Source organism: Budorcas taxicolor, chromosome X (genome assembly GCF_023091745.1).
Source record: "Budorcas taxicolor isolate Tak-1 chromosome X, Takin1.1, whole genome shotgun sequence".
In the NCBI taxonomy this organism is placed as follows: Eukaryota; Metazoa; Chordata; class Mammalia; order Artiodactyla; family Bovidae; genus Budorcas; species Budorcas taxicolor.
Window position 1 is genome coordinate 25,300,380 of NC_068935.1, and position 72,089 is coordinate 25,372,468.

Genomic DNA, 72,089 nt, shown 5'->3' on the forward strand with positions numbered 1-72,089 from the left:
GTAAAGAAAGGCCCAGGGTATCCTTCACTCAGTTCCCTAAGATGGTTCACCTCTTAGATAATTATATTATAGCATCAAAACCACCCAGGAAGCACAGTGGTAATGAATCCACCTGCCAATTCAGGGGATGCAGGTTTGATCCCTGGGTAGACCCCCTGGAGTAGGAAATGGCAACCCACTCCAGCATTCTTGCCTGGTGAATCCCATGGAAAGAGGAGTCTGGCAGGCTACAGTCCATGGGGTCGCAAAGAGTTGGACATGACTGAACAACCGAACACACATACACATCAAAAGCAGAAATGACATTGGAGATTTTATTAAATATAATCACCTCCAGAACCATGATACAGAATTAATTATTCCATCTTTACAAAGATTCTTCATGCGATTCCTTCATAGTTACACACTGCTCCCCACACCATTCATTACCAAGGTGAACTAACGACTGCTCATCTGTTCTCCATCTCTATAATTCTGTCATTTCAAGAATATTATATAAACGAAATCATACAGGATACAACATTTGAGACTAGCTGTTTTGGACACTAGGAATAATGTATATGAAATCCATCCAAGTTACTGTGTATTATAAATAACTTTTCTTTTTATTGCTGAGTAGAATTTCATGGTGTGGATATACCAGAGTTTGCTTAATCACTTATCCATGATGGGACATTTGTTTGTTCCCAGTCTGGGGCTATTACCAATAAAGCTTCTCTGAACATGTGCATGCAAGTTTTTGTTTGTCTAAGGATTTTTAGAGACTGGGTGCCTCTGTCTCTCCTTTGTCATTTCCTTGTGGTTTTACACAAAGAAAAGAGTATAAAAGACTTAGCATCTACTAGTAACTTTGTTAAAAAGAAAGTCCCAAATCAGTCCCAATGAAAGACTTGAGTTGTGGAAAATAATCTGTAAAAAAGTTGGTCGCTACTATTACCACATTTCTGCCCTGATGTGCATAAGTGCTTATATCATTTGGACCTTACATTTAGTATTTTTTAAATATCTTAGTTGAAGATATCAACCAGGAAATGTTAGCAACTATTAAACAACCACCATATGTAACTTGGTATCTCCTACACCAGGGAAAAGTAATCAGTGATCCTATATTGACCCAATCTAAAATAGATTAAAGATCATGTTTTGAGTGAATATGTGTGAAAAGGGAATTTATAGTGGACAAGAAGAAAAAGAAACATATTTTAAAATATTCCTTCTATGGGGTCACCAAATGTCAGAGAATTTACAAATTGGCCAATATGAAACCATGTTCTATCTCCAATATAAAGAATGAACTGTCAAGAACAGTGCAGAGTGAAGGGAGCAATGCTTTTGGCTGGAGCTTCATATTGTCTCAGCAACATCTGCTGAGGCCTAATCTTGCTCTGGGATCCTTCCTCCCAGATGAATAAGTGTGAAGCTCTTATGATAGATCAGCCATTTAAGATGGGTTAAAAAAGAGCTTATTCTATCACATTCAATATTTCTCCATCCAGGAATCCACAAGTAGGTTTAAGCTCCACTTTCCAGAAGCCTCTTATGAACGAATGGTTTCCAGAGGTAGAGGGTTGTGGGGAGTGGGCATGAGGGAAAATTGTGAAGGGGGTTAAAGGGCACAAACTTCCAGTTATAAGATGAATAAGTTCTGGGGATATAATGTACAACATGATGGCTATAGTTAATACTATTTTATTATATACTTCAAAGTTGCTAAGAGAGTAGGTCTTAAAAATTGTTATCACAAGAAAAATCATTGTAATTGTTTGACGTGATGGATGTTTTGTCTGACCTTGCAGTGCAGCATATGGGATCTTAGTTCTACCACCAGGGATCAACCTAGGTCCCCAGCATTGAAAGCATGGAGTCTTACCCACTGGACCACCAGGAAAGTTCCTGAAATGATGGAGGTTAATTAAACTTATTGTGCTAATCATTTGTCAATAAATACATATACCTAATCATTATATTGTATTCCTGAAAGTAATGCAATATGTTAATTATATTTCAATAAAACTGTGGGAAAAAGAAGTCCTTATTTCTCAGATAAAGAAGTAAGCATTTTCTTTGCTCTCTACTCAGCTGTAGATGGATCAAATAAGTTTAAACATCATTTGAGCATACCCTCCAGATTTTCCTTATGGGAAATGAGGTCCATAAAACCTCTTTCTTGTCCATAGATTTTATTGTGAAGGTAAATTAAAGAATGAGAATGTCAAGGAGGAAGAAAATTTTTCCTCTCCCCAGGTGGTGCAAGTGGTAAAGAATCCTCCTACCAATGCAGGAAATGCAAGAGAGGCAGGTTTGATCCCTGGGTCAGGAACATCCCGTGGAGAAGGAAATGGCAACCCACTCCAGTAATCTTGCCTGGAGAATCCCATGGACAGAGGAACATTGTGGGCTATAGTCCATGGGGTCAACTGAAGTGACTTAGTACTACACTTCCAGGTTCTTCTGAATTGTGTAAGAATTAAATGGATATGAGAAATATTAACAGGAGAAAATTAAACAGAAGTTTAAAAAATTGTGCACATGGGAGAGACCAAGGTTCAGTTCAGTTCGGTTCAGTAGCTCAGTCGTGTCTGACTCGTGACCCCATGAACCACAGCATGCCAGGCCTCCCTGTCCATCACCAACTCCTGGAGTTCACCCAAACCCATGTCCATTGTGTTGGTGATGCCATCCAACCATCTCATCCTCTGTTGTCCCCTTCTCCTCCTGCCCTCAATCCTTCCCACCATCAGGGATTTTCAAATGAGTCAGCTCTCCACATCAGGTGGCCAAAGTATTGGGAGTTTCAGCTTCAACATCAGTCCCTCCAAAGAACACCCAGGACTAATCTCATTTAGGACGGACTGATTGTATCTCTTTGCAGTCCAAGGGACCCTCAAGAGTCTTCTCCAACACCACAGTCCAAAAGAATCAATTCTTCAGCACTCAGCTTTGTTTATAGCCCAACTCTCACATCCATACATGATCACTGGAAAAACCATAGCCTTGATTAGATGGACCTTTGTTGGCAAAGTAATGTCTCTGCTTTTGAATATGCTGTCTAGGTTGGTCATAACTTTTCTTCCAAGGAGCAAGCGTCTTTTAATTTCATGGCTGCAATCACCATCCACAGTGATTTTGGCTAAGACGGCAGAGGAATAGGACGGGGAGACCACTTTCTCCCCCACAAATTCATCAAAAGAACATTTGAATGCTGAGTACATTCCACAAAACAACTTCTGAATGCTGGCAGAGGACATCAGGCACCCAGAAAAGAAAAGCAGCCCATTGTCTTCGAAAGGAGGTAGGAAAAAATATAAAAGATAAAAAGAGACAAAAGAGGTACGGACAGAGATCCGTCCAGAGAAGGGAGTCTTAAAAAAGAGAGAAGTTTCCTAACACCAGGAAACACTCTCTGTGGCGAGCCTTGGAACCACAGAGGGCAACATAATCAGGAGGAAAAATAAATAAATAATTAAACCCCACAGATTATGTGCCCAGTGGAAACTATCCCAGCGGAGAAGCAGTGCAGACCCCTGCACCCGCCACTAGCAAGCGGGGGCTGGGCAGGGAGGCGTGGGCTGCATTGCTCAGAGTAAGGACCGGGCCTGAAAGCTCTGAGGGCAGTCTGAGGGAACTAACTTGGGATAGCAAACCAGACTGTGGGATAGCTACCCTGTGAAAAGCCCTAACCTAAGACACCGCCAGGCCTGGTCGCAGAACAAAGGACTGAGCAGAATTAGCCTGCTGCAGACCAGCCCTTCCCCCTCTGGTGACAGGCAGGCAAGGGCAGCCAGAACCGGAAGGGGGCCATCGCGGCCCCAGAGAGGCATTATCTACCAAACTGCAAGGAGACTTCATTGCTAACCAAGACTGCTTGGGATTCTGAATGGTCAACATCCGCCTGAGAAGTTGCACCCCTTATACACCCAGAAAACTGAGAGGCAGGGATGGGGGAGGAGATAAGTTGCAGCTTGCCAAATAACTGGTCTCCTGAGCTTCTCAGACCTGGGAAGGGCAAAATGCAGGCCCAACTGAATCTGCGCCTCTGAGGACTGCTTGAGTACTTGAACCTGAGCGGCTTAGACCTGGGAAGTGCATACAACCCAGGGCCGGCCTCAGACAGTTCCTGGCAGAGCAACCTAGAGCCTAAGCAGCGTAGACAGGGAAAGAACACACGCTGTGAGCGGGGGCAAACCCAGTGTGGCCGAGAGACTGTGAGCACACGCCAGTGTTATTTGTCTGCAGCATCCCTCCCTCCCCACAGCACGACTGAACAAGGGAACCTAAAAAAGTGTCCACCACCACCCCGTGTGTGAGGGCAGAAATTAGACACTGAAGAGACCAGCAAACAGAAGAAGCTAAATCAGAGGGAACCTCCTTGGAAGTGACAGGTGCAATAGATTAAAACCCTGTAGTTAGTACCGACTACATAGAAAGGGGCCTATAGATCTTGCGAAATATAAGCTGGATCAAGGAACTATCTGAAAATGAACTGACCCCACACTGCCCACAACAACACCAGAGAAAGTCCTAGATATGTTTTTACTATCATTCTTTATTTTTTTTAATACTCTATTACTCCTTTAATTTTCATTTTTATAACCTATTACTTTGCAAAAAAAAAAAAAAACCACAGACCTTATTTTAAAGCAAACTTCATATGTATATATATATAATAATTTTTGTGAATTTTTTTCGTTAATATTGTATTTTTGAAAGTCCAACCTCTACTCTAGATTTTTAATTTTTGCTTTTTGATATTTGTTATCAATTTTGTACCTTTAAGAACTCAATCTTCAGTACCCATTTTTACTTGGGAGTGAGATTACTGGCTTGATTGCTCACTCCCCCTTTGGACTCTCCTTTATCTCCACCAGGTTGCCTCTATCTCCTCCCTCCCCCTTCTCTTCTCTACCCAACTCTGTGAATCTCTTTGTGTGTTATGGATGGTAGAGAACACTTAGGGAACTGCTTACTGGCTGGATCTGTCTCTCTCCTTTTGATTCCACCCTTTATCCTCCAGGCCACCTGTCACCTTCCTCCCTCTTCTCTTCTCTGTGTAACTCCATGAACATCTCTGAGGGATCCAGACTGCAGAGAGCACATAGGGAACTGATGACTGGCTAGCTTGCTGTCTCCTCTTTTGATTCTCCTCCTGGTCACCTCTATCTCCCTCCTCCCTCTTCTCTTCTTCATGTGACTCTGTGAATCTCTCTGGGTGTCCCTCACTGTGGAGAAACTTTTCATCTTTAACCTAGATGTTTTATCAATGGTGCTGTATAGATGGAGAAGTCTTGAGGCTACTGTAAAAATAAGACTGAAAACCAGAAGCAGGAGGCTTATGTCCAAATCCTGAGAACACCAGAGAACTCCTGACTCCAGGGAACATTAATCAATAGGAGCTCATCAAACACCTCCATACCTACACTGAAACCAAGCACCACCCAAGGGCCAACAAGTTCCAGAGCAAGACATACCACACAAATTATCGCGCAACACAGGAACACAGACCTGAGCTTCAATATACAGGCTGCCCAAAGTCACTCCAAACCCACTGACATCTCATAACACATTACTGGACACTTCATTGCACTCCAGAGAGAAGAAATCCAAGTCCACCCACCAGAACACTGACACAAGCTTCTCTAACCAGGAAACCTTGATAAGCCACCAGTACAACACCACCTACAGTGAGGAAACTCCACAATAAAGAGAACTCCACAAACTGCCAAAATATAGAAAGGCCACCCCAAACACAGCAATCTAAACGAGATGAAGAGACAGAGGAATAGCCACTAGGTAAAGGAACAGGATAAATGCCCACAAAACCAAACAAAAGAGGAAGAGATAGGGAATCTACCTGATAAATAATTCTGAATAATGATAGTGAAAATGATCCAAAATCTTGAAAACAAAATGGAATCACAGATAAATAGCCTGGAGACAAGGATTGAGAAGATGCAAGAAAGGTTTAATAAGGACCTAGAAGAAATAAAGTACAGGTGGCTTGTCAAGGTTTCCTGGTTAAGGAAGCTTGTGTTGGTGTTCTGGTGGGTGGAGCTGGATTTCTTCTCTCCGGAGTGCAATGAAGTGTCCAGTAATGTGTTATGAGATGTCAATGGGTTTTGGAGTGACTTTGGGCAGCCTGCATATTGAAACTCAGAGAATGAGATGGCTGGATGGCATCACTGACTCAATGGACGTGAGTCTGAGTGAACTCTGGGAGTTGGTGATGGACAGGGAAAGCCTGGCATGCTGTGATTCATGGGGTCGCAAAGAGTTGGACATGACTGAGCGACTGAACTGAACTGAGAAGAAATAAAAAAGAGTCAATATATAATGAATAATGCAATAAATGAGATCAAAAACACTCTGGAGGGAACCAACAGTAGAATAATGGAGGCAGAAGATAGGATTAGTGAGGTAGAAGATAGAATGGTAGAAATAAATGAATCTGAGAGGAAAAAAGAAAAACGAATTAAAAGAAATGAAGACAATATCAGAGACCTCTGGGACAATGTTAAAGGCCCCAACATTCGAATCATAGGCGTCCCAGAAGAAGAAGACAAAAAGAAAGACCATGAGAAAATACTAGAGGAGATAATAGTTGAAAACTTCCCTAAAATGGGGAAGGAAATAATCACCCAAGTCCAAGAAACCCAGAGAGTCCCAAACAGGATAACCCCAAGGCAAAACATCCCAAGACACATATTAATCAAATTAACAAAGATCAAACACAAAGAATAAATATTAAAAGCAGGAAGGGGAAAACAACAAATAATACACATGGGGATTCCCATAAGGATAACAGCTGGTCTTTCAATAGAAATTCTTCAGGTCAGAAGGGAATGGCAGGACATACTTAAAGTGATGAAAGAAAATAGCCTATAGCCCAGATTACTGTACCCAGGAAGGATCTTATTCAAATATGAAGGAGAAATCAAAAGCTTTACAGACAAGCAAAAGCTGAGAGACTTCAGCACCCCAAAACCAGCTCTCCAACAAATGTTAAAGGATCCTCTTCTGTGTGGATCACAATAAACTGTGGAAAATTCTGAAAGAGATGGGAATACCAGACCACCTGACCTGCCTCTTGAGAAATCTATATGCAGGTCAGGAAGCAACAGTTAGAACTGAACATGGAACAACAGACTGGTTCCAAATAGGAAAAAGAGTATGTCAAGGCTGTATATTGTCACCCTGCTTATTTTACTTATATCCAGAGTACATCATGAGAAACGCTGGACTGGAAGAAACACAAGCTGGAATCAAGATTGCTGAGAGAAATATCAATAACCTCAGATATGCAGATGATACCACCCTTGTGGCAGAAAGTGAAGAGGAGCTAAAAAGCCTCTTGATGAGAGTGAAAGAGGAGAGCGAGAAAGTTGGCTTGAAGCTCAACATTCAGAAAACAAAGATCATGGCATCCGGTCCCATCACTTCATGGGAAATAGATGGGGAAACAGTAGAAACAGCGTCAGACTTTATTTTGGGGGGCTCCAACATCACTTCAGATGGTGACTGCAGCCATGAAATTAAAAGACGCTTACTCCTTGGAAGAAAAGTTCTGACCAACCTAGATAGTATATTCAAAAGCAGAGACATTACTTTGCCGACTAAGGTCCGTCTAGTCAAGGCTATGGTTTTTCCTGTGGTCATGTATGGATGTGAGAGTTGGACTGTGAAGAAAGCTGAGCGCCTAAGCATTGATGCTTTTGAACTGTGGTGTTGGAGAAGACTCTTGAGAGTCCCTTGGACTGCAAGGAGATCCAACCAGTCCATTCTGAAGGAGATCAACCCTGGGATTTCTTTGGAAGAAATGGTGCTGAAGCTGAAACTCCAGTACTTTGGCCACCTCATGCAAAGAGTTGACTCATTGGAAAAGACTCTGATGCTGGGAGGGATTGAGGGCAGGAGGAGAAGGGGACGACCGAGGATGAGATGGCTGGATGGCATCACGGACTCAATGGACGTGAGTCTGAGTGAACTCCGGAGGATGGTGATGGACAGGGAGGCCTGGCGTGCTGCAAATCATGGGGTCACGAAGAGTCGGACATGACTGATCGACTGAACTGAACTGAACTAGACAGGAAACACAAAAAGGGTGTATAAACTCAAACCCAAAACAATAAAGTAAATGGCAACGGGATCATACTTATCAATAATTACCTTAAATGTAAATGGTTTGAATGCCCCAATCAAAAGACAAAGACTGGCTGAATGGATAGAAAAACAAGACCCTTATATATGTTGGCTACAAGAGACCCACCTCAAAAACAAGGGAAACATACAGACTGAAAGTGAAGGGCTGGAAAAAGATATTCCAAGCAATAGAGACCAAAGAAAGCAGGAGTGGCAATACTCATATCTGATAAAATAGACTTTAAAACAAAGGCTGTGAAAAAAGACACAGTGATTTTGGAGCCTAGAAAAATAAAGTCAGCCTCTGTTTCTACTGTTTCCCCATTTATTTGCCATGAAGAGATGGGACCAGATGCCATGATCTTAGTTTTCTGAATGTTGAGCTTTAAGCCAATTTTTTCACTCTCCTTTTTCACTTTCATCAAGAGGCTCTTTAGTTCTTCTTCACTGTCTGCCATAAGGGTGGTATCATCTGCATATCTGAGGTTACTGATATTTCTCCCGGCAATCTTGATTCCAGCTTGTGCTTCTTCCAGTCCAGCATTTCTCATGATGTACTCTGCATAGAAGTTAAATAAGCAGGGTGACAATAGACAGCCTTGATGTAGTCCTTTTCCTATTTGGAACCAGTCTGTTGTTCCATGTCCAGTTCTAACTGTTGCTTCCTGACCTGCATACAGGTTTCTCAAAAGGCAGGTCAGGTGGCCTGGTATTCCCATCTCTTTCAGAATTTTCCACAGTTTATTGTGATCCACACAGTCAAAGGCTTTGGCATAGTCAATAAAGGAGAAGTAGATGTTTTTCTGGAACTCTTTTGCTTTTTCAATGATCCAGGGGATGTTGGAAATTTGATATGTGGTTCCTCTGCCTTTTCTAAAACCAGCGTGAACATTGGGAAGTTCACGGTTCACATATTGCTGAAGCCTGGCTTGGAGAATTTTGAGCATTACTTCACTAGCATGTGAGATGAGTGCAATCGTGTGGTAGTTTGAGCATTCTTTGGCATTGCCTTTCTTTGGGATTGGAATGGAAACTGACATTTTCCAGTTCTGTGGCCACTGCTGAGTTTTCCAAATTTGCTGGCATATTGAGTGTAGCACTTTCACAGCATCATCTCTTAGAATTTGAAATAGCTCATGGAATCCATCACCTCCACTAATTTTGTTCATAGTGATGCTTCCTAAAGCCCACCTGACTTCACATTCCAGGATGTCCGGCTCTAGGTGAGTGTGAGTGATCACACTTTCATGATTACCTGGGTCATGAAGATCTTTTTCGTATAGTTCTTCTGTGTATTCTTGCCACCTCTACTTAATATCTTCTGCTTCTGTTAGGTCCCTACCATTTCTGTACTTTATTGAGCACATCTTTGCATGAAATATTCCCTTGGTATCTCTAATTTTCTTGAAGAGATCTCTAGTCTTTCCTATTCTATTGTTTTCCTCTATTTCATTGCATTGATTACTGAGGAAGTCTTTCTTTTCTCTCCTTGCTATTCTTTGGAACTCTGCATTCAAATGGGTATATCTTTCCCTTTCTCCCTTGCTTTTCACTTCTCTTCTTTTCACAGCTATTTGTAAGGCCTCTTCAGACAGCCATTTTGCTATTTTGCATTTCTTTTTCTTTGGGATGGTCTTGCTCCCTGTCTCCTGTACAATGTCATGAACCCCCGTCCATAGTTTATCAGGCACTCTCTCAGATCTAGTCCCTTAAATCTATTTCTCACTTCCACTGTATAGTCATAAGTGATTTGATTTAGGTCATACCTGAATCGTCTAGTGGTTTTTCCCACTTCCTTCAATTTAAGTCTGAATTTGGTAATAAGGAGTCCATGATCTGAGCCACAGTCCTCTCCCGGTCTTGTTTTTGCTGACTGTGTAGAACTTGTCCATCTTTGGCTGCAAAGGATGTAATCAATCTGATTTTGGTGTTGACCATCTGGTGATGTCCATATGTAGAGTCTTCTCCCGTGTTGTTGGAAGAGGGTGTTTGCTATGACCAGTGCATTTTCTTTGCAGAACTCTGTTAGCCTTTGCCCTGCTTCATTCTGTGTTCCAAGGCTAATTTTGCCTGTTACTCCAGGTGTTTCTTGACTTCCTACTTTTGCATTCCAGTCCCCTATAATGAAAAGGGCATCTTTTGTGGGTGTTAGTTCTAGCAGGTCTTGTAGGTCTTCATAGAACCGTTCAACTTCAGCTTCTTCAGCATTACTGGTCGGGGCATAGACTTGGATTACTGTGATATTGAATGGTTTGCCTTGGAAACGAAAGATCATTCTGTCGTTTTTGAGATTGCATCCAAGTACTGCATTTTGGATTCTTTTGTTTACCATGATGGCTACTCCATTTCTTCTGAGGGATTCCTGCCCACAGTAGTAGATATAACGGTCATCTGAGTTAAATTCACCCATTCCAGGCCATCTTAGTTCGCTGATTCCTAGAATGTCGACATTCACTCTTGCCATCTCCTGTTTGACCACTTCCAATTTGCTTGATTCATGGACCTAACATTCCAGGTTCCTATGCAATATTGCTCTTTACAGCATCGGACCTTGCTTCTATTACCAGTCACATTCACAACTGGGTATTGTTTTTGCTTTGGCTCCATCCCTTCATTCTTTCTGGAGTTATTTCTCCACTGATCTCTAGTAGCATATTGGGCACCTACTGCCTGGGGAGTTCATCTTTCAGTGTCCTATCATTTTACCTTTTCATACTGTTCATGGGGTTCTCAAGGCAAGAATACTAAAGTGATTTGCCATTCCCTTCTCCAGTGGACCACATTCTGTCAGACTTATCCACCATGACCCATCCGTCTCAGGTGGCCCTACCGGCATGGCTTAGTTTCATTGATTTAGACAAAGCTGCGGTCCATGTGATCAGATTGGCTAGTTGTCTGTCGTTGTGGTTTCAGTCTATCTGCCCTCTGATGCCCTCTCTCAGTGCCTACCGTCTTACTTGGGTTTCTCTTACCTTCCACGTGGGGTAACTCCTCTTGACCACTGCCCCTGACCTTGGATGTGGGGTAGCTCCTCTTGGCTGCCCTCATGCGCTGTTGCAGCCCCAGGAAAACCAAGTAATTCATCAAAATGGCCAAAGCCTTTACCTTAAGTATCATCTTCCATTAAAGACAAAAGAGGATATTGGGGGTTGTGGTTTGGGACTTCAAAGATGAGGAAGACAAGCCACATTGAGATGAAAAAGGGAATGTTTGGTAAATAAATGGATGCTGGGCCAGGCAGAGACAATGGGACATGGAGACGAATTTTAATAAGCAGAGTTTGCTGAATTTCTTCCTGTCAACACAGCTAGTTAGCTATGGTGATAATGCTTCCTGGAACAACTCTTCTGTCTACATTCTTTTGGGCTTCAGGGGGAAGGCCAAAGATTATTCCTGAGTCTTTTGGGCCTTAAAATTTATCAGCTGAAATGAATCCTCTTCCCAAAGAGATATATAATATTGGGGTGACAAATATTGCTCTCTTACAGAAGAGACATGTTTTGAGTTTTTCATTAAAAATATGCAACATAAGTTTAAAACACTAATATTTTTGGTGCAGTTGTTACAAATGTGAACAGGCTGCTCAGTTCAAGAGGTGAGGGAAGACACTGCCCCCAAAATGCAGTGACAAATAATCTTTGGGTTGAGTCCTCAGCTTATTAAACTGTCAGTGCTGAATTGTCAGTAAATCAAGAAGGATGTTAATGTGCATCTGTGCTTCAGCTTTCATTGCCATTTGGCAAAAAGTAGCACAAAAAGAAAATGGTAATTAGCAATAAAGGTGTGTTTATTGGTTTGTGCAACTGACAGGCTGTATGTCTTTTCTGCACAGTATGTGTCCTTTATAAAACTGCCAGACAATGGAAGCAAAACCTGTTCTCTCTTCCTTTAGGCTAGAACTTTAGGACCTTGAAGCGCCACTAGAGGAAAATCAATTAACGTGGGAACCAGAATTTATTGTTTTCATTGAAAAACAAAACAAAGAGATTTAGCAAAGTGAGGATACATTTGAGTAGCCCTCAGTCCCTCCCTATTCCAAAGGCCTTTTCTAAAGCCTGCCTTCCCACTCCAATCCATTCTCCATGTTGGCTCCTGTCATCTTTCTTAAGGGAAAATTGATCATGACACTCTCCTGATGGAAACATTTCAATGGGTTCTCAGAATAGGAGCCAGCTCCCTAGAGTGTTTGGCAAGTCACCTGGTGATGTAGCCCTTTCCAACTCTCTAGTTTCTCCTTACTTTTCAGGCCACTATTCCCCATCCCCTTGTAGTCTGCACTCTGAGAAGGGAAGTTATGGGGAGAGGAAAGCAGGCATGTTTATATTCTTCTGGGGAAACAGTACATTGGCACAGTCAGGGTGGAGAGCAATGTGGCAACCTGTAATAAAGCAGGAAGTGTTCGCTCTTGGCATTCTTGTTATTTCCCTTCTGGGTACGCAATTGAAAACTTCAGGAAGTGCACTGGTATCTTCTTTGCAGTGTTTCTGACAACAGAGAAGAATCAAAAAGTCCCACATAAAAAAAAGAATGAATAAATACATTGTGGTATCCTCACATAATGGAATCATACACAGAGTAACAATGAAAGAGGTAGTGGTATAATACATTGACAAATGTCCAAAACTTAATGTTGAATTAAAAATATATATTCCCAAATGATAGATACAACATGATGAAACTTGTGTAAAATTTTTAAGTGAATGAAAAATTATGTGTAGTTTATGGACACATACATGGTGGTTTAGTCACCAAGTTGTGTCTGACTTTTGTGACCCTGTGTACTATAGCCCGACAGGCTCCTTTGTCCATGGGATTTTCCAGGCAAGAATACTGGAGTGGGTTGCCATTTCCTTCTCCAGGGGATCTTCCCAACTGAGAGATCAAACCCTGGTCTCCTGCATTGCAGGCAAGTCTTTACCTACTAAACCACCAGGGAACCCCGGGAACATACATATGCTCCTAAAAATAAAAGGAAGAGACATACAACAACTTCCAGGAGAGAGGTTACTTCTGAGGAAAAGAGGGAGAGGGAGGAGAATGGATAGGAGAGGATTATAAAGGGGCTTTACTTTTAAGGAAATATTTTATTTCATATCCACCTGTGATATTGTGACTTCTAATAATAAATATATATTTGGTCTTTGTTTCAGTCACCCAGCTCCTAAAATCCTTGGAATTTCCTAAGCAATGAGAACAATAAAGATACCTTTGGTTTGTTAATGAGGTGACTTGGGAAGCACCTAAGGATGGAGGTTGGTTGCCAGTGGAGCCAATGTCATGAATAGAAGGTTGAAACTTTCAGTTTCTCTATGGTGTAGAGAAGGACTAGATATTGAATTCAGTCACCAATGACCAACTATTTAATCAAGCTTGCTTATGTAGTAAAGTCTCCATAAAAACTCAAAAGGACACGGTTTAGAGAGCTTTTGGGTTGGTAAACACGTGGAGGTCTAGAGAGAGTGGTGCCTTAGGAGCCTGCCCCCTCACACCTTATCTGGTACATCTCTTCCACCAGGTTTTGAAATTGGTAGTTTAGTAAGTAAAATGTTTCTCTGAGATCTGTGAGCTGCTCCACCAAATTAATCAAACCCCAATCCTCCATCATTAGAGGTTGGAACTGCCAATCTGTAGCCAGTAGGCCAGAAGTACATGTGACAATCTGGACTTGAAATTGGCATCTGATGTGGAGTGAGGGGGCAGTCTTGCAGGACTGAGCCATTAACCTGTGGGATCTAATCCTATCTCCCAGTAGATAGCTTTAGAACTGACTTGTATGGTGGGAAACTCTCCTCCAAATTAGAATTGGTAATAGAATCATTTACTATTATCTATCTAAGAAAATATGTGAAATGTAGCAAATGTTAACATTTGTTAAATCTAGGTGGTGAATATACAGGTATTCAATCTATTGTTTTTGTGTAGATTGTTTGAAAATTTTTTATTAAAAATCATTATCTACACATTCAAAATTTTTTTGCCATAAATGAGAAACACAAATAAAAACTCAACCAGTAGAGTGGATGGAACACAATGGTGGGATATTGTATTTACCTTCTCCTCAGTCATCTGCCTTTTTTCTTCTTTCTTTTCAGGGTTATAGTGCATAACATAAATCATGCATTTTCAAGGGCTTTTGTACTGTGTATTTTTCTGAATAATGGAATATTTCCTGAAGCTGTAGCCATGAGCTATAAAACTAGATAGGGTGTGGACTTAAACATCTAAATGAATGAGTCTTGTGGTCTACTTTACTGATAAATGGGGCTGTTGGGTAGTATAATTACCACTGGTTGTATTTGTTTTCCACAAAGACTCCTCTGAACTTAATTCTTTACACTGTAATGGAGTTTAAGTTGGTATGATCACTGTGGAAAACCATTTGGCATTACACAGTAGAGTTGTACCTATACTCAGCATCAGTTCAGCTCAGTTCAGTTGCTCAGTCGTCTCCAACTCTTTGTGACCCCATGAATCGCAGCACACCAGGCCTCCCTGTCCATCACCATCTCCCAGAGTTCACTCAGACTCACGTCCATTGAGTCCGTGATGCCATCCAGCCATCTCATCCTCGGTCGTCCCCTTCTCCTCCTGCCCTCAATCCCTCCCAGCATCAGAGTCTTTTCCAATGAGTCAACTCTTTGCATGAGGTGGCCAAAGTACTGGAGTTTCCGCTTTAGCATCATTCTTTCCAAAGAACACCCAGGGCTGATCTCCTTTAGAATGGACTGGTTGGATCTCCTTGCAGTCCAAGGGACTCTCAAGAGTCTTCTCCAACACCACAGTTCAAAAGGATCAATGCTTCGGCACTTGGCTTTCTTCACAGTCCAATTCCCGCATCCGTACATGACTACTGAAAAAACCATAGCCTTGACTAGACAGACCTTTGTTGGCAAAGTAATGTCTCTGCTTTTGAATATGCTATCTAGGTTGATCATAACTTTTCCTCCAAGGAGTAAGTGTCTTTTAATTTCATGGCTGCAGTCACTATCTGCAGTGATGTTGGAGCCGAAAAAATTAAAGTCTGACACTGTTTCCACTGTTTCTGCATCTATTTCCCATGAAGTGATGGGACCAGATGCCATGATCTTAGTTTTCTGAATGTTGAGTTTTAAGCCAACTTTTTCACTCTCCTCTTTCACTTTCATCAAGAGGCTTTTTAGTTCTTCACTGTCTGCCATAAGGGTGGTGTCATCTGCATATCTGAGGTTATTGATGTTTCTCCCAGCAATCTTGATTCCAGCTTGTACTTCTTCCAGCCCAGCATTTCTCATGATGCATAGAAGTTAAATAAGCAGGGTGACAATATACAGCTTTGACATACTCCTTTTCCTATTTGGAACCAGTCTATTGTTCCATGTCCAGTTCTAACTGTTGCTTCCTGACCTGCATATAGGTTTCTCATGACCTACCAAGTACACTTCTATTTTAGGCTCTAAAACAAATATGCACCAGGAATCATATCCATAGAAGTTGTTATAATAGCTAAAAAAACAGTCAAACAAGCATACAGAAGTGTCACATCCAAACACTGGAGAATAAATAAAGCAGAGAAAATTAATGAGACCGAACTACAACAGGTCATGCAAGAATACACACAGGATGAAGTAAAGTGAAATCACTCAGTCGTGTCTGACTCTTTGCGACCCCATGGACAGTAGCCTGTACCAGGCTCCTCCATCCATAAGATTTTCTAGGCAAGAGTACTGGAGTGGGTTCCCAACACAGGATAATTCTGTTTATATAAAAGCAAATATATGAAAAAATTAAACTATTTTAAGGGGTATATTCATTCGAGCTCAGTCACTTCAGTCCTGTCCAACTCTTCATGACCCATGGACTATAGCCCACCAGGCTCCTCTATCCATGGGATTCTCAAGAATACTAGGATTTTCTAAGCAAGAATACTGGAGTGGGTTGTCATATCCTCCTCCAGGGGCTCTTTCAGACCCAGGGATCAAACCTACATTTCTTACATCTCTGGCATTGGAAGCCTAAGAGGTACATACATATATAGAAAAACTATGAAGAAAAGTATTGGAATGATGAATACATAATTCAGGATATTACGTTTCTTTCTGGGAGGGAAGGAAAACTATTAGCCAAGGACTTACATAAGACATCACAGAAACTGGGCAGTTTTTTTTTTTTTTATTTCAGTGGAGGGGAAGTCAGGATTTATTAAGAACATCAACGTCCAGGGCATTTTAAAAAAAAAACATATACCTTTAAAGGGCTTCCCTGGTGGCTCAGCTGGTAAAGAATCCGCCTGCAAGGTGGGAGTTCTGGGTTTGATCCCTGCATTGGGAAGAACCCCTGGAGAAGGGAAAGGCTACCCACTCCAGTATTCTGGCCTGGAGAATTCCATGGACTATGTAATCCATTAGCTACTTGATGTGAAGAGCTGACTCATTTGAAAAGACCCTGATGTGGGAAAAATTAAGCACGGGAGGAGAAGGGGATGACAGAGGATGACATGGTTGGATTGCATCACTGACTCAATGAACATGAGTTTGGGTAAATTCTGGGAGTTGGTCATAGACAGGGAGGCCTGGCATGCTGCCTCTTCCTTGAGCTGATTGACTGTTGGCCATGTATCCTCTTCTTTCTGCTTATCAAGGAGCACTTTTTTACAGCCATGTTGTTCCTCTCCCTGCGTTCACTACACTAGTCACTGTGGCGATCTATGGGCACACTCTTTTTGCTCTGTTTTCCTGGAGGCACAGCTTTGCCTCCGCCCCCGGTGTGGGGGTGGAGGGGGTGCAACACCAGCTGAGGAATCTGCCAGAAGCAGATGACAGGAGACTGAGTATCTGAGCTTTGCAACCCCATGGGATTTCCCAGGCAATACTGGAGTGGGTTGCCTTTTCCTCCTCCTGGGGATTTTCCCCACCCCGGAATCAAACCTGCTTCATCTGCTTCTCCTGCATTACAGGCAGATTCTTTACTGCTGCACCATCTGGGAAGCCTGAGGCCTAGTATGGATGACACATACCGTTTATGCCCTACTCTTCTGCTGCTATGGTGGTTGGTGGTTTAATCGCTAAGTCGTGTCCGACTCTTGTGACCCCATAGACTGTAGCCTACCAGGCTCCTCTGTCCATGGGATTCTCCAGGCAAGAATACTGGAGTGGGTTGCTGTTTCCTTCTCATTTGGGCAGGTGGCGCTAATGATAAATCACCCTCCTGCCAAGGCAGGAGACGTAAAAGACCTAGGTTCCATCCTTAGGTGGGGAAGATCCACTGGAGAAGAAAATGGCAAACCACTCCAGTATTCTTGCCTGAATAATCCCATGGACAGAGGAGCCTACAGTCCATAGGGTAACACAGAGTCAGACACGACTGAAGCCACTTAGCATGCACGCAAGCACACCCTTTTCAACACGAATGTGCAGAATGAGGACAAGGTGAACAATGGCTTCCACATTACATTGCCCAGAAATCTCCACACCTGCCCCCAGGCAGACTCCACTCCAAGCGGCTGCGCCCACCGCAGCAGGATCCTACCCAGGCTTCGCAGCCCACGAGTCAAGGCATAGGAGGAATGGTTACAGAACTGAAACCCGCAGCCTTTACCGGTTGCTCTGATGCTGCCACCATCTGCATCCCATCCTCGCCAGGGCCAAAACTGAGTGTTTTGTTGTATAGGGTTGGTGCTGGTTATAGGTATGTTTCTTTTATTTTTATTATTTTAAGTATATGAAGGGAATTCCCAGGCGGTCCAGTGCTTCACTGCCAAGGGTGCAGTTTCAGTCCCTGGTGGGGGAAGTAAGATCCCGCAAGCTGTGAGGTGTGGCCAAAACATGCGTGTGGGTTCTTAGTCGCTCAGTTGTGTCTGACTGTTTACGACCCATGGACTGTACTACAGTCCATGGGATTTCCCAGGCAAGAATACTGGAATGGGTTGACATTCCCTCCTCCAGGGAATCTTCCTGACTCAGGGATCAAACCTGTCTCCTGCATTGACAGGTGGAATCCTTACCATCTGCATCACCAGGGAAGCCTCCCTTTTATGCATGTGTTGTATTTACTAATAAAAACAAGAAATTTCTAATTTAAAAGACAGGTCTAGACATAATGCACAAAGGGAGTCTCTTGTCAGTAGAGATCAGAGATCTAGCCACAGGGCCCAGTTATGGACTTGTTGAAGTCATGATCTGGCTATCTCCTTTTACTTGTTGGTCTTTGGACACCTGCTTCAGTATTTTGTCAGAGGACTGAAAGCTGCTGAGCCATTGTATTGCAATTTGTGAAATAGTTGGACGGCACCCCTGTCTGTAATTACCTCATCTCCTCATGGGAGAAATTCTACTAAATATGTGTTCTGTCTCTTGAGGATTTTCCTATTCCCTAAAGTTTTTTCAAAATGCAAAGCTACCTAAAAGAAATGTCACATAAGTCTCTGTTATCTGAATGTGAATGAAACTATCATTTGCCTGCTTGGGAAAGGAGAAGTAGCTCTGAGTAGGAACCAAGGCGGGAAGGAATGGGGTCCAGAATGACAAGTGGGAGAATCTCACTAAGAACCTTTGTGAACAGCTGTCATCTTGCCTGTAAGTGGTATAGGAAGAATTGGAAGGATATTTCAGTGCTTATTCATTGCTGAGTCTTCCCTGGTGGCTCAGAGGTTAAAGCGTCTGCCTCCAATGCAGGAGACCTGGGTTCGATCCCTGGGTTGGGAAGATCCTCTGGAGAAGGAAATGGCAACCTACTCCAGTATTCTTGCCTGGAGAATCCCATGGATGGAGGAGCCTGGTAGGCTACAGTCCACGGGGTCACAAAGAGTTGGACACGACTGAGCAACTTCACCATCACCACCATTCATTGCTTCTGCTGCTGCTGTTAAGTCGCTTCAGTCATCTCCGACTCTGTATGACCCCACAGATGGCAGCCCACCAGGCTCTGCCGTCCCTGGGATTCTCCAAGCAAGAACATGGAGTGGGTTGCCATTTCCTTCTCCAATGCATCAAAGTGAAAGGTGAAAGTGAAGTAGCTCAGTCGTGTCTGACTCTTAGCAACCCCATGGACTGTAGCCCACCAGGCTCCTCCATCCATGGGATTTTCCACTGGAGTGGGGTGCCATTGCCTTCTCTGGCTTATTCATTGAGTGGGGTATTTATTAGCCTTAAGGTCTTAGTGGAGGAGATAGGTTTGAAAGGGCCCACCTGTGGTATACACATTGTTCAACCAAGAGCAGTGCTGCTGGCCTAAACTAGGAAAATGTCCCAGGGTCATTGTCTAAAGGAAACCAGTTAGAATGCCCAGTGAGTTGGGGCAAGGTGAGGGGCAAAATCATACGGTTGCTGAAGGGTATAAATCCCCAATTGCAGCAAACAAGCAGGAGGGAATGATGGGGAAGGATGGCGGCTGTGCACAAAGCTTCTCAGTGAGATTCTCCCACTTGTCATTCTGGACCCCATTCCTACCCACCTTGGTTCCTACTCAGAGCTACTTCTCCTTTCCCAAACCCTCAGGAATGATGGCAACAACAAATATTAGGAATGTGTACGGTTTTTACAGTTCAGAAGCTTAAAGCCGCTTCTAAAGGAAGCAGCTAAAGGATGGCAGGCAAGCAATATGACTTCCTGAATCTATTTTTGCTAGCAGCAGCATGTCCACATGAACACGCAGACAAAAATCTGGCTTTATTTATTCAATAGTAAAGTTGACTTGAGCTTTAGACAGAAGGCCCAGGATCCAGCGATTTTTGAGAAATGGAAGGCTGGAGCTAGTAGCTTCAGCTCTGGCACACAAGCTAGCATGAGAATCAATCCTCAGCTAAGGGCCAAGTTTGACAAAATCAACTTCAGTTGTGTTAATTGTCACGCAGCTGGGCTAGAATTGCTTGCTTGTTACCATGCCATTAGCCTTTCAACTAAATATGTGCATTCATAATTGTTTGACAAAGGTATAAAGTCATGAAAATACACTACTGAAATATTAAATCTGACTCATTTAAATTTTAAAAGGAAGTTCCTGGCACACAGTAGGTGCTCCATAAATGTTGTTGAATGAGTTGAAATCAGGAAATTAAAAGAGATTGTTCAGCTTTCCAACAGTGCATTAAACTGAGTATACCATTTCTCAAGCTGAAAGGAAGCTAAATGAAAGGAAATGGGTTTATTTGATTGTCCCACGCACATAATGACATGAAGTAATAAGGAAATTATTCAGATTATTCATCCCAAATTTTGCCTGACGTAGACAGATAATTGAGGCTTGTTTTTTTTTTTTTAATAAATCTGCATCAGACAGCTTCTTCCCCATTCCCCTTCCCCTTTTCAATGAGAAGACAAAGTGCTCTAAACCAAGTCCCAGATTTGCAAACATAGTGTGCCATCTATTTGGCTTATCTCCTCAGAGGAGGTAAGTATAAAGTCGTTGCAAAAGACTAAGGTTGGAGATATGACAAGCTAAGTGGCTTCCTGATGTCCCAGCGCCTGCTTTCCTCTCTGTTTCTGATTTATCCAGTGATACCCTATAGGCTCCTTAAAAAACAAAAACAAAAACAAAAAACCCTGCATTCTTCCCAGCCACAGTATTGCATTCTGGTGGTCCAAGAGCTAATTTTTATCAGAATAAAACCTTGACCTTAGAAAATATCACTTCTAGGTTGATAAATGGGCTTGCCTCAAAGGAGATGATTTGAGGAGAGAGGAAAGATCACCAGATGCAGCATCTTAGAGCCATCTGGGATCCCTAGTGACCACTTCAGCCTCTCAGAGTAGATTTCCCCTAAACCCATTCAATCCATGAGCAGTTTGAGGGAGTCCATGGAAATGATTGAAAGTGCAAAATAATCAAATGCCTCTAACCAGATGCTTTCCATAGAAAACTTGCTGAAGGTCTAGTCCTGTTCTGACCTGAGATGGCATAGCTTCCCTCTGTCTTCATTTGAAGATCAGCCATACGCTTTAAATTGATCAGTATCAGGTGGAACCTTAGTAGTTTTACCTTGGTAGGTAGAGTGCCTATGTATTGGGTATGCAAACAAACTCATGCACAAAACTCTCACACTCAAATCAGGTTACATTAAAAAAAAAAAAAAACTCTCTTCACTGTGATGGAAAGCTAAATATGCACACTTGCAACTCACTTTTTAATTAAAGATTTTGTTTTTTAGAGCAGTTTTAGGTTCAGAGCAAAAATTTCCCTTATAATCACATCATAATTTTATTTGTGTGATTCTTTTTATTTTTATTGTATTATTATCTAGAAGATAAGTTTCTAGGGCATGGGGACATGTCTGTCTTGTTTGTAATTTTACAGCAATGCCCAGCACCAGGCCCAGCACAAGCTTTGCTTAAATCAAAGAGCAAATAAGTGGATGAATGTAGGTTTCAGCCAGTTTAGTTGGCATTCTCTCACCACTTGAAGAGACATGGACAGCCTTTCTGTCTCTTGAATATCCTAAGTGCCATACTCTGGAATCCTGATACTGGCAGAACTGAACAGAGACCCATAAAAAGGAGATGGTAAGAAAAAGAAAATAAGATGATTCCCACTGGCTTTTGCTAAAAATGCCAAGAGTCCGATACATAAATACTCATTCAATAACTTTGCTCATAACAACATTACTAAGGTAAAATAGTAGGACTGGCTCTTTCTATACATGGTTCTCCCCACCCATAATATGTCTGTTTCTGACTTTTTCCTCAGACCTGTTATTAATGCTCATTTTAATCTGATTTCCAATATATGTTTTGTTCAGGATGGGTGGTAGTGTTGATGGTGGATAGATAATTTGTCTGGACACCCCTCTATAGGCAGTCAGTTGAAATCATTCCTTTCTTTCCATCTACCAGAGAAGGAGCAGCAGAGCTGAGATCTTGAGTCCCATTTCCTTTCAACCTTAGCCACATTCATCCAAAGAAAATTTTATTGTTGTTTTAACTATTGTTTTCTGGGAAATACACTTGTAATGAATGAAACTTCATTCTGCTTATTTATATACTAATATATCTTTGGTAAATATGTTGCCCCTGAAAAGCCGCAATCTCTAATTCTTTTGGGTCAGTTATATAGCTGTTCATCTGAGACAATGTAATGGGGCTTCACTTACGTGAATAAGTGGTGTTGATCACCACGGTCCAAGTTAGCATCCTCTCTGTCATTTGAACCAGGCAAACTGTAATTTTATGCTGTGTCATTTCCACCATGGAATTACAGAATATTGGATCTGGAAAGGACTGCAAATAGCCACTAATACAGTCCCTTTATTTTACAGTTGAAGAGACTGAAGCCAATATGACACACACACTCTGAGCCAAGTAATACTAAGATCGTGCAATCGCAGAAGATTACTGCCCATGGCTATTTTATTTGTTACTTTAAAATGTTTATCTTCTCCATATAACTTAACAAATGTACACTTATTTCTTTCAATTCTCTCTTTTCTACCCTCTCCAAAATTATCCTTATCTCCCACTCTTTCCTGTCTTTGACTCATTTCAGCAAGCCAGAGCAACATTACCTTTCCTATTCCCCAGCTTGCTCAGGAGCAGTGGGCTATGAACAAGGTCAGTCCCTTCCAGCACCAGGCCAGAGCGCCTAAGCTAGTTCTATAGAAGTCCTGCGGCCAGCTTGACCTTCCCCTAACATCTGACCATTTTGATCTTTTGCACAAGCACAGAATTTCGGTACCTTTTTCACACAGACACTTGAGAGTTTTTTTTCTTTTAATGACAGCCACTTTATAGACATTGTAATAAAATACCAACTCCTAAGCTGTCAAAAGCCTAGTTCCAAATTTGCATTAAGCAACTGTATGCACAGAGTCTGAATGGGATCCACTGTTGTTGGAAAACAGCCTTGCTGGGACATGATGCCTAGAATGACCTGAGCCTGAGGGAGATTATGAGGCAGTTAGGATTTTAGAGAGAATACTGGCTTGGTTTATCAACAGGCATAAAAGATACTTGGAAAGTCATCTCTTTCTCTTTTTTTCTCTTAAATCCAAGACCAGCTTGTAAGACAATGAATTGATGACTACACAAGTGATCACGTGTTAATGTTCAATTTTTTATTTTGCCATCACTATAAAGAGACCAACTCACCTCTTAATCATATATTTCATTGTGTGTGAAAGTTGCTCAGTAGTGTCTGACTCTTTGCGACCCCATGGACTATAGCCTGCCAGATTCCTCTGTCCATGGGACTCTCACTGCCCTGCCTCATCCCCCCAAAAAAAGCATGGAGTCCTTCTTGCTCTTGATCCATCCATTCATGTAACAAGCCATGAACACTCAGTGACTCATGTGATATGATAGGTATTGTGTGAGGTTCTGGGGACATAACAGTCATTTAGATCATACTTAATCTCCTGGAGCTTACTTTATAGGACTGTACCCTACCAGGCTCCTCTATCTATGGAATTCTCCAGACCAGAATACTGGAATGGGTTGCCGTTTCCTTCTCCAGGGGATCTTCCTGACCCAGGGATTGAACCCGAGTCTCCTGCACTGCAGGTGGATTCTTAACTGCCTGAGCCACCAGGGAAGCCTAATGTCCATGTAATAAGGATATCTATCCTGACCAGGGCTTCCTAGATCTAAGGGGGCATGGACACACTAGTCATGTCTGGAAAAGGATGATAAAAGAGAGGCCAATAGGCAAGTGTGGAGGAGAATTTAAACTTTACCTATTTGACAATGTTGTCTAGGCCTACCCTTGACTAAAACATACCCCTTGGAATAGTTATCTTTCTCAAAATCTTATGTTACTCTCCTGCTTATAAACTTCTATGGGCTCCTTGTTACTCTCAGGGTTAGATTTGAACTCCTCCAGTTCAGTTCAGTCCAGTCTCTCAGTCGTGTTCAACTCTTTGCAACTCCATGAATTGCAGCACGCCAGGCCTCCCTGTCCATCACCAACTCCCAGAGTTCACCCAGACCCATGTCCATCAAGTCGATGGTGCCATCCAACCATCTCATCCTCTGTCGTCCCCTTCTCCTCCTGCCCTCAATCTTTCCCAGCATCAGGGTATTTTCCAATGAGTCAGCCCTTCGCATTAGGTGGCCAAAGAATTGGAGTTTCAGCTTCCACGTCAGTCCTTCCAATGAACACCCAGGACTGATCTCCTTTAGGATGGATTGGTTGAACCTCCTTGCAGTCCAAGAGACTCTCAAGAGTCTTCTCCAACACCACAGTTCAAAAGCATCAATTCTTCAGCACTCAGTTTCTTTATAGTCCAACTCTCACATCCATACATGACCACTGTAAAAACCATAGCCTGGAACTCCTTACTCCAGCATAATAAAAAGCTCTTCACAACTTAAAGTAAATCTGTTTATTTTTATATTCTCTCATATATACTTGTACATTCTGTCCAATGAAACATCACACCATTTCTATTCCTCCATACTTTTAAGTGTGCTGTTTGCTAGAATACTGCCCACTGCCAATTTCCTCCTACCTAGCAAACTCTTTTCAATCCGTCACAACTCAGCTGAAATGTAAAATCCTGATTAAAGTTTTTATTGGCTTTCCTAGTCTCCCTCCTCTATCCCATCCCATTCCACCTAATGAACTCTGTCCCCTCCTTTATTTTTTTTGTTTTAAACTTAATAATAAAGCATCTTTTGAGTACTTATTATATGTTCAATAATATATTGGACATTTTCACATATGCTTCTAATATCATACTTAAAATGTCCTGTGAGGTAGCTACTATTATTATTGCCATTAACAGATGGGGGAAACGATTAAAAAAATTAACTTGAGCAAAGTCACACAGCATAGTAGATTTGAGATTCAGCCTCAGGGTGTTTGATTCCTGAGACCATATCCTTAGCCATTTATTTATTCATTCATGCTACTTTTTCATTCATTTGACTTTGTATATTAGTAAGTATACAAACAGAGAAGGCAATGACACCCCACTCTAGTACTCTTGCCTGGAAAATCCCATGGGCGGAGGAGCCTGGTGGGCTGCAGTCCATGGGGTCACAAAGAGTCGGACACGACTGAGCGATTTCACTTTCACTTTTCACTTTCATGCATTGGAGAAGGCAATGGCAACCCACTCCAGTGTTCTTGCCTGGAGAATCCCAGGGACGGGGGAGCCTGGTGGGCTGCCATCTATGGGGTCGCACAGAGTCAGACACGACTGAAACGACTTGGCAGCAGCAGCAGCAGCAAGTATATAAAATCGGAGAAGGAAATGGCAACCCACTCCAGTACTCTTGCCTGGAAAATCCCATAGACGGAGGAGCCTGGTAGGCTACATTCCATGGGGTCGCAGCAAGTCGGACACGACTGAGCGACTTCACTTCAGTCACTTCATACTTTATCACTGGAGAAGGAAATGGCAACCCACTCCAGTATTCTTGCCTGGAGAATCCCATGGACAGAGGAGGCTGGCGGGCCCATGGTCCATGGGGTCACAGAGAGTCAGACACGACTAAAGTGACTAAGTACACATGCAAGTATATAAAATGGAAAAAAATGTTACTTTATAGAGTGTTTTCACTGCCTTCCAAAGAGAAAGCATGCAGAGAAATGGGCAAGGAATCAAACTGAGATGACCCTCCCCCAGAGTGGGCAAGATTTCTACTACTGTTTGTATGACTGAGCATGAGATTTTATTCATATTTCCTTTGACAAAGGTAGTTTTTCAATGAGTAAAAGCAAATAAAGCAGGAACTTCTTACCATGGCCTCAAAACACTGCATTGATTGGCGGTTGTCTATCTCTGCAACCACTGTCTCCTGACACTCTGTGTGTATGTGGGTGCTAAGTCGCTTCAGTCATGTCCGACTCTTTGTGACCCCATGGACTGTAGTCTGCCAGGCTCCTCTGTCCATGGGATTCTCTAGACAAGAATACTGGAGTGGGTTGTCATGCCCTCCTCCAGGGTATGTTCCTGACCCAGGGATTGAACCCAAATCTCCTGCATTTGCAGGTGGGTTCTTTACCACTACCACCACCTCGGAAACTCCATCCTTCTGTAATTGTGTTCTAGTCAAGCTGCTATGTTTATAAGCCTTGAAAAGCCTTTTTCCATCTCAGAACCTTTGTTTATTATTATTATCATCACAATTTTAATAAAAAGTAAAATATCCCACTTGAATGGATACTCATGTTTACTTCAGACTTTTTAAAGAATTAAACATTACAAAGTTGAGTTTCCCTGTGCTCTACTCTGCAGTCCCAAATCCCTTCCTCAGAGGCAATCTTCATCATGAATTTGCTTTCTCTGCAGTCCATGTTTTCTTATTTTTTCAACATGTATGCATATGTGTTCATTTCTAAATATGTAAGAATGATTTCATATGTATATAGATTTCTGGAACTTGGTTGTCTCACTTATGTTTTTGATGTTCATCAATGTTAACATGTGTAGATTCAGTTCATTAATTTTTACTGCTGTATTTTCCATTGTAATATACCAAAATTAATTTATTATTAATTAATATATATTATAAACTATGATAGGAGAATACAATGTTAATTATATCATTATATATTAATTCAGATATTAATTGTTAAATTAATTACAATATTAATTAATCCAGAGAATTCTCTGGATTATGGACATCTGATATTTTCACAATTAAATGCAATGTTTCAGTCAGCATCCTTGGAAATTATTGAAGGCACTATGCTAAGTGATATATTGATAAGAGACAGAGAAAGGAAAATACCATGACATAATTTATATGTGGGATCTAAAAAAGCCAAAGTCACAGAAACAGAGTAGAATAGCAGCTACCAGGTACTAAGGGGTGGGGTAAATGCGGGCATACCAATCAAAGGGTACAAACTTCCTCCAGTTATAAGATGAATAAATTCTGGGGATTTAATGTAAATCATGGGCCCAAGTTCATGTCCATTGAATTGGTGATACTATCCAACCATGGTGACTATAGTTAACAATACTGTAATATATTCTTGAAGGTTGCTAAGAGGATAAATCTTATATGTTCTCACCACAAATAAATGGTAATAATGTGATGCAGGTGTTAGCTAAAGTTATGGTGGTAATCATTTTGCAGTATATGTCTATCAAATCAACACGTTGTACATCTTAAACTTACATAATATTGCATGTCAATTATATTTCAATAAAGCTAGAATAAATGGCAAGAGGATAATTAAGAATATGTTTATGCCAATAAATTTGAAAACCTAGGTAAAATAGACAAGTACCTAGAAAACTGTACCTTACTTAATTGATTCAAGAAGATATACTTACTCCTGGTTATTCCTATAATCTGACTTTAAGAATCAAAATTAATGATTTAAAAATTTACCATAATTAAAAAAAAAACACCTGGTACAGTTTTGTAAAAAAGCATTACCAAATTCAACAATATATGAGAAAGATAATATGTCATGACTGAGGTGCACTCATTTCTACAGATTTACAGTGGTACATCTGTCATCCTGCCAAATTTTCTTATGTACATGAACATATTTCAGGGCACTAGTGTGTTCCTTTTGTCATTTGTCTACCTCTGTACCAATACATCAATTTTTAAATTATTACAGGTTTAAAATATATCTTTAAATCTTATAGCACTTGTTCCCCTATCATAGTCTTCTTTTCCCATTTGTCTTATTTCTTGTATTTTATTCTTCTAGGTGAATTTTGGAATCAATTTTTTTAGTTTCAATAAAAATGATATTGGATATCTATTAAAATTGCATTTAATTTATAGATTAATTTGGTGGAGAACTGACATTTTTATAATGAGTATAGCAGGTATTTCCAGTTATTATGTCCTCAATAACTTCTAGACAATGATCTTTATTTATTTTAAAAATTTACTTATAGGTACTTTAAAAGTTCATTGCTATTTTGAATGAAATCTTTTTGTCTTATTATGTTTCCTAGTTGGTTATCAGTACTGCAGAAAGGCAGTACAGATTTTGATTTTCATTGATCTCTGATGTCCTCCAAGTTTATCTGAAAATAAAAGCAAAATGAAGATCCAAACATAAAAGAAAGTTTTGCCTATGTTTTCCTCTAGGAGTTTTATACTTTCTGGTCTTATATTTAGATCTTTAATCCATTTTGAGTTTATTTCTGTGTATGGTGTTAGAAAGTGTTCTAGTTTCATTCTTTTACAAGTGGTTGACCAGTTCTCCCAGTACCACTTGTTAAAGAGATTGTCTTTTCTCCATTGTATATTCTTTCCTCCTTTGTCGAAAATAAGGTGTCCATAGGTGCGTGTGTTTATCTCTGGGCTTTCTATTTTGTTCCATTGATCTATGTTTCTGTCTTTGGGCCAGTACCATACTGCCTTGATGACTGTGGCTTTGTAGTAGAGCCTGAAGTCAGGCAGGTTGATTCCTCCAGTTCCATTCTTCCTTCTCAAGATTGCTTTGGCTATTTGAGGTTTTTTGTATGTCCATACAAATTGTGAAATTATTTGTTCTAGTTCTCTGAAAAATATCATTGATAGCTTGATAGGATTTGCATTGAATCTATAGATTGCTTTGAGTAGTATGTTCATTTTCACTATATTGATTCTTCTGATCCATGAACATGGTATATTTCTTCATCTATTTGTGCCATCTTTGATTTCTTTCATCAGTGTTTTATAGTTCTCTATATATAGGTCTTTTGTTTCTTTAGGTAGATATATTCCTAAGTATTTTATTCTTTTCGTTGCAATAGTGAATGGAATTGTTTCCTTAATTTCTCTTTCTGTTTTCTCATTGTTAGTGTATAGGAATGCAAAGGATTTCTCTGTGTTAATTTTATATCCTGCAAATTTACTGTATTCATTGAGTAGCTCTAGTAATTTCCTGGTGGAGTCTTCAGGGTTTTCTATGTAGAGGATCATGTCATCTGCAAACAGTGAGAGTTTTACTTCTTTTCCTATCTGGATTCCTTTTACTTCTTTTTCCTCTATGATTGCTGTGGCTAAAACTTCCAAAACTATGTTGAATAGTAGTGGTGACAGTGGGCATCTTTGTCTTAGGGGAAATGCTTTCAATTTTCACCATTGAGGATAATGTTTGCTGTGGGTTTATCATATATGGCTTTTATTATGTTGAGGTGTGTTCCTTCTATGCCTGCTTTCTGGAGGGTTTTTTTTTTTTATCATAAATGGATGACGAATGTTGTCAAAGACTTTCTCTGCATCTATTGAGATAATCATATGGTTTTGATCTTTCAATTGGTTAATATTGTGTATCACACTGATTGATTTGTGAATATTGAAGAATCCTTGCATCCCTGGGATAAAGCCCACTTTGTCATGATGTATGATCTTTTTAATATGTTGTTGGATTCTGTTTGCTAGAAATTTGTTAAGGATTTTTCCATCTATGTTCATCAGTAATATTGGCCAGTAGTTTTCTTTCTTTGTGGCATCTTTGTCTGGTTTTGGTATTAGGGTGATGGTGGCCTCATAGAATGAGTTTGGTGGTTTACCTTCCTCTGCAATTTTCTGGGAGAGTTTGAGTAGGATAGGTGTTAGCTCTTCTCTAAATTTTTAGTAGAATTCAGCTGTGAAGCCATCTGGTTCTGGGCATTTCTTTGCTGGAAGATTTTTGATTACAGTTTCGATTTCCATGCTTGTGATGGATCTGTTAAGATTTTCTATTTCTTCCTGGCTCAGTTTTAGGAAGCTATACTTGTCTAAGAATTTGTCGATTTCTTCCAAGTTGTCCATTTTATTGGCATATAGTTGCTGATAGTAGTCTTTTATGATCCTTTTTATGTCTGTGTTGTCTGATGTGATTTCTCCAGTTTCATTTCTACTTTTGTTGATTTGATTCTTCTTCCTTTTTTATTTTTATTTTTTTTTTTGTTGAGTCTGGCTAATGGTTTGTCAATTTTATTTATCTTCTCAAAGAACCAGGTTTTAGCTTTGTTGATTTTGGCTGTGGTTTCCTTTGTTTCTTTTGCATTTATTTCTGCCCTAATTTTTATTATTTCTTTCCTTATACTAACCCTGGGGCGCTTCATTTCCTTTTTGTTTTCTAGTTGCTTTAGGTATAGAGTTAGGTTATTTATTTAATTTCTCTCCTGTTTCTTGAGGTAGGCTTGTATTGCGATGAACCTTCCACTTAGCACTGCTTTTGCTGAATCCCATAGGTTTTGGGTTGTTGTGTTTTCATTTTCATTCGTTTCTGTGCATATTTTGATTTCTTTTTTTATTTCTTCTGTGATTTGTTGGTTATTCAGAAGTGTGTTGTTTAGCCTCCATATGTTTGTATTTTAATAGTTTTTTCCTATTGTTGACATCTAATCTTACCACACTGTGATCAGAAAAGATGCTTGATATGACTGCAATTTTTTTGAATTTACCAAGGCTAGATTTATGGCCCAGGATGTGATCTATCTTGGAAAATGTTCCTTGTGCACTTGAGAAAAAGTTGAGATTAATTGTTCTAGGGTGAAATATTCTATAGGTATCAATTAGGTCTAATTGGTCCATTGTATCATTTAAAGTTTGTGTTTCCTTGTTAATTTTCTGTTTAGTTGATCTATCCATAGGTGTGAATGGGGTATTAAAGTCTCCCACTATTATTGTGTTTTGTTAATTTCCCCTTTCATACTTGTTAGCATTTGCCTTGCATATTGTGGTGCTCCTATGTTGGGTGCATATATATTTATAATTGTTATATCTTCTTCTTGGACTGACACTTTGATCATTATGTAGTGTCCTTCTTGGTCTCTTTTCACGGCCTTTACTTCAAAGTCTATTTTATCTGATATGAGTATTGCTACTCCTGCTTTATTTTTGGTCTCCATTTGTGTGAAATACCTTTTTCCAACCCTTCACTTTCAGTCTGTATGTGTCCCTAGGTTTGAGGTGGGCCTCTTGTAGACAGCATATATAGGGGTCTTATATGATATATAGGGGTTTTGTATCCATTCTGCCAGTCTTTGTCTTTTGGTTGGAGCATTCAACCCATTTACATTTAAGGTAATTATTGATAAATATGATCCCATTGCCATTTACTTTGTTGTTTTGGGTTTGAGTTTATGAACCTTTTCTGTGTTTCCTGTCTAGAGAAGATCCTTTAGCGTTTGTTGGAGAGCTGGTTTGGTGGTGCTGATTTCTCTCAGCTTTTGCTTGTCTGTAAAGCTTTTGATTTCTCCTTCATATTTGAATGAAATCCTTGCTGGGTACAGTAATCTAGGTTGTAGGTTTTTCTCTTTCATCACTTTAAGTATGTCCTGCCATTCTCTTCTGGCTTGAAGAGTTTCTATTGAGAAATCAGCTGTTATCCTTATGGGAATCCCCTTGTGTGTTATTTGTTATTTTTCCCTTGCTGCTTTTAATGTTTGTTCTTTGTGTTTAACCTTTGTTAATTTGATTAATATGTGTCTTGGTGTGTTTCACCTTGGGTTTATCCTGTTTGGGACTCTCTGGGTTTCTTGGACTTGGGTGGCTATTTCTTTCCCCGTTTTAGGGAAGTTTTCAACTATTATCTCCTCAAGTATTTTTTCATGGCCTTTCTTTTTGTCTTCTTCTGGGACTCCTATGATTCGAATATTGGGGTGTTTAACATTGTCCCAGAGGTCTCTGAGGTTTTCCTCATTTCTTGATTATTTTTTCTTCTTTCCTCTCTGTTTCATTTATTTCCACCATTCTATCTTCCACCTCACTTATCCTATCTTCTGCCTCCATTATTCTACTGTTGGTTCCCTCCAGAGTGCTTTTGATCTCAATTATTGCATTATTCATTATTGATTGACTCTTTTTTTATTTCTTCTAGGTCCTTGTTAAACTTTTCTAGCATCTTCTCAATCCTTGTCTCCAGACTATTTATCTGTAACTCCATTTTGTTTTCAAGATTTTGAATCATTTTTATTATCATTATTCTGAATTCTTTTTCAGGTAGACTCCCTATCTCCTCCTCTTTTGTTTGGTTTGGTGGGCTTTTATCATGTTCCTTTACCTGCTGAATATTTCTCTGCCTTTTCATCTCATTTAGATTGCTGTGTTTGGGGTGGCCTTTCTGTATGCTGGAAGTTTTTGTGGTTCCTCTTTATTGTGGAGGTTCTTCCCTGTGGGTGGGGTTCAACGAGTGGCTTTTCAAGGTTTCCTGGTTAGGGAAGCTTGTGTCGGTGTTCTGGTGGGTGGAGCTGTATCTCTTCTCTCTGGAGTGCAATGAAGTGTCTAGTAGTGAGTTTTGAGGTCTCTATGGCTTTGGTGTGACTTTTGGCCACCTGTATTTTTGTGCTGGGGTTTATGTTCCTGTGTTGTTGGAGAATTAGCTTGGTATGTCTTGCTCTGAAAGTTGTTGGCTCTTGGGTGGAGCTTGGTTTCAGTGTAGGTATGGAAGCTTTTGGATGAGCTCTTGTCGATTAATGTTCCCTGGAGTCAGGAGTTTCTTGGCGTTCTCAAGTTTTGGATTTAAGCCTCCTGTCTCTGGCTTTCAGTCTTATTCTTACAGTAGCCTCAAGGCTTCTCCATCCATACAGCACCAATGATAAAACATCTAGGGTAAAGGTGAAAAGATTCTCCATAGTGAGGGTCACCCAGAGAGGTTCAGAGTTACATAGAGAGGAGAAGAGGGAGAAGGGTGATAGATGTGACCAGGAGGAGAAAAGGGGAAGTCAAAGGTGAGAGAGCAATCTAGCCAGTAATCAATTCCCTACTTGCTTTCCACTATCTGGAACACTCAGAGAGGTTCACGGAGTTACATAGAGAAGAGAAGAGGGAGGAAGGAGATAGGGGTGACCAGGAGGAGAGGAGGGGGAATCAAAAGGAGAGAGACTAATGTAGCCAGTGATCAGTTCTCTAAGTGTTCTCCACAGCCTGGAACACACAAAGAGATTCACAGAGTTAAGTAGAGAAGAGAAGGAGGAGGGAAGAGATAGAGGTGACCTGGGGGAGAAAAAGGAAAGTCTAAAGGGGAGAGAGCAATCAAGCCAGTAATCACACTCCTAAGTAAAAATGGGTACTGAAGGTTGGATTCTTAAAGGTACAAAATTGATAACAAATACCAAAAAACAAAGATTAAAAATCTAGAGTAGAGGTTAGACTCTCAAAAATACAATACTAACAAAACAAAACAAAATTGCAAAAGTTATAAAAAATATATATATGATATTTGCTTTAAAAATAGGGTCCTTTTTTTGCAAGGTAATAGGTTTTAAAGATGAAAATTAAAGGAGTAATAAAAAGCCTAAAAATTTTTTTTAATTTAAAAATGATAATAGTAAAATATATCTAGGAATTTATCAGGAGCTGTTGAGGGCAGTGTGGGTCAGTTCAGTTTCAGATAGTTCCTGTTCCAGGTTATGCTTCTTCTCAAGGTCTATAGGTCCCTTCCAGTGTAGCCAGTGCTAACTAGAGGGTTTTAATCTGTTGCACCTGTCACTTCCAAAGCGGTTCCCTCTTTGTTTATTTTGGCTTCCTCTGTTTGCAAGTCTCTTTGGTATATAACTTCCGCCCTGACACAAGGGGGTGAAGGTGATCATTTAGGCTAACTTGTTCAATTGTGCTGCAGGAAGGGAGGAACATTGCAAGCTAATATCACTGGCATGTGTGGGGAGTGCTCACAGTGTCTGGGCCGCACTGGGTTTGCCCCTGCTCATGGCGTGTGTGCTTTCCTGGTCTACACTGCTCAGGCTCCAGGTTGCTCTGCAGGGGAACTGGCTAAGGCAGGCCCTGGGTTGCGTGCACTTCCCAGGTCTAAGCCATTCAGGTTCTTGAGTACTCCACAAAAGCACAGACTTGGTTGGGCCTGTGTTTTGTGCCCTTCCGAGGTCCAAGCAGCTCAGGAAACCAGGTGCTTGGCGAGTGCACTTTCCCCAGGTAGAGAAGTGTGTCTTATCACCTCCCCCATCCCAGCAGCTCAGTTTCCTGGGTGCGCAGCAGGAGTGCCATCTCAGGTCTGCCTTGTGTCTCCTCTGGGGAGCTGATCTCTGGCTGTGACCCTCCTGGAAGATGTCAACCGTCCAGGATCCCAGGAAGACTTGATTAGCAACTGGGAACCTGCTTGCAGTTTGGTGGAGGATGCCATCTCTGGTGCCAAGTTTGCCCCTTGCCTTCCGGCTCTGGCTGTCGCTAGCCTGCCTCCCTGTCTCTGGCGGGGGATGGGCCAGTCCACTGCTGGCTAGCTCTCCTCTGGTATTCGCTCAGTCCTTTGTTCTGTGAGCTGGCCCGCAGGGCCCTAGGTTAAAGATTTTCATGAGAAAGTTCTCTCTCTCTCTCTTTCCTTTTTTTTTTTTTTTCCTTCTCTCTCTGGCTACCCCACGGTTTGTGTTGCTATCTCACTTTAGCTCCTTCAGATTGCCCTCTAAGGCTGGGTCCCTACCCTAAGCAATGCAGCCCATGCCTCCCTGTTCAGCCCCCGCTTGCTGGTGGCGGACGAGAGCGTCTGGGCTACTTCTCCTCTGGGAGTTTCAGTTAGGCGCGTAATCTGTGGGTTTTATTTATTTTTTCCTCCTAGTTATGTTGCCCTCTGAGATTCCAAAACTCCCCACAGACCCGCCGGTGAGAGGGTTTCCTGGTATTTGGAAACTTCTCCTCTTTCAATACGCCCTCCCTGGGATGGGTCTCTGTCCCTAACTCTTTTGTCTCTCTTTTTATCTTTTGTATTTTGTCCTACCTCCTTTCGAAGACAATGGGCTGCCTTTCTGGATGCCTGGTGTTCTCTGCCAGCATTCAGTTGTTTTGTGGTATTTGCTCAGCGTTCAAATGATCTTTTGATGAATTTGTGGGGAAGAAAGTGGTCTCCCCATCCTATTCCTCCACCATCTTAGGACCGCCCCTTAAAATAATAATTTTTTTAAAACACCATACTTTCCATTACCTTTTTATACTGCTAAGTCTCTTCAGTCATGTTCCACTCTGTGCGACCCCATAGATGGCAGCCAACCAGGCTCCCCCGTCCCTGGGATTCTGCAGGCAAGAACATTAGAGTGGGTTGCCATTTCCTTCTCCAATGTATGAAAGTGAAAAGTGAAAGTGAAAGTGAAGTCGTGTCCGACTCTTTGTGATCCCATGGATTGCAGCCTACCAGGCCCCTCCATCCATGGGATTTTTCAGGCAAGAGTACTGCAGTGGGGTGCCATTGCCTTCTCCATACCTTTTTATGGTTCTACCCAAACTGACCAAGTACTGAAAATTATCGTGATCAAAAAAGTACCAAACCATAAGATATGAGAGCATCAAGTCATCAAATGTCATTCATTCATGTATTCCCTCAGCAAATATTTTAAGCAGCTACTATATGTACAGAACACATACTGTGTGACTGGCACTGTCTTAGAGGCAATCAAGAAAGCCAATGTCTCTGCCCTTTAATATAGCTTATCATCTAGTGGGAGAATCAGTCAACACACTTATTTTTGTGAGGCTAATTTTTTTTCATATTATATGTCATTTGAGTGCTCTCTTTCCTTCTAAAGTTTTGACCAAGATCGTTTAACAATAGCTCCAAGAACAGTGTCTTGTATATAGATAACATTGTAGACTAGCAGAGGTAGAAGAAACCTAAGAGATCTCCAATTCAACCTACATCCAATGTAAGAATTTCTCTGATAGCATTATCATAACAAGTTTTAGCTTCTACTTGGCCAAGTTCAATAACAAAGGACTAACTAGAAGACCATAGATCACCCTGAAAAGAATGTGCTTTACATTATTGTTAGCTCAGTTTGTAAATTTATTCACTATGTCAACAAATATTCATTGTTTTATAATAAGAAATAGCCCAGTCTCCTCATTTTAAGGATGAGTAACAGAGGCTGACAGTTTAAATTATTTTCTCTAGTTTCTAGGGATAAGAGAACAACAAATCAAGGACAAGAATAAGGTTGTTGTAATCCGAGTTCACCATACTTTTCACTCTCAGGTGATAATTTCCCCAGAATATTAAGGAAGAAGAAAAATATACCTCCACAGTAGTAGACCTAAAAGTACTTTCTTGTTACTTTATAGCTGAAGTCTTTATAATTTTCAGTGTTATCATTTTAAGATTCCTGCAAGAGGTAAAATAAGAAAATGTAATAGGCCCATGTTGGGCTTCCCTGATAACTCAGTTGGTGAAGAATCTGCCTGCAATGCAGGAGACCCCAGGTTGATTCCTGGATCAGGAAGATCCACTGGAGAAGGGATAGGCTACCCACTCCAGTATTCTTGGGCTTCCCTGTGGTTCAGCTGGTAAAGAATCTGCCTGGGGAGACCTGGGTTCAATCCCTGGGTTGGAAAGATCCCCTAGAGAAGGGAAAGGTAGGCTACGAGAATTCCATGGTCTGTGGTGCTGCAAAGAGTCGGCCGCGAATTTCACTTCCACTTTTCAATAGGCCTATGTTACATACTAGGAAAAAACCTATCATGATGCATAGCCAAGGTACATATTTAGGTTTAGAAGCATTTTTTTTCTAGATTCTAGTGTTTTAATCATGTGTGTGTGCTTAGTCCCAGCCGTGTCTGACTCTTTGCCACCCCATGGACAGTAGCCTGCCAAGCTCTTCTGCCCATGGGATTCTCCAGGCAAGAATACTGAAGTGGGTAGTCATTCCCATCCCCTTCTTTAGGGGATCTTCCCTATCCAGGGATTGAACCCATGTCTCCTGCATTGCAGGCAGATTCTTTACAGTCTGAGCAACCAGGGAAGACCACTTTAATCATAAATATGACAGTTAACAAGAATTTGATAATAAAAGTTGTATGGGAAAAAAATTGTGTGCTTTCATCTGTGTTTAAAAATGTGTCTCTTTAACAGTTTGATCTCCTAACATGCCTATCAAAATAGTTAAACACTTAACTCCTAGCTTAGAGCACTGGCACTAATATGATTATTTCACTTTTAAAAATCAGGCAAGAGAAATTAAGAACTCACGGAAGGAGCCTAAAATTTGCATAAAGACAACACCCACCAATCCTCCACATTGTGTTTAATTATTCTAGTCAGTCAATGTCTGAGGTGTGTGGACAGTGAATGGAGCTGTTTCTAGCACTGTAGGGTGACAGTTTAGCTTTAGAACCAAAAGCAAACATAGATATGTACTTGCCTGATGGGAAACAAAATGAGATAGTGATCACCATATTATTTCAGTCATCCTGATGAGCTGCCCACATCAGAGGAGCAGGTGGTCGAAGCGCTGATGGAAAATATGTGATATGTTTATTATCTATTTGATACAATTGTATGGTGACAAGTACAGAATATTGTTGAATCACACAAAATAATTCCATGGGTAAAAGCTGAACTTTTTGTTATGCTACATTCACCTTAAACATAGATCTGAAATGCTATTCAGTAATTATTATGCTGCACAACATTAATGAATTGACACTGAATCCTAGTAGACATTTGGATTTATTTTAATATAAATTTATTTATTTTAATTGGAGGTTAATTACTTTACAATATTGTATTTGTTTTGCCATACATCAACATGAATCCACCATGGGTATACTCCAATTCTGAAGGCTGTCTTTTCACCTTGCTTATAGTTTCCTTTGTTGTGCAGAAGCTTTTAATTTTAATTAGGTCCCATTTGTTTATTTTTGCTTTTACTTCCAATATTCTGGGAGGTGAGTCATAGAGGATCCTGCTGTGATTTATGTCGGAGAGTGTTTTCCCTATGTTCTCTAGGAGTTTTATAGTTTCTGGTCTTACATTTAGATCTTTAATCCATTTTGGGTTTATTTTTGTGTATGGTGTTAGAAAGCATTCTAGTTTCATTCTTTTACAAGTGATTGACCAGTTTTCCCAGCACCATTTGTTAAAGAGATTGTCTTTACTCCATTGTATATTCTTGCCTCCTTTGTCAAAGATAAGGGTTCCATAGGTGTGTGGGTTTATCTCCGGGCTTTCTATTTTGTTCCATTGGTCTATATTTCTGTCTTTGTGCCAGTACCATACTGTCTTGATGATTGTGGCTTTGTAGTAGAGCCTGATGTCAGGCAGGTTGATTCCTCTGGTTCCATTATTCTTTTTCAAGATTGCTTTGTCTATTTGAGTTTTTTTGTATTTCCATACAAATTGTGAAATTATTTGTTCTAGCTCTGTGGAAAATACCGTTGGTGGCTTGATAGGGATTGCACTGAATCTATAGATTGCTTTGGGTACTATACTCATTTTCACTTTATTGATTCTTCCAATCCATGAACATGGTATATTTCTCCATCTATTAGTGTCCTCTTTGATTTCTTTTCACCAGTGTTTTATAGTTTTCTATATATAGGTCTTTAGTTTCTTTAGGTAGATATATTCCTAAGTATTTTATTCTCTTCGTTGCAATGGTGAATGGAATTGTTTCCTTAATTTCTCTTTCTGTTTTCTCATTGTTAGTGTATAGGAATGCAAGGGATTTCTCTCTGTTCGGATTTATTTTATTCATATTAAGCATTATTGAGTCCCAAATCAAGTTCTCTAGCTTATTAAATGCCATCTTTTCAAACAAAACTATTTTCATATTCAGAACAGAAAGCTTCCTGTTGCTCTAAGTGAAAATATCAGAAGACACATTTTAATAACCAACTGCAGCCCAATTGATTGAGGTATGATGGATGTTTAATAGTTCGAGTATTCAGTGTTACACTGTGTTCTTGACATCAAGAGTCCTTATCATCGATTAGAATCAACTTTGATTAGTACTCAGCAGAATCCAGACCAAATGGAAACAGATGCCTGGCCTGGTATCATGCCACACTATGGGGCTGTTAGGTGAACTTATTTAAGCCAGTATGAAGTATATTTAATGAAGAGGAAGAATTCTCAATCAAACTCTCCCTTAAGCTCTATAAATCAGTCAATATATACTCAAATCTGGCTGAAATTGCTACAGCTCCAAGTAATCATATCAACATAAAAAAAGCATTTCATTAAGTAGTCTAATTGCACCATTATTGTTATTATCTGGGCCTCTGGTATTCCTTTTTTTCTCCAGTTCAACAGTTACGCTTTATCATACACCTATAGTTTAGAACTGTAAATAAAGTTCCATTAAATGCATTCATAATATTATTCATTTGTCAAACATTTAACTGAATGTATACATGTGCCAGGCTTCCCAAGTGGCTCAGCAGATAAAGACTCTGCCTGCAATACAGGAAATATAGGAGACGTGGATCTGATCCTTGGGTGGGGAAGATCCCCTGGAGGAGGAAATAGCGACCCATTCCAATATTCTTGCTTGGAGAATCCCAGGGAGAGACGAACCTTGCAGGCTATAGTCCATAGTGTCGTAAAGAGTTGAACACGACTGAAACAACTGAGCAGGCATGCACATATGCACATACATGTGCAAGGAAGTCTTTTATGTGTTGCAGAAATGGAGATGAAGAGAATGTTTATTCTTCCTTCAAGGATAAAAAGTCATCTAGACAATTATCCTCTGTTAACATGTTAAGTGTTAGGAAAAAGATAAACACCAGGTACTATAGTAATTTGGAGAAGGCAATGGCAACCCACTCCAGTACTCTTGCCTCGGAAATCCCATGGATGGAGGAGGCTGGTAGGCTGCAGTCTATGAGGTCGCTACGAGTCGGACACGACTGAGTGACTTTACGTTCACTTTTCACTTTCATGCATTGGAGAAGGAAATGGCAACCCACTCCAGTGTTCTTGCCTGAGGAATCCCAGGGACGGGGGAGCCTGGTGGGCTGCCATCTATGGAGTCGCACAGAGTTGGACATGACTGAAGCGACTTAGCAGCAGCAGCAACTACAGTAATTCAGTAGAGGGAAATCTAGATTTAGCTGGAAGAGGAAGTTATGGAAGGCTTCTTGGTGGTACCTTCACTGAATCTTCACGTACTGTTAGGAGTTCAGTTAAAATAGGTAAAGACACTACTGACAGGATAAAAAGGCTAGAGAAAGGGCAAGAGTGGACACAGAGACACATACAGAGGGATGACTGTGGAGATACACAAAGAAAACACCATGTGAAGATGGAGGATTGGAGTGACATGTCCACAAGCTATGATATATGTGGCTACCAGAAGCTAGAAGAGGGGCATGGATCAGATTCTTCCCTCCTGCTTTCAGAGGGATTGAGCATGGCTCTACTGATACCTTGATGTGGTACTTCTGGCTTCTAGAACTGAGACAATAAATCTCTTAAGCAAAAAACAAACAAACAAACAAACAAACAACTATATGAAGTATGCAGGCTCATACAGTAGTGGTGTGACATGTCCTGCAGAAGTAATTGGGACATAAATGTCACTGGAAATTATTCTAGGGACTTCCAAATTTTTTACTCCCTGTAGGTGAAAGGGTGTAGCTGAATGATATCAAGCAAGACAATTACATAGTAAAAAGCATATTTATTTATGTATTTATGTACATATGTATTCACTTATAATTTTTCTAGTTTATCAAGGTATAAATGACAAATAAAAATTGTATATATTTAAGATGTACAACTTGATGACTTGATACACATAGACACTGTGAAATAATCACAATTAAACTAATTAACATATCCATAATCTCACATAGTTACCATATATTTTGAAGGTAAAATCAGTTAGACTAGGTGATTGATTAAATGTATGAGTGGGATAACTGGAGAAAGGAAAAACTCTTATGAAGGTTGATGCCATTAATTTAAATAGGGAATAATGGAAAAAGCAGAATATGAGGCCTTGAGATGTAGGGAAAGTGAGAAAAGATATGCTCTTGCTTAAGGAGCTGTCTGCTCTGCCAGAACCATTTAATTCAGCTTTCTTGTGGGACGATAACCCACTCTAAGCCAACAGAATCAATACTGGGCCAGCAGACCTTTGAAATTTGATACTCGGAGACAAAGGCTAGCATGCTTCTGAGGACAGTTCAAACAGAAGCTAAAGCCAAAAAGACAGAATTTTATCAAAGGCTAAATTCAACTGGTGAAAACAGAAAAGTTTACTCACTGTGGAAAGCAAGAACTGTCAAACATTGCTTTACGACTTGGTAAATTGCTCATTCAACATTTCCTATCACAGGTTTGGCTCCCAATTTCAGCAGTACAGCTAATCAGGGTAAAAGTTATTTATTTTAGCACCTCAGTAATGTTATATTACTTAAGTAATAGAAATAAAAGAAAACTGAGGGATACAATCAGAGAACCAAGCAGAAAAGAATAAACTTAGACTGCAGATAAAGGAATGTCTGATTTTTGAATCTATAGGGCTGAGGGCCAGGTCTTGCAAACAGATACATGTTCATCTAATATGTAGCCAGTCCCAAGGAAAAAAAATCATGTCTTCTACTTCTTAGTTAAATGTCACTTCTATACAGACTAATATTGGAGTAAATCCAGTGTTCAATTAATTTATTTGTGGAAGCTGGTTACTATATTCTCTTTTTTTAATTATTTATTTTTTAATTGAAGGATAATTGCTTTACAGAATTTTGTTGTTTTCTGTCAAACATCAATATGAATAAGCCATAGGTGTACATATGTCCCCTCCCTCTTGAACCTCCCTCCCATCTCCCTCCCCATCCCACCCCTCTAGGTTGATATAGAGCCCCTGTTTGAATTCCCTGAGACATAGAGCAAATTCCCATTGGATCTCTATTTACATATGGTAATGTAAGTTTCCATGTTACTCTTTCCATATATCTAACCCTCTCCTCCGCTCTATTTTATTCAATCATTATCACTAGTTAGAGGCCTGCATACTAAGTCACTCAGTTGTGTTCAACTCTTTGCAACCCAATGGGCTGTAGCCCTCCAGACTCCTCTCTTTGTGGGATTCTCCAGGGAAGAAAACTGGGTTGCTATGTTCTTCTCCAGGGGATCTTCCCAACCTAGGGATCAAATCTGTGTCTCATATGTCTCCTGCATTGGCAGGCAGGTTCTTTACCACTAGTGCCACCTGGGAAGACCATTTTGTTAAGCACAAGAGGGAATCAAGATTGCCGGGAGAAATATCAATAACCTCAGATATGCAGATGACACCACCCTTATGGCAGACAGTGAAGAAGAACTAAAGAGCCTCTTGATGAAAGTGAAAGAGGAGAGTGAAAAAGTTGGCTTAAAGCTCAACATTCAGAAAACTAAGATCATGGCATCCGGTCCCATCACTTCATGGCAAATAGATGGGGAAACAGCGGAAAGAGTGGCTGACTATTTTTCTGAGCTCCAAAATCACTGTGGATGGTGATTGCAGCCATGAAATTAAAAGACGCTTGCTCCTTGGAAGGAAAGTTACGACAAACCTAGGCAGCATATTAAAAAGTAGAGACATTACTTTGCTAACAAAGGTTCATCTAGTCAAGGCTATGGTTTTTGCAGCAGTCATGTATGGATGTGACAGTTGATCTATAAAGAAAGCTGAGTGCAGAAGAATTGATGCTTTTGAACTGTGGTGTTGGATAAGATTCTTGAGAGTCCCTTGGACTACAAGGAGATCCAACCAGTCCATCCTAAAGGAGATCAGTTTGGGGTGTTCATTGGAGGGACTGATGTTGAGGCTGAAACTCCCAATACTTTGGCCACCTGATGCGGAGAGCTGACTCTTTTGAAAAAACCCTGATGCTAGGAAAGATTGAGAGCAGGGGGGAAGGGGACGACAGAGGATGAGATGGTTGGATGGCATCACCGACACAATGGACATGGATTTGGGTGGACTCTGGGAGTTGGTGATGGACAGGAAGGCCTGGCGTGCTGTGGTTCATGGGGTCGAAAGGAGTTGGACACGACTGGGCGACTGAACTGTACTGAGAGGAACGAATATTAATACCACCTTTCAGTAGACATTGTCACCTGCTGATAATCTCAAACCCAAGTGTCTGAAAACTTTAACGGCTTCAAATCATGATATCTTTTATATGGGCCCATTTTGGCTTATGGAATGATGGCAGCACCCTTCTTGTCTCATTTTTAATCATTCTGAGTTATGTTTCACTCTAAACACTAATAAGTTAGTTACCAAGTCCACTGCTTTATATTTTCTCTCACAAATCACACATACACACATATATGTAATTATATGTGCAAATAAGCACATATATATAACTGAATTACTTTGCTTTACACTTGAAACATTATAAAACAGCTATACTTCAGTTTTTTAAAAAAGCAAGTTGAAAGGGTTAGTGAATGCATTTTGAGACAGGTTACGGTACACCTATTAATAGCTTGATATACAGGGGCTTCCCTGGTGGCTCAGATGATAAAGAATCTGCCTGCAATGCGGGAGACTCAGGTTTGATCTCTGGGTCGAGAAGATCCCCTGGATGAGGGCATGGCAACCCACTCCAGTTCTTGCCTAGGATATCCCATGGACAGAGGAGCCTGGCAGGCTACAGTCCATGGAGTCTCAAAGAGCTGGACAAGACTGAGCAGCGAACACTTTCACTTTCACACAGGTTTGGAGCTACACCTACAAACAGCATTTAGGATTCAAAATCCTGGATAGGGGATAAAACCATGCCTGGTACATTTTTTGTTTGTTTGTTTGTTTTACTTTTTGGCTATGCAGCCTGTGGGATCTTAGTTCTCTGACCAGGGATCATGTCCTCTGCAGTGGAAGTGTCGAGTCTTACCCACTGGACCACCAGAGAAGTCCCTGAAATATATATTCTTAATACTTACTTAGTCTATTTCCCATCTTTATTCATGCTCAATTATCTAATGTAGCCCACCAAAGAAAGTGGTTATCAGAGAAAAACTGCAAGCACTGAAAGTAACAGAAAATGCTCAACGCTCTCTGTATATCATCTCTCTATAAAATTGATCATTATAGAGTCCAATCGATTTCCAATCTTTTCTTTCCACAAGTAAATTAAACAACTGACAAAGTACATCTCTACTTCCTTGCTCCCACAGTGTGAGAAAAGTGCCCTTCTTATGTACAAAGCCTCTCCCTCATCTCTTAATTGTCATATTCTACTCAGGCTGAGGAGGAAGGATACTTGGTTAGAAACTGTGCCATTGATCTCTTTAACGACTACAGCAACAGCTGCAGAGCAGCACCTATTATACCTTCCATGAAAACTGATGAAACACTTTGTGGGCTATGGGCACTTTTATAATACATTGCTTTTTAAAAAAAAATTATTGGAGCACAGTTGATTTACAATGTTTTGTTAGTTTCAGGTGCATAGCAAAGTGAATCAGTTATGCATATACCTATATCCACTCTTTTTTAGATTCTTTTCCAATATAGGTAATAACCTATATTGAGTCTTTATTGAGTATTGAGTAGTGTTACCTGTGCTATACAGCAGGTCCTTATTAGTTATCTATTTTATATATAGTGGTATGTATACGGCAATCCCAGTCTCTCAATTTATCCCTCCTTTCCCTCCCCCCTTTGTAACCATAATATTTTTTCCTACATCCATGTAATACATTATTTTGGGGAATGCAAAATGATTCAGTACCTATAGAGGGGAAATTAGCAACAACTACCAAAATGACAAAGGTTTTACTTGTTGACCCAGATTCCTAATCAGGGAATTTATCCTATTGGTATGTTTACACAAACAAAAATGTCATATATATAAGGTTATTATTTGAAGCATTATTTGTAATAACTAAATCCTGAGAACAATTAGTGTTCATGTGTAGGTGTGGTATAACCACATGATCAAATATTATGCAGGCTAAAAAGTTAAAAAGATTTCTCTGTATTGATATGATTCTTGTTACTTTTTTTTTCTTTAAAAAAATAATTTGTTTATTTTAATTGGTGGCTAATTACTCTACAATATTGTAGTGGTTTTTGCCATACATTGACATGAATTAGCCATGGGTGTACATGTGTCCCCCATCCTGAACCCTACTCTCACCTCCCTCCGAAACCCATCCCTCAGGTCATCCCAGTGCACCAGCCCTGAGTGCTCTGTCTCACGCATTGAACCTGGACTGGCAATCTGTTTCACATATGGTAATATATATGTTTCAGTGCTATCTCTCAAATCATCCCACCCTAGCCTTTTCCCACAGAGTCCACAGAGTCTGTTTTTACATCTGTGTCTCTTTTGCTATCTCGCATATAGGGTCATCATTGCTGCTGCTGCTAAGTCACTTCAGTCGTGTCCAACTCTGTGCGACCCCATAAACGGCAGCCCACTAGGCTCTGCCGTCCCTGGGATTCTCCAGGCAAGAACACTGGAGTGGGTTGCCATTTCCTTCTCCAATGCATGAAAGTGAAAAGTGAAACTGAAGTCACTCAGTTGTGCCCGACTCTTAGCGACCCCATGGACTGCAGCCTACCAGGCTCCTTCATCCATGGGATTTTCCAGGCAAGAGTACTGGAGTGGGGTGCCATTGCCTTCTCTGAGGATCAGCTATTAAAAGAATGCATTTGAATCAGTTCTAATGAGGTGGATGAAACTGGAGCCTATTATACAGAGTGAAGTAAGTCAGAAAGAAAAACACCAATACAGTATATTAATGTATATTAATATATAATATATATATTAAGAGGGTCCCATCTTTCTAAATTCCATATATATGCATTAGTATACTGTATTGGTGTTTTTCTTTCTGGCTTACTTCACTCTGTATAATAGGCTCCAGTTTCATCCACCTCATTAGAACTGATTCAAATGCATTCTTTTTAATAGCTGAGTAATATTCCATTGTGTATACATACCGCAGCTTTCTTATCCTTTCATCTGCCGATGGACATCTAGGTTGCTTCCATGTCCTAGCTGTTGTAAACAATGCTGCGATGAACACTGGGGTACATGTGTCTCTTTCAATTCTGGTTTCCTTGGTGTGGATGCCCAGCAGTGGGATTGCTGGGTCATATGGCAGTTCTATTTCCAGTTTCTTAAGGAATCTCCACACTGTTCTCCATAGTGGCTGTACTAGTTTGCATTCCCACCAACAGTGGAAGAGGGTTGCCTTTTCTTCACACCCTCTCCAGCATTTATTGTTTGTAGCCTTTTTGATAGCAGCCGTTCTGACTGATGTGAAATGGTACCTCATTGTGGTTTTGATTTATATTTCTCTGATAATGAGTGATGTTGAGCATCTTTTCATGTGTTTGCTAGCCATCTATATGTCTTCTTTGGAGAAATGTCTGTTTAGTTCTTTGGCCCATTTTTTGATTGGGTCATTTATTTTTCTAGTATTGAGCTGCATGAGCTGCTTGTATATTTTTGAGATTAATTCTTTGTCAGTTGCTTCATTTTCTATTATTTTCTGCCATTCTCAAGGCTGTCTTTTCATATTGTTTATAGTTTCCTTCATTGTGCAAAAGCTTTTAAGTTTAATTAGGTTCCATTTGTTTATTTTTGCTTTTATTTCCATGACTCTGGGAGGTGGGTCATAGAGGATCTTGCTATGATTTACGTCAGAGAGGGTTTTGCCTATGTTTTCCTCTAGCAGTTTTGTAGTTTCTGGTCTTATATTTAGACCTTTAATCCATTTTGAATTTATTTTTGTGTATGGTGTTAGAAAGTGTTCTAGTTTCATTCTTTTACAAGTGGTTGACCAGTTTTCCCAGCACCACTTGTTAAAGAGATTGTCTTTAATCCATCGTATATTCTTGCCTCCTTTGTCAAAGATAACATGTCCATAGGTGCATGGATTTATCTCTGGGCTTTCTATTTTGTTCCATTGGTCTATGTTTCGGTCTTTGTGCCAGTACCATACTGTCTTGATGACTGTGGCTTTGTAGTATAGCCTGAAGTCAGGCAGGTTGATTCCTCCAGTTCCATTCTTCTTTCTCAATTGCTTTGGCTATTTGAGGTTTTTTGTATGTCCATACAAATTGTGAAATTATTTGTTCTAGTTCTCTGAAAAATATCGTTGGTAACTTGATAGGGATTGCATTGAATCTATAGATTGCTCTGGGTAGTATACTCATTTTCACTATATTGATTCTTCTGATCCATGAACATGGTATATTTCTCCATCTATTTGTGCCATCTTTGATTTCTTTCATCAGTGTTTTATAGTTTTTTATACATAGGTCTTTTGTTTCTTTAGGTAGATATATTCCTAAGTATTTTATTCTTTTTGTTGCAATGGTGAATAGAATTGTTTCCTTAATTTCTCTTTCTGTTTTCTCATTCTTAGTGTATAGGAATGCAAGGGATTTCTGTGTGTTGATTTTATATCCTGCAAGTTTACTATATTCATTGATTAGCTCTAGTAATTTCCTGGTGGAGTCTTCAGGGTTTTCTATGTAGAGGATCATGTCATCTGCAAACAGTGAGAGTTTTACTTCTTCTTTTCCTATCTGGATTCCTTTTACTTCTTTTTCCTCTATGATTGCTGTGGCTAAAACTTCCAAAACTATGTTGAATAGCAGTGGTGACAGTGGGCATCCTTGTCTTGTTCCTGATCTTAAGGGAAATGCTTTCAATTTTCACCATTGAGGATAATGTTTGCTGTAGGTTTATCATATATGGCTTTTATTATGTTGAGGTGTGTTCCTTCTATGCCTGCTTTCTGGAGGGTTTTTTTTTTATCATAAATGGATGACGAATGTTGTCAAAGACTTTCTCTGCATCTATTGAGATAATCATATGGTTTTGATCTCTCAACTGGTTAATGTCGTGTATCACACTGATTAATTTGTGAATATTGAAGAATCCTTGCATCCCTGGGATAAAGCCCACTTTGTCATGATGTATGATCTTTTTAATATGTTGTTGGATTCTATTCGCTAGAAATTTGTTGAGGATTTTTCCATCTATGTTCCTCAGTGATATTGGACTGTAGTTTTCTTTTTTTGTGGCATCTTTGTCTGGTTTTGGTATTAGGGTGATTGATGGTGGCCTCATAGAATGAGTTTGGCAGTTTACCTTCCCCTGAAATTTTCTGGAAGAGTTTGGGTAGGATAGGTGTTAGCTCTTCTCTAAATTTTTAGTAGAATTCAGCTGTGAAGCCATCTGGTCCTGGGCCTTTCTTTGCTGGAAGATTTCTGATTACAGTTTTTATTTCCGTGCTTGTGATGGGTCTGTTAAGATTTTTTATTTCTTCTTGGTTCAGATTTGGAAGATTATATTTTTCTAAGAATTTGTCCATTTCTTCCAAGTTGTCCATTTTATTGGCATATAATTGCTAATAGTAGTCTCATGATCCTTTGCATTTCTGTATTCTCTGTTGTGGTCTCTCCATTTTCATTTCTAATTTTATTGATTTGATTTTTCTCCCTTTGTTTCTTGATGAGTCTGGCTAATGGTTTGTCTATTTTATTTATCTTCTCAAAGAACCAGCTTTTAGTTTTGTTGATTTTGCTATAGTCTCCTTTGTTTATTTTTCATTTATTTCTGCCCTAATTTTTATGATTTCTTTCCTTCTACTAACCTTGGGGTGCTTCATTTCTTCTTTTTCTAGTTGCTTTAGGTGTAAAGTTAGGTTATTTATTTGATTTTTCTCTTGTTTCTTGAGGTAAGCTTATATTGCTATGAACGTCCCCCTTAACACTGCTTTTACTGAATCCCATATATTTTGGGTTACTGTGTTTTCATTTTCATTCGTTTCTATGCATATTTTGATTTCTTTTTTGATTTCTTCTCTGATTTGTTGGTTATTGAGAAGTGTGTTGTTTAACGTCCATGTTTGTATTTTTAGTAGTTTCCTATAGTTGACATCTAATCTTACTGCATTGTGATCAGAAAAGATGCTTGATATGATTGCAATTTTTTTGAATTTACCAAGGCTAGATTTATGGCCCAGGATGTGATCAATCCTGGAGAATATTCCATGTGCACTTGAGAAAAAGGTGAAATTCTTTGTTTTAGGGTGAAATATTCTATAGATATCAATTAGGTCTAACTGGTCCATTGTATCATTTTAAGTTTGTATTTCCTTGCTAATTTTCTGTTTGGTTGATCTATCCATAGGTGTGAGTAGGGTATTAAAGTCTCCCACTATTATTGTGTTACTGTTAATTTCCCCTTTCATACTTCTCAGCATTTGCTTTAACATATTGTGGTGCTCCTATGTTTGGTACATATATATTTATAATTGTTATATCTTCTTGGATTGATCCTTTGATCATTATGTAGTGTCCTTCTTTGTCTCTTTTCATGGCCATACTATTACATTTTAAATAACAAAAATAATCATTTTAGGATGTACAGATACTAACTTTTGTTTAAGAAATGATAAAACTTAGGATACATATATGTATTTGAGTGTATTTGCATAAAGGAACACTGAATGGGTTCATAAAACAGATGTTATCTGTTTATAGGGTCTGCAGGGTGCAGTAGGAAAGGAATAGACAGGGACAGACTGATAGTGAGACTTCTTAATGTTGCCTTTCTACATAATTTTGCTCTTGAAACATATTAGTGAATAATCTATTCAGGATATAATTTAAATGAAAATTTACACTATTTGAGTATAATACATGATGGTAAGCTTCCCAATTTATGTTATGCAACTAACATAGCCTTAAACCCATGCACATCATAAAGGTAGTCTAAAAAATGCAGCACTTACATATACAGAAAATACATATATAAAATATATAAATATGAAAGTGCTAGTTACTTGGTGGGGTCTGACTCTTTGTGATTCCATAAACTGTAGCCTGCTAGGCTTCTCTGTCCATGGAATCATTCCAGCAAGAATGCTGGAGTGGACTGCTATTCCTTTCTCCATGGCATCTTCCTGACCCAGGGATAGAACCTGGGTGTCCTGCATTGCAGGCAGATTCTTTATCATCTGAGGCACCAGGGAAGCCCATAATATATATAAATAGTATATAATATTTATGCACATATATCAGTATATGTGCACACATGTGCACACACATATATTTATATGTATATACACATGTGTATATATATGCACATATGCATATGTAAATACATTGCATATATATGTATGTGTTTATATGTATTAGTGTTAGTACCATAGTGAAAGTAAAACATTGGAGTTATTCGCACTTAACTCAGGAAAAGGGCAAGAAAATGCATTGTCATCATGCAATTTAATATTTTTATAATTTAGTCTTAATTAATTAAATTAAATTAAATCTTAATTAAATCTTTTATAAGATTTAATATTTTTTACTTTATATTTGAAGTATTAGCCAATGTGACAAAAAGGAGAAAGAAATTACATGTATAGAAATTTAGAAAGAGAAAGCAAAACTCTCACTCTCTGAGGATGATATATTGTATAACTGAAAACCCCATAAGCCTTCCTGTTAACTATAAGCAATAAGAGAATCATTTTTTAAACATGCAGAACTATCTTATTTTTTAAAACAGATGCAAAAGTTATACATAAAATATTAAAAGTCTAAGCTATCAGTACATCAAAGAATATATCATGACCAAATATTTGTTTCTAGAATTCAAAAACTAGGCATTGTATCTAAATGCTTTAGTTACTAGGATACAAAAATATCCCGACGCTGGCCCCATACCTGCAAAATTATAGGCATATCAGATGATTTCCCAGAATAAAATATCTTTCAAGAATTTACAATATGAGGATCAATTCCCATATTTCCTGAGATAAATTGGTAATCTCACAACCCAACAAACATCACAGTCTGGACCTTACTGTTACTAGGCACAAACTTATATAAATATATATTAATGATATTTGAGGAAAGGGAGAAGGCAGAAAAAAATTACTTCATATCTGTTTGGCTTTTAAGAGTAATGTTGTGCAAATATGTTGATCCTGCCCTGTTCCCTCTAAGATTTCTCTCCATGTGGCAATATTTACACACAGAACACATGAGGCATGTGGAGTCACAAAAAGTGGTTTGTTTATGTCAGCTATGATCATACCAGCTAGACGAATATCAGATACATATCATACTCAAAGACACTCAATACATGGAAACTCAATACATGGGCACAAAAATAGAAACAGCCTAGCATGTCAGTCCCAATCTCCTAATCCATCCCACCACTCCTTTCCCTTTTTGGTGACCATACATTTCTTCTCTATGTTGGTGTCTCTATTTCTGCTTATATTATAATTATAATATAATTATATTATTATAATATAACTGTGTCTCCACCACTTGTATTTACTTCTTTGTTGACAAATAAGTCGAAGGTAGGAGTTGCATAAATTGAGTTCATCAATATATAGCATTTTCATAGACAATATTAGATATTCCTGTGTGTCTTACAAGCATCTTTTAGCATGCTTCACATCACCTGTACATTTTTTAGTATCATTATAAATTTATCATTTTTTAATGGACTCATCTGTTCCAGTTGACTACAACTCTTGTTTGTTTTCTTTTTTCTGATGCTCAATTTTCACTATTTGCCCAGGAAAAGGCTTCTTCAGACAAGACTTTTTTTTTTTTTTTTTTTTAATACTCAGTATGTCACTCTGATGACGAGCGCTTTCTTCAGGTCCCTTTGCCCTTTGTACCCTCAGTGAGCATTCTTACTTTCTGTAAAGGCCAAGATGTTCCAGGCTCATCTTGCTTTGTCCTGCCCCAAGATTTGGTGCCAGCTACCCTCCAAGGAGCCCTGGTTCCTTTTAGTGGAGAATAGTTTAAGGAGCCAAAATCTGGGCACTAGGGCACAACACAGATCTTTCCAAGATGCTACTACTGGTAATGGGTAAGGCGATTTTAGAGACCACTTAGGCTGCTGCAGTGACACAGCAAAAAGAGACTTCCAGGGCAAGAGCACATATTTCCAATTTATCTCTAGTTTTTCCAAATCTCTTTTCACCAGTTGATTGCTTATGTGTGTGCTCAGTCACTGAGTCATGTTTGACTGTTTGCAACCCCATGAACCGTAGCCCACCAGCCACCTCTGTCCACAGAATTTCCCTGGCAAGAACACTGGAGTGGGTTGCCATTCCCTTCTCCAGGGGATCTTCCCCACCCAGGTATTGAACCCATGTCTCCTGCATAGGCAGGCAGATTCTTTACACCTGAGCTACCTGGGAAGCCTACAATTCCTATACCATGCTATATATTGTCATACCCAACTCAATGCATTCAGATTTCATTGTTGACAGATGTTGGAATCTTCCATTTCCTGTTTCCTCTTTTTGGTTTTTCATCCATGGATCCTGGAATTTGCTCCAAAGTGTAGAGGTCCAAATCCTCCTCTCTACAAGAATAATCTATACGGTTTTACTCGAAAAGGGAAATACGTGGCAATCTTTCTCCAGGTAATGTCAGACTCAGCAAACAAAAATACATGCAGCATTTGACACATACTTTCACTATTATATTGGACAAAAGGTTTGTTTAGGTTTTTCCATAACATCTTATAGAATAAACAATAATAATAAGCAAAATCTGTTGTTTACCTGAAATTCAAATTTAACTGAACATCCTGTATTTTATCTGTAAATCCTACCTCTGACCGAAGAGTAAGGAATCTAAATGCATAGATCATGTAATATCACAGAGTCCCCTAACACTCTCTAATACATATGAATTGAAAGAAAAATAGGAAGACAACTGGCTTTCAGGGCTCTTTGAAAAATTTTCATTTTCATTTTCATGGGGCAAAATGCAGACTTGTATCACTTTATTTAAGTCCTTAATTTTGAAAATAGGTCTTTTCCACATCCTGTTTTATTAATGTTTTTCTATTCTAATTATTGTCACCAAGTAAAATTTTGAGTCATAAATATTGATGTTTTAGTGGCTCTTAGATATATACATTCCATATTCCATTACCAGAGTGTTTCACTATCTTAAAATCCCCCACAGCCACCTAAAATGTCAGAGAACACAATCACATTCATATCAAGAATCAATGGAAAAAAAAGTTTTTACCATTACAACTTTGAAGTTTTTACTGTTACAACTTTGAAACTCTCCAAGCAGTAAGTTCACGTCGATTCATTTCTATAGGTTCTTACCCATCTTATCCATTTTCATAACACTGATGTCTTAAAATGCACAAATTGAATTACAGTATATTCTGATGTCTTAACATGCACAAACTGAATTACAGTATATTCTAGTTATTATGACACATTCACCTTACATTAAATACACCTTAAAATAATCTAAACAACAATTGGAGCATTTTTATGCATTGCAAAATGTTTTGTTCCTTATTAAAACAAACACAGAAGAGTCAGAAAATTATTGCCATAGAAAAATGTTGTGCAAATGTCCTAATCTTTGCATGGATTAAAATATTCCATGCATGTTCTCCCAATTTTGCCATCTGTGTAATTGCACAGCCACTACAGTTGAAATGTAATCACAAAACTTGGTTACAATATTTACCAAGTGAAATTCCCCCTTCCCAATTTTTACCACTTTAATTAGGAACATCAGATATAAAACAATATATATATAGTGTGTGTATAAAAACATATTTATATAGACATACATACACTTAAAAATATATACAAATATATGTGTACATTCATACATATACATGTATATATAAACAAACATACACATTTTATGGTGCAAAGATCAAAAAATCAAGTTGCAGAAATTTCTCATCTTTAATTATAAAAAGCAATGAAAATAAATGAACTGAGCATAAAATCAAGAACTTAGAATGGAAACAAAAATAACAAATCCTTAAGAAAGAAGAATGAAAGAAGTTGACAGATAAGTAATAAAACTGATAAATAAAAGCAACTTAAGTACCCATCAGTAGAAGAAAGAAGATGTGGCATATATATGCAATGGAATATTGCTCAGTCATAAAAATGAAATTTTGCCATTTGTAGCAGTGGACTTGGAGGGTATTACGCTAAGTGAAACAAATGAAAGGCAAATACTGTATAATACCAGTCATATGCAGAATCTAAAAATTCTAAAACAAAAAAGAAGCAGACTTACAGAGAGTGAACTCGTGGTCACCAGTAGGGAGAGGGAAGGGGGAGGGGCAACATAGGGGTAGGGGGGAAAAAAGGATATTATGGAATTATATGAAATTATGTGTGTGAAGCTTTTGATAATTGCAAAACACTATAGTATTTTAAGACTGTTTCATTCAATTTAAAAAAAAAAAGCATTCTCATCAAGGTAATGACGATAGTTATACCTGGGTGAAAAGTTCACAAGGAAATTTTGCTTTCTCTTAGTGCCTTTCACAATAAGAAATGAGGACATCAGGAAATGAATTTGTTAGAATTCAGTGAGGGGCCTAATTGGGGCAGAGCCTATACCTTCCTTTGTGTGCCGGGAGTTTTTACATTTAAAGCACATATTTCGCCATGATAAACTCATCAAATGACACTGGGCACAGTCCCAGTCTCCCATTCTGCGCCTGATGCTGAGTCTTGCCTAGTAAGATAAGCCAGGGTATCGCTTAAACCTTTCTGGCAGGAAGTTCCTAATAGCGTGATGTTGTTTCCCCTTACACTTTCTTTTGGAGTCTTTCACAGAAGAACATGCTGCAGCTTCAGCTGATGCCCCTGGGGGAGAAAGTGTAGCTAGGGATGAACAAGAAGACTGAGAGAGATCGACAGCTGGCAACTTGCCAGCCTTGGCCCTGGCACCTGAGACCTGAGAGCAAGAAAGAATAGTCACCTCCTTGTCGTTCCAGGGCTGAGAAACCTCTTTGTCCTTCTTCGCCTCTCCCTCTCTGGCCAGAGGTACCAGGAGCAGCAGTGATCCTCCGGCTTGACCCTTTCCTTGACTTCCCGCTCTTAGACTGACTGAATGGGCCATGAGGGCGGCTCAGTGTCACTGATGTTCCTTTTTGCTTCTCTCCCTCAGTTTTAGCCTGCTTGAGAACCTGAGTGCCCACTCTACGCTCACTCCTGAGTAAATTTCGCTCTTCCGGTACTCCACGAAGCACTTTGAGACTTTGTTGCCGATGGGACCTGGCTTTCTCCTTTTCCTTCTCTTGCTTCTCCCTAAGTCTACTCACTGCTCCCAACAAGGCACCTGCGAGGAGCTTTTGCTCCTCTAGCTGATCCTGGAGCTTTTTTATCTTTTCTTCATCCTCCTGCTTCTGCTTCTCAGCAAACCACACAGCGAGGGCGAGGCTAGTCCAGGCACAAGCCTCCTTCATGCCTCCTGATATCGCTGGGTTATTCAGAATGTCCCTCAGCTTCATCTCCATATCCCCCCAGGACTTGAACATGTGCATCACATAGAAATAGGGACTGACTCCATTTTGAATTATCTGCTCATTTAGAAAATCTACAACTTCCTTCTGGTGGAAGCCACAGGCTGGGTCGTTAAGATTTATAGCCGTTCTAAGCAAAGCTCTCTCTGACTTCTTTTACCTCAGAAAGCAGTCGGTCACAGGATGTGGCCTTTGACCTGACCTTGATCTTTCCACTCATGTGGCACCCTATGTTCATAAGAAGTTGAATGCCTCCTGGTGGTGTGAGGGTCTAGCCAAGGATAGAGTCAGCTACTTTAGAGCTCTGCATAAAGCCTAAACTGATCAAGTTGGTGGAGTTTGCTTTTAGAAGTGGATACAAAGATTACAAAACAAAACAACAGGCTTGTTTATCTCAGGCTTCTTACTCTAGCAGTGAATACAGACACATACTTAACATTTACTGAACTGAACAGAGCAATATGTATTTGGTAAGTAAGTTGTGTTCCATCATGCTGCAGCCAGTTTTCAAAATCTTTGAGAGCATGGATAACCTTTTACCATTAGTACCTACTATACAAAGGCTTTTTTTTTTTTTTTTGGAGTATAATTGCTTTACAATGTTGTGTTTGCTTCTGCTGTACAATAAGGTGAATCAGCTATTTGCATACATATATCCTCTCCCTCTTGGACCTCCCTCCCAACTCCCCTGCCCCACCCCTCGAAGTTATCATAGAGTATTGAGCTGAGCTTCCTGTGCTTTATAGCAGGCTCCCACTAGCTATCTGCTTTACACATGGTCATGTATGTATATCACTCCTACTCTCCCATTTCACCTCACCCTCTCCTTCCCTTCTTGTGTTCACATGTCTGTGTCTCTATTCCTGCCCTGGAAGTAGGCTCATCTGTTCCAGTTTTCCAGATTCCACATATATGTGTTAATATACAATAGTTATTTTTCTCCTTCTGACTTCCTTAAATCTGTATGACAGACTCTATTGTATATAATAGTTTATGTAAACTTGCTTACTGTACAAATTCTTGTTTTACTGAGATTTCATTCACATAATATAGAATTTGAACTTTATAATATATAATAATAATAAATTTATTAACTGTCTTTTTAGAAGCAGGCATTGTGTCATTTTGAACACTCAAGTTCAGATAAGCCTGTGGAAAATAAGATTAAAAACCCATAAAACAGCTCTTCAACATTATTATTAAGAATGACTATTTCTCCCATTGACAGATCTGCTTCATATATGAGATACATAGATTGCTTATCCTCTGGTTACCTAAGTACCATGAGGAATTGCCTGGGCAATGAGATACTCTAAATACAGTGAAGAACTGAACCAGATTTCAAAACAAAGGTGATTCCTACCAGCATAAATTTTCCTGGGAAAAAAAAAAAAAGCAAAAGCAATAACTTGTTTATATAGGAATCCAGCTTTTGACTATAAAATTTTTTATTTTATTTTATTTTATTTTTGGTTGTGCTGAGTCTTTGTTGCTATGTGCAGGCTTTCTCTAGTTGTGGAAAGCAGGGGCTACTCTCTAGCTGCAGTGCTCGGGCTTCTCATTGCAGTGGCTTCTCTTGTTGTGGAGCACAGGCTCTAGGCAAACGGGCTTCAGTAATTGTGGCACGCAGGCTCAGTAGTTGCAGCTCAAGGATGCTAGAGCATAGTAGGATCAGTAGTTGTGGTGCATGGGTTCAGCTGCTCCAGGGCATGTGAAATCTTCCCAGACCAGGGATCAAACCTGTGTACCCTGCATTGGCAGTCAGATTCCTATCAGATTTTATAGTTAGGACTAGGGAAGTCCAAACTATAAAAATTGCAACCCCTCGTCATGGGTGGCATGATGCAGAAGTTGGTGCTGAGCTGGAGTCAGGAATGTAAGATGTTTACTATAGGTCAACAACTTTGAAGGGAAAGGGGCAGGATTGAGCAGGGCAAAAGTCAAACTTCATGGCTTGCAGCCCAATACAGTCTCATCAAACCCTTGGCCAACCTGTCTCAGCTTCTTGGAAGCGAGCATTGGCCATCAGAATCATCACCCAACAAGGTAACATGGTCAGGCTTTGACACCTTCACCTTGCAGTCACTGAACGTGAGTAGCCTTGAAAATGGTTTATCTTGGGTGAGGTGCCTCTTGGAAGTGGATTTGCTGACTGCTAATTCCACTCCCCACAGCTATGCAGCAAATCATGCTGTAAAGAAGCGACTTGCCAGTGCATTTCTGTGTTTATCAGAAACTGCATTTCTTTGAAACATTATTTCCGTGTGTATTTAGGAAACAGCTCCTCCAGGATTCTGGCTGGCCTCTTTTCCTGAGCAGATGTTTAGAAGGGGGACGTTAGTGGGATGATATATAGCTTCTACCATAATCAATTCTTGTTTCCTTCCTTCCTAGAGTCTTCTCACCCTCAGCTACCACCTCTGCTGAAATCAGTGGCTTACGTGACAGCAAGGTCCAGGCCACCAGGGGTCCAGTCATATCCCGTCCTGCTCTGTTGATCAGGGTCAGTTAACCCAAGATGGTGACTCTTCTTCTGGACTCTGGACCAGAAGAACCCAAAGTTCCCAGGTGGCAGTTACAGCCTATAATTTGCTGGGACTTTTGCTGTGCCTTCTGGAATAAAAGTATACCCTCGTTGGAAACCAAGACTTCCACCGTTTAGATTCCAGAGCTTTGAAGACTGCAGCACAACGTCCTCCAGTGAATTACTGGGAATGATGATAAGTGGAATCACTGCTGTTTCCATACTTTCATTCCCAGACCCATGTATTCCTCCTACTGGGGACACAGTATCATGTAAATGCCTTTGATTCAATACAAACACTAAGTCCTGGAAGATGACACAACCATCCTTGCAGAATATTGCTTCAGAATTGAAGCTTTAGCTACATCTTCAATAGGCCACCCCTACATTTTCTAAAGCTAGCAGCTCCTGTGTCATGTACTATGTCATATGACTGATGGATACTGTGGTCCTGGGCCATTCTCCTATTTCTGTTGCTGTGAAATAGGTTTCCTGGTATGATGAAATGTTATGTAGGGTCCCATACTGGTGGATCAAACATTCTATAAGTCCCTGTATAGGGGTGCTCGCTGAGGTCCTGCAGGTAGGAATGACAAACCATGCGTGGAATGGAGATTGTTGACTCTGGAGAGAGTTCAGTGTACCAAAGAGTGGCCAACTGATTTCCAGGGAATGGTGCCTTCTCAGGGGTTAACTTTTTTTTTTTTTTTTTTTTTTTTTAGCCACACTTGGTCTTAGTTGTGGCTCACGAGATCTTTGATCTTCATTGTGGCATGTGGGGTCTTTAGCTGCAGTATGTGGGACCTACTTCCCTGCCAAAAGATTGAACCCATGCCCTCTGCAGTGAGAGCATAGAGCCTTAGCCACTGGAGCACCACTGAAATCCCAAGGGTCAGTTTTGATCTCCACTGCAAAACAGTTGGATATTCACCAGTGGCAGTAGATAGAGCAATTTTAGTGTGAATTGAAGCTGCTGGGCTCATGTGAAGCCTCCATCTTCATCACCATGACTGCTTTGCTTATGTGTCCATAGTGACAGCACTGGAGTGATTATGTCAATCAGCAATATCCTTTTCTCGACTTGGTTGTTTACTGCTTCTTTCAAGTCAGATGCTCTTTGGTGGACATGTGATACTAAAACCTTTATATTTCTTGCCCACTTGTACATGTATCTACATCCAAGTATGTCAGACTTTCTTCTTCTTCTTTTTTTTTTAGTTCTTGGCTGGGCTGGGTTTTTGTTGCTGTGCTCAGGCTTTCTCTAGTTGTGGAGAGTGAGGGCTACTCTCTAGTCATGATGTGCAGGCTTCTCATTGTGATCGCTTCTCTTGCTGCAGAGCATGGGTTCTAGAGCGTGGGCTCAGTGGTTGTGGCACACTGGCTTCAGTAGTTATTACCTCACAGCATGTGGAATCTTCCCAGATCAAGGATGTAACCTGTGTCTCATGCATTGGCAGGCAGATTTATAACCACTGGACCACCAGGGAAGTCCTTTCAGACATTCTCATCTCCATCCTTCCGCCTTTTTTTCTTTCAGACTACTGATCATTTGGATATAGTTTAACCTCAGACCACTTCTATTTCCACACGAAATGAATGACCAAAAACAATGCCCAAAGCTCTGCCAATTGGGAGACTTTTTCTTCACCACTGTCTTTCAAGGACATTCTGATTGAGGTAAAATATAATAGTCATCCATATACCCATATACAGGGCTGCCTTATCTGTAAACCTATTTGAGGGCTTTTTTTCCCTCCTTCAGCTTGTCATATGGTAATTCCCTAACTGTGAACTGAGGTAGGGAGAGGTACCAGTGTAATCGTGCTTCTGTGCTTGGAGGTCTGGGCTGGCCACTTATGGGTGCATGTTGGTCCTCTTTGTGTTTCACCCCAGATATACTATTTCTTCAGAGAAGGCAATGGCACTCCACTCCAGTACTCTTGCCTGGATAATCCCATGGATGGAGGAGCCGTCTATGGAGTCGCACAGTGTCGGACATGACTGAAGTGACTTAGCAGCAGTAGCAGCATACTATTTCGGTCTTATAAAGGATTGTTGCTGGACCCACTCCAACATTTGATTTGGAAGGTCTAAAGGACTCATTTTACCAGGGCTCAGTTCTAACCACGTGGCCAAGCATTCCATTTCCCAGTAGAACACCTGGGCCTGGTAGAACAGTAGGAGCTGCTTTTCAAGAATTTTTGCCTTTACATCAAGACCTCAGAGCCCTGGGTTGTGATTTTCCCACTAGAGATTGCCACAAATGCAACATGGCATCTTTCCTCACAATTAATACTTCACGCATCATAAGATCTACTTGATATGGTTCAGGTAGGAAGGCTTTTGGCCCCCAAACCTAGACCAGCTACAAAGTCTTTTAGTGCTCTGAGACCTTCTCAAAGCTGACAGCATTTTATACCACTCAGCACTCCCTTGTGGGCTTCCCATGTGACTCAGTTGTTAAAGAATCCACCTGTGATGAGGGAGACCTGGGTTTGATCCCTGGGTTGGCAAGATCCCCTGGAGAAGGGAAAGGTTACCCACTCTAGTATTCTGGTCTAGAGAATCCCATGGACTGTATAGTCCATGGGGTCGCAAAGAGTCAGACACAACTGAGCGACTTTCACTTCACTTCAGCATAGGACAAGAGTAATATTTCAAGGCATATGCTACCTCTAGAACTCAAAGAGGTTTTGGGCTTCCTTTTGTTGTGGTAGGAGGTACAAGTTGCCAGTGTATGCCTTTTCCTTTGGAGGGGATATATTGGCCTGTGCTTTGCTTAATCACTCAGTCATGTCCAGCTTTTTGTGATCCCATGGACTATAGCCCACCAGGATCCTCTGTCCATAGGGATTCTCCAGGCAAGAATACTGGAGTGGGTTGCCATGCCCTCCTCCAAGGGATCTTCCCAACCTAGGGATCAAATCCAGGTCTCCTGCATTGCAGGGGGATTCTTTACTACCTGAGCCACCAGGGAGGCCCAAGAATACTGGAGTGGGTAACCTATCCCTTCTCCAGGAGATCTTCCCAATCCAGGAATCAAACCGGGGTCTCCTGCATTGCAGCCAGATTCTTTATCAGCTGAGCTACCAGGGAAGCTCATATATTGGCCTACTCCTGACCATTTCCAAAAATTATGTAGATGTGGCAAGTGCCTAAAATTTGGCAGGTTTATCTCTCATCATCTGGAGCATATATGTTGTATCAAGGCCTCAACATGCTAGCCACTTTTTGTTCACCCAGTCTAAACAGCATAATAGCATCAATGAAATGGATCTATATGATGTTCTTATGGGATATCCATATTATCTATAACCCTTACTATATTAGCATATGTAAAATAGATAGCCAACAAGAATTTGCTGTATGGCTCAGGAAATGCAAACAGGGGCTCTGTATCAACCTAGAGGGGTGGGATGGAGAGGGAGATGGGAAGGAGGTTCAAAAGGGAGAGGATATATGTATACTTATGGCTGATTCATGTTGAGGTTTGACAGAAAACAACAAAATTCTGTTAAGCAATTATCCTTCAATTAAAAAAAAATTATGTACGGCTATACATGTAGATATACTATTATTAAATGTATAAAGGTACATTGTTTCCACTCAAAGAGAAAATGGACAGTTTGCAATTGAGACAGAAAAGAATGCATTTTCCCAAATCATACTGAGTAAATGAGGTATTATTGATCTTCTCTAGAAAAATACCACATGCTACATGGCAGCTATGATTGGAACTATTACTTGGGTGATCTGTGATTGTTTACTGATATTACCAAGTATCTATCCAGTCATAAGTAGGAATTGAAAAAGATTAACTGGAGACATTCATTGTTCCAGACCAGGAAAGTCCTACGGTCTGACGGAGTCATGTCAAAGATGCATAGGATCAAGTAAAAAGGCTCCCACTAGCTAAAGACGTAAAAAATCAGACCTTCAAAAATGCCAGAAATTGATTAAAACATATCAGTTTTAAGTATGCTTAGAGTGATATTTTGAAAACAAAGACTTCTTTGGTCAACAATATATGTTGTTACATTCAGTTCAGTTCAGTTCAATCACTCAGTCGTGTCCAACTCTTTGTGAACCCATGAATTGCAGCACGCCAGGACTCCCTGTTCATCACCATCTCCTGCAGTTCACTCAGACTCACGTCCATCGAGTCTGTGATGCCATCCAGCCATCTCATGCTCGGTCGTCCCCTTCTCCTCCTGCCCCCAATCCCTCCCAGCATCAGAGTCTTTTCCAATGAGTCAACTCTTTGCATGAGGTGGCCAAAGTACTGGAGTTTCAACTTTAGCATCACTCCTTCCAAAGAAATCCCAGGGCTGATCTCCTTCAGAATGGACTGGTTGGATCTCCTTGCAGTCCAAGGGACTCTCAAGAGTCTTCTCCAACACCACAGTTCAAAAGCATCAATTCTTCAATGCTCAGCGTTCTTCACAGTCCAACTCTCACATCCATGCATGACCACTGGAAAAGCCATAGCCTTGCCTAGACGGACCTCAGTCGGCAAAGTAATGTCTCTGCTTTTGAATATGCTATCTAGGTTGGTCATAACTTTTCTTCCAAGGAGTAAGCGTCTTTTAATTTCATGGCTGCAGTCACCATCTGCAGTGATTCTGGACCCCAAAAAAATAAAGTCTGACACTGTTTCCACTGTTTCCCCATCTATTTCCCATGAAGTAATGGGACCAGATGCCATGATCTTCGTTTTCTGAATGTTGAGCTTTAGGCCAACTTTTTCACTCTCCACTTTCACTTTCATCAAGAGGCTTTTTAGCTCCTCTTCACTTTCTGCCATAAGGGTGGTGTCATCTGCATTTCTGAGGTTATATTCAAGGCCATAAAGACCTTCCTTGTGTCATTCTTCTGTGTATTCTTGCCACCTTGTGACATCCCGGAATGTGAAATAACCACGATGGTGTGGTCAGTCACCTAGAGCCAGACATCTTGGAGCGTGAAGTTAAGTGAGCCTTAGGAAGCATTACTACAAACAAAGCTAGTGGAGGTGATGGAATTCCAGCTGAGTTATTTCAAATTCTAAAATATGATGTTGTTAAAGTGCTGCACCCAATATGTCAGCAAATTTGGAAAACTCAGCAGTGGGCTACCCACGTGGTGCTAGTGGTAAAGAACCCACCTGCCAATACAGGAGACATAAGAGATGTCAGTTTGATCCCTGGGTTGGGAAGATCTGCTGGAAGAGGGCATGGCAACCCACTCCAGTATTCTTGCCTGGAGAATCCCGTGGACAGAGGAGCCTGGTGGGCTACAGTCCATGGGGTTGCAAGAGTCAGACATGACTTAGCGACTGAGCACGTGTGCACACACACATATATATATGTTCCAAGAATACAAAGTTAATGTATAAAAGTATTTTTTTAAAAACCATGAAGGATACATAATAAATTATTAATACTTTCTTCTTTTGTGTAGGAAGCAGAAAATTAGAACTGGAGGTGGCAAAGGGGGTCTCAAGTGTTCTTGAGATTGTTCTTGAGACATGTTCTCTCATTAAAATTGTAAGTTTAAATAAACGTGAAAATATATGATAATTACCAGATCTTGATGATGGGCACATGGATGTTTTCATATTCTTTGTAGAGTTTTACATTTTTTTAATTTATAAAATCAGAAGAAAAGACTGATTAAAAGGCCACCTATGGGAAATTGAATAATAAAATTAATAGGCTAAACTTTGAAAGGCATATTAAACTTTGCATATTACCATTGAGAATACATATTCAGTTCAAATGCAAATATGGTATTTCAACTGTACTTTTTAATAGATAACTCAAACTCTTCAATGTAGCTGAAATTATAGTAGTTGGCTTATGGTCATAGAGGGCTATGACCACAGTATAAAAAAACCTGGAAATTAATGAGTATTAAAGAACCACAAAACAAACAACATTGAAAAAAGTTGCAAGTTGATCTTTAGAAACTATGGAGTCAAAAAGCAAATCAAAACTTTCAGTTCATGTTATTAGAAAATAATGGCCATAAGTTTTGTGATACAACAAAACACTATATTCAGAAGATTTTGGTATAATTAAATTCCTTTGTTATAAAACAAGAAACTATACATAAATTACCTAAACTTTAAATAAAGTAGAAAAACAATAAAATAAAATGTCACCCACTGTATCAATTCCAAACTCTTCTTAGAATTTCAAATCAATTCATAATTTATCAAACAATGAATAGGCAAACAAATAAGCAGAAGGTGTTGTACTGTGAAGAGTTTTAGCAGACATCCTTTTATATAAATAGCTAAAATTTGCAAGAAAGTGAGGTGGGAGGGAGTAGGGGCTGGCAATACAAAAAGAAAACCTGAAAAAAAATTATACAAGCAGAAGTCAAGCTTCAGCTGCTCATGGTGAGGTACTGTGAGGAGAAAGGTCCATCTGCTTTTTTTTTTTTTTTTAAGATTTATTATTTTATTATTTTTTGGCTGTGGTGGGTCTTTGTTGCCTGCAGGCTTTCTCTACGTGCGGTAAGTGGGGGCTCCTCTTCACTGTGGTGTCTTCTCTTTGTTGTGGAGCACTGGCTGTAGAGTGCTGGCTTCCATAATTGCAGCACGTGGGCTCAGTAGTTGCGGCTCGCTGACTCCAGAGCACTGGTTCAGTAGTTGTGGCACATGGGCTTAGTTGCTCCACGGCATGTGAGATCTTCCCGGAGCAAAGATCAAATGGGTGTTTCTTGCACTGCAAGGCAGATTCTTAACCATTTGGCCACCATGATATCCCCATCTGCTTTATTAAGTGGCTTGGATTTTAAAAATTACTACTTGGGGGCAGGAGAGAAAACCTTGGAACTGAGAAAGACAGAATTTAGGACTAAAATCCATGAAGAAAGCTAGAACAATTGAAAGGCAACCTTGTTTTGAGAGGAGAAAAGAAAAAAAAATCTACCTGCAAATAATATATCTGAAAGTAAAGTATGTGTATCCAGAATATATAAAAACTCAAAATTCAGTAATAAAAAAATAAACACCCCAGTTAACAAATGGAAAAATATATGAATACTTTACCAAGTAAGATGTTTGGAAGATGAGCATATACAAAAATATTTAACATCATTATCATTAGGGAAATGCAAATCAAAACCAGAATGAGATTCTAGCTTCACATGTATTAAAATGGATAAAATTTAAAAGACTAACCATACAAACTATTGGAGAGAGTTGGAGGGACAAGAACTCTCATACCCTCTGTGGGAGAATGCACCAGGGTTTCCCTGGTATTCCAGTGGCTAAGACTGTGCTCCCAATGCAGGGGACCTAGGTTCTATCCCTGGTCAGAGAACTAGATCTCACATGCCGCAACTAAGAATTTGCATGCTGTAACTAAAAGAGTCTGCGTGCCACAACTAAGACCTGACACATCCAGATAAATATATATTTCTTTTTTAAAAAAAGTTAAACATACACCTATTAAATGATCCAGCCATTCTAATGCCAGATAGTTATGTAAGAGGAAGATATATGCCTATGCAAAGACTTGTCCATGAATATTTATAATAGCATTATTTGTGATAGCTCAAACTGGAAACAACCCAAATATCCCATCAGTAGGTGAACACATTAACTGTACTCCATCCATACCATGGAATACTACTGAGTAATAAAAAGGAATGAAGATATGCTACAATATGATATTCATAATAACATGGGTGGATCTCAAAATTATGATGCTCAATGATAAGAAGCCAGACAAAAAGAGAGTTAATACTGAATTATTCCATTTATGTAAAATTTGAGAAAATGAAAACAAATCTATAGTAGCAGAAGGCAGATCAGTGGAGGTAAAAACAGGGACGTACTAGAGGAAAATATCACAAAAATATACAAAGAGTCTTTGTGGGTGGAAAAGATGTACATTATCTTGACTGTGGTAATGGTTTCTTGAGTGTAAACATATGCCATATGTTCTGACTAATTGAATATTGTTTAGGTATACTTACATTGGCAATCAAACTATAAAGGAAAGCAAGGAGACTATTAATACAAAAGTCAAAAGAGTTTGTGAGGGGAAGAGATGGAGCTCTGGTGAAAAGGGAACATGCACAAGCCTTCAGGAATGCTGGAAAATTTCTGTTTCTTGACCTGTGGTGGTTTCTTGGATGTTCATTTTCTAACTATTCATTAAACTGTAAATGTATATTTCATGCACTTTTCTATGAAACAGATTTATGTTTCATTTCACAATAAGAACAAAATAATAAGCAATGATTAATAAAAATTGGTGAATATTATTAAATAATAATTTTAAATAACTCGAGAATATAAAAAGTTTGTGAAGGTTTAAAAGCAGATTAGGATAAAAGGTAACTAACAGTTATCTAAACCTTGGAATGCTTTGATTTATTTTTTTCTCTATTTAAACTTATTGCCTAGGGAATCTCATTAAGCCTTCTGATACCTGTAGTTTACTTCTCCCTTAATTTCCAGACGCATATATCCAAATGTGCACTCACATTGCTACTTGAAAGTCAAAAAGACATCTAAAAATAATGTCCTAGCATCATATTGACAAAATTTTAGAAACATTTCTACTAAACGATGAATGACATAATATTATGTATTTTCAATGCTGTTATTTAACAACATGGACATTCTAGTTAATGGAATAAAATGAGGAAGAAATGAGAAAGGAGGCAAGAAAGGGAAAGAGAGGAGAAGAGGCATAAAGGAATGATAACGAGGAGAAAGACAATGATTTGGAGGTAAACTGATTACATAATAATATAACTGAGCTAGACCCTATAGGTCAATCTCATCTGTCTAGTGGTAGGTGTCATGTGGTCAGCCATTCCCATAATCCTAGGGTAGGAATCTTTCCCTCCCTGCTGCTGCTGCTGCTGCTAAGTCGCTTCAGTTGTGTCTGACTCTGTGCCACCCCATAGACGGCAGCCAACCAGGCTCCCCCGTCCCTGGGATTCTCCAGGCAAGAATACTGGAGTGGGTTGCCATTTCCTTCTCCAATGCATGAAAGTGAAAAATGAAAGTGAAGTCGCTCAGTCGTGTCCGACTCTAGTGACCCCATGGACTGCAGCCCACCAGGCTCCTCCATCCATTGGATTTTCCAGGCAAGAATACTGGAGTGGGGTGCAGTAGGATGAAAAGGAGATTAAAACAGCATCTCAAGCTACCTTGAGTTATTCCAGGTTCTTCCTGTACTCTTTCAACTTGCAGAAGTGGTTGATTCTTTGGACAGTAAAAATGCAGAGTAAATGTCGAGCATTTTGTAGTACCAGTAAGAAAATACTCCTTTGCGTTTTAAAAAAGAACCACATAACTGAAGTTTTTTGGTTTGGTTGGTTTTTGTTTTTCCCCACAGAATATTTCAGTTTCCAAAGTTGTAGCCATACTGATTCTCCATCCACCCTAATTGTTTTCCCTTAAAGTGAAAGCGAAAGTGTTAGTCAGTCCTGTCAACTCTTTGCGACCCCATGGTCAGTCCTGTCGACTCTTTGCAACCCCATGGATTGCAGCCGCCAAGCTCCTCTGGCCATTGGATTCTCCAGGCAAGAATACTGGAATGGGTTGCCATTCCCTTCTCCAGGGGATCTTCCTGATCCAAGGATAGAACCCAGTCTCCTGCATTGCAAGCAGATTCTTTACTGTCTGAGCCACCAGGGAAGCATTACCTTAGTTTACTTATAATTCTAAAAGTAATTTTGTAACCATAATACTAAGTCCTAGCTTCCAAGTATGTACCAAACTTTGTCTTTGCATGGAGTCTACTAACAATTGTGTTTATTACACATTAAAAATTTCCTGTGTTCTTCCATTAAATTGCCAGATTCTCCACATATGTTGCTTCTGCATGGAGAGTTCTGTTATGCTCCTCGGTAAATCACATGAAGTCACATGCAGGATGAAGTCCAGCGTATCTACGAGACCCCAGAGGGGACGATCCTTTACCATGCTCTTTTAGACATCGGGATCTTCACGTGGACCGGAAAATGAGCAAAATCAAACAAAGCCTGGGTTTGAAATTCGGCCGAGCTGGTGTACACGGGTGCATAGACCCTGCAACTGCTCCCTTCCGCTCCCTAAGCCCGGGTGGGGGAATTGGGGGGCACTCCCTCCAGTCCTGCCTGTCCCATTGCCACCTGCAAGAGAGCCGGGACGATGCAGGTTGAAGGGGACAGAGAGAGAGCAGGGGACAAGGCAGCAAGGAGGGGACGGTGGGACCTGCCTTGTTGCAAGTCGTTGAGGGAAACGCGCCAGTTCCCCAGGGCATCTCGCCGCTCTGCCGCCTGCGACGCGCAAAACTGCAGAGGGGTCAGATCAGCAACCTGTGTCATCCCTAAGGCTGCCGAGTTTTATCCATCATGTGCCAGGTACCTGGCAATGTGTGGGGACACGAGACATCCCGGGGGACTCCCCAAGTTCCTAAGAGAGCTTCAGCCAGAAGCCTAGGCTCCAAGCAAACCAAGCTTACGGAGAATTACACAACCGGAAGTGGCCAAGCTGGGTGGGACCCCAGGTCAGCCTGTCTCTAGACAGAGCCCAGAGGCCACTCCATGAACTGCCTCAAACAAGAGAACGCCTACCTTGACCAAGAACAGGGCCCAAGGCCTGAGCATTGCATGGGCCAGGTCCCACTGGGCAGCTGCCAGGACGGCCACGTACCCATTTCACAGGTGACCAGACTGAGTTTCCATACCTTATCCACCTTCAGAGTTGAAATCCAGGCCTTCTGACTCCAAATCCATCCCGGACGTTATAACAGGAGTGACTAAATCCAGCCTGTTGCCTGTTTTTGTTCAGCCCATGAACTGAGACTAGCTTTTGCATTTTTCAGTGGTTGGGAAAAATTTTTTAAGTAATACTATTTCATGGCACATGAAAATTATAGGGAATTCAAATTTCAGTGTCTATAAATAATTTTTTGGAGAAGGAAATGGCAGCCCATTCCAATATTCTTGCCTTGAAAATCCCATGGACAGAAGTACCTGGTGGGCTATGCTCCATGGGGTTGCAAAAGATTCGGACACCACTTAGGAACTCAACAACAACATATACAGTGCAATCTTTATTTAACTAGCGACAGACTCTGCAAGCAGCAGTTACTCCTGGGAAGCTGGAACTCAGCAGGAAACAAAAGAGAGCCTGAGCCTAGCTACTTCAAAGATTCATGTCTGAAACTTTCAAACAAGAAGAGCTACCTGAGGCACTTTGAGCAACTTTGCATTTATTAATTGCATCCAAAAGTCAGCAAGTCAAGGATAGTCTTTCCAGATTAAAACAAACATTCTATTCTATTCTATTCTATTTTTGGTTTGTCTATTTTTTTATCCGGGGCTGATGACTGGAGATGTATATCTCAAAATAAAATTCCATCAATAAATGAATGCTAGCACATAATGAAAAGCGACTATTGTATAACAAAACATAACATAAAAGCATTAGTTTTGTGAGAATGGTGGGGTCACAGGCATTATTTTTCTCTAACTAGTTTTAATAATGGGCTTATATGTTATTAAATGTGATTAAAAACACAAGCATAAAAACATAAAAATGTGTACTTCAGTGAAAGTTCTTCCCTTAAAACTGTCATCTTAGAAAAATACACACTTTCCAACAATTATGTTATACCTCCAAGACCCTTGTAGAATTCTGTTCTGAAAAGTGTCTTTGGAGTAAGTTTATAAGCCCCATAAGAAAAAATGTGGTCATTATTTTAATAGTTGCAACCTATTTGTTTAAATGAAAATCATGTTCCCTAGTTTAATCACCAACAGCTTATTCACAGCTATGGCTCCAAATTTTGGCTGCTCCTAAAAAATAACAGAAGTTCCACACAAATTGTGTTACCACTCAGTCTATTTAAATAACCTCAAGCAGACTTAGTAAGTAATTTCACCTAGCTTCTAAGATCATCCAAGTTTCCCTTATCATCTGGTATCTAAAAATCTGCATACCATTGTCCTCTTAATCATCACATCCAAGACTAGGCTTCCCTTGTCGCTTAGCTGGTAAAGAATCCATCTGCAATGCAGGAGACCCCAGTTTGATTCCTGGGTCAGGAAGATCCCCTGGAGAAGGGATAAGTTACCCACTCCAGTATTCTTGGTCTTCCCTGGTGGCTCAGCTGGTAAAGAATCTGCTCACAATGCGGGAGACCTGGGTTTGACCCCTGTGTGGGGAAGATCCCTTGGAGAAAGGAACGGCTGCCTACTCCAGTATTCTGGCCTGGAGAATGCCATGGACTGTATATCCATGGGATCACAAAGAGTTGGACACAACTGAATGGCTTTCACTTTCAATACTGGACCACTTTCCTTCCTAATGTACAGTGGTAAAAAGGAAGGTCACCTTCACTTTCCAAGAATATGAGTTCATTAAAACTGAGATAGTCACAAGTTATTAATCTTTCCTCAACCCTTAGCATAGTGCTTGACACATAGTATATGTTGATTAAAGGTTTAATCTAAAAGGCAATAATTGTGTGAATGAATGATCATATTGATTTCCACCATTATGAAGTGCTCAAAATGAGGGTTTTCTAAATGAGCACGGTAAAGGATCGTCCCCACTGGGGTCTTGTAGCTACTCCGGAACTTCATCTTGTATGTGACTTTACATGATTTACCAAACAGCATAACAGAGCTCTCCATGCAGAAGTAACTTATGTAGAGGATCTGACAATTTAATGGAACAACACAGGAAATTCCTAATGTTATGCTATAAACACAATTGTTAGTAGACTCCATGCAAAGAAAAAGTCTGGTACATACTTGGAAGCTAGAACTTAGTATTACAGTTACCAAATTCTTTTCAGAAACACAGAAGTCTTCTATTTTGTTATCCCATTGGTCTAATGGTCACTTACCCAAACTAAATGAAAATATTTTATTATGTTTTACAATGTGAAATTTCACTTGCATTGTTTAATTTTATTTTTCTCACAGCCTCTGAGGTAGTTACTTTTGCTGTTCTATGTGAAAGATATTGAAACTAAAATATGGGATGATCACAAAAACCTCATTGTTAATATCGGGTAGAAGGGGGTTTCAACCAAGCCTCTCTCTGTGTGTACAAAGAAATCTCTTCTGCTACTCCAGCTACCCCAAACAATGGGCAGTCACCTTCCAAGCAAACTGGACTGCTCTCTGTTAGCAAGATAGATTTCAATATTCATGTCCCTGAATCCAAAATATCAGTAAGGACCCTTACTCACTAGTTTTCTTTGGAAATCTTCAGAGTTGAGGGATCTTTTTATTTTAGTTCCGCCATTTCCCCTTCTACTTTCATCCCTAACAGGCACTGTGAGGACACAATTCATATGAATAATATTCATATTCAAAGTTTTGCCCTTGTTCTGGTTTGTATTAGGGATAAGAAAGCAAGAAGATGTATTAAGTATCTCCTGCTTGCTGCTCAAAAGCCAATAAACAGACAAGGCTGGTGGAAAGGAAAGTCTGCTCTATTTTGGAGGCCTGAAATCTGGGAAAGAAGGCAGACTCCTGTCCAAAGGCTGACTCCCCCTCTCTCCACTGACAATCAGTGGGCAATAGCTTTTATAGGCGGAGGGAGGGGGCTACATGAGAAACAGCCGTAATCTTGAAATTAGTCATTGGTCTGATCAGCATCATCTTGGTTCTTTTAGGTACAGTTAATCTTCAGTTCCAGGGTTGGTTCATTTCCATTTCTTTGAGGCCAGTTCTCAGAATTGTGGCAGCTTATGTCATGGCTACAATCTGGTCATCATGTAGTTAATTAACTTCTTCCACCTGATGGGAGTTTCAGTATCTATAATACAGCTGATGAGATATGGCTCAGAATATTATCTATGATCCTTGAGAAGGAACTAAAGGTCCTTGACTATACTTAATAACTACCTTATTATTATTATTTGGTCTCCTTTGACTGTTTTCCTTTGTTTTTGCAAAAGGCAGGCTGAGGACATGGTGGGCAAGGACCATAGCATCCTGCTACATTTCACTAGGATGACCAACCATCTGGTTTGCCTGGGACTGAGCGATTTCCCAGGACATGAGACTTTCAGTGCTAAAACTGGGACAATCCCAGGCCATCCAGGATGGTTGATAACCACCATCCATATACAAACCCAGGAATCTGAACCAGACTGCAAATTTCTCAAAGGCTGCAGCTATGTCATATAGGCCTACTTCAGTACCCAGTATGTATTATTTGGTCAACAGGTTGAAGAATGTAAAAGGTTTTGGAATAGCCAGTGGGAATTTGCTGTACAATGCAGGGAGCTCAAAACAGTGCTCTGTGACAACCTAGAGGGGTGGGATGGGGTGGGAGGTGGGAGGAGTTTCAAGAGGAAGAGAGTATATGTATACTTATGACTGATTCATGTTGATGTGTGGCAGAAACCAACACAATATTTTAAAACATTTATCCTCCAATTAAAAATAATTTTTAAAAAAGGTTTTGAAGAACAGAAACTATTCACCAATTGTCAAAAGTAAATTGTTCCAATCTAACTGATTACCCAGGAGGATGGGTCTGAAAACAAACAGGCCATAGAAGATGCTACTCAGATTCTGTCTTATCGCTCTTGGAATTATTAAGGACCACAGTGATCTATCCACATTGACCATGCATGCACTGAATATTT

General features: G+C 40.0%; 1 non-coding gene across 1 annotated transcript; it reads left to right on the forward strand.

Annotated features, from left to right (window-relative positions):
- The first annotated feature begins 18,743 nt into the window (after positions 1-18,743).
- TRNAW-CCA (transfer RNA tryptophan (anticodon CCA)) lies at positions 18,744-18,815 on the forward strand. Its single transcript has one exon. It is a non-coding gene; the product is annotated as a tRNA-Trp (tRNA).
- Positions 18,816-72,089: the final 53,274 nt, after the last annotated feature.